Source organism: Malania oleifera, chromosome 7 (genome assembly GCF_029873635.1).
Source record: "Malania oleifera isolate guangnan ecotype guangnan chromosome 7, ASM2987363v1, whole genome shotgun sequence".
Taxonomy (NCBI): domain Eukaryota; kingdom Viridiplantae; phylum Streptophyta; class Magnoliopsida; order Santalales; family Ximeniaceae; genus Malania; species Malania oleifera.
The window spans coordinates 91330589-91402677 of record NC_080423.1 but is presented as its reverse complement, the minus strand read 5'-3'; the positions used below and the strand labels follow the sequence as shown (position 1 = coordinate 91402677).

The 72089-nt window shown below is 36.1% G+C and overlaps 1 protein-coding gene across 1 annotated transcript; it reads left to right on the top strand.

The window, feature by feature from the left end:
* Positions 1-36665: 36665 nt before the first annotated feature.
* On the top strand, positions 36666-66330 carry LOC131160012 (protein MAIN-LIKE 1-like). The gene is made up of 7 exons (XM_058115293.1): positions 36666-36852; positions 63403-64017; positions 64451-64597; positions 64851-64979; positions 65108-65302; positions 65412-65700; positions 65878-66330. The coding sequence occupies exons 1-7, from the start codon at positions 36799-36801 to the stop codon at positions 65925-65927; spliced, it is 1479 nt and encodes a 492-aa protein (XP_057971276.1). The 5' UTR covers positions 36666-36798; the 3' UTR covers positions 65928-66330.
* Positions 66331-72089: the final 5759 nt, after the last annotated feature.

Below are 72089 nucleotides of genomic sequence, written 5' to 3'. Positions count from 1 at the left end.
TTAAATGTTTTTTTTTTTTTATCTTTTTTATTTTTATTGCATGTGTTTGCATAATCATATATTTGTAAATTCGGAAAGGAGTAAAAACGAATATGAAATGGAAAATAAATTACCATTAGAGACAAATCTATGTAGGACTAAATATGGGCTATAATCCCGACTCAATTAACGAAAGAAAAAAACTTATTTGTAAGTAATGCGTGAAATCTAAGGGCATCTGTTATTATTTTCTATTTTTTGTTTCTATTTTTATACACTGAAGAATGAAATTATAAAAACGTATTTGTTTATATTATCACTTAAATGAGTCGAATGTGTATTATAATTTCTTTACCCAATTATTCGCCTTATCCGCTACGGATTATTCCACCCGATTCGCTTTGCCAGGTCTACACCCTGCCCTCAAATTCATCTTTTCCTTTCTTTGATTTTGATCTTTCAAGTTTCAATTCTCCAGTACAGGAATGCTAATTTTGTCATTTTCATTTGATATTTTTATTGTCAAACTCCTTATTTGAATTTAGATTTCTTATAAAATTTTCATAAATATTTATTAAGAGGCTTAATTTAAGGCGAACCCAAAACTGTTATTTTCCAGTATTGATTTGATGCCTTTAAGCTAAATACCGCAGTGAGAGGAAAAAAAGTATGATTCCCTTCGACAAGCAAGCAATGCCCACCAGCGCACACTAGCTAAGTAGGTAAATACTTAGTCGAATCGAACCGAGGTGTTTCCTACCGAACAGCCTTACAAGGCTAAATACTCCTGAGTAATCGATAGCGAAGTAGCACCGTGTGTGAAAAGTCAATAGAGAACTACCAAATCCAATGACTTTGATTTAGATCGCGCCCCTGCCGCTTATGTCGTGATGTTTCTGACAACAATGAAGGATGTGTTGGCTATCACCCACCATCATTTGAAACTAAATTCTTAGATTTCTTTTCACATTTTATGATTTTCTTTGTAATTTTTTTTGAAAAAGAAAATTAACTAGAGGTTTTTTAATATTTTTCATGGGAAGAGAAAATAAAAAAAATTTACTTATTTTAGAATGAAAGTATAATTTATGCGATATAGTATATAAGTTGTCACTACTTTATTGGACTAAGTAGCAAATTAATTAAGTTACTTTGTGAGTACACATTTCAAATTTTAAATTTAAATTTTTATAAATTTAAATAAAATACAATATAAAATTAGATTAAATTTAATTTAAATTTAAATTAACAATATGAAACTCAAGGCCCAACCTTTTCTAAAGGGCATTTAAGTTATATATAAGTCCAATGAACTAATCGTGATGTAATGTGTGCAGGCATGGTGGCATGAATCACGTTGAAGACAGACCGCGACCCAATTTGCATCTCATCATCCCCTCGCCTCTTTACTAATTAATTCCTTAATATTAATTTATTTATAGTTTGTCTTTAAAATATTATTAATTTTATTTATCATTTTAACTTAATTCATTTAGTTATTATTTATTTTTATTGAATTAATAATTTTATTATTAATACAAATTCAAAAAAAATTAAAAATTTAAATTAAAAATTTCTTAATTTAGTTATTGATAGAGATTATAGAAAATACTAAATCAGTTATAATATTAACGGTTAAAGAAGTACATTACAAAATTACAAATGTTTTTAATTTCCAATAATTTGGGGCAACCTCAATGTTTTATATTACATAAATATTAGGCAAACAAGTGGCAACCCTAAGAGCTTTTTATTTTTTATTTTTTTTTCAAATCTTAAGGATTTGTTTAGATAAAAAAAATTTCTTGAAAAAATAAATGAAAGGAAAATAAGGGGAAAACTTATTTTTCATTGTATTTTTCTTCTATATGAAATACTATTAAAAATGAAAGTTTTTTTAATATAATTAAAAATTAAGAAAAATCAAATATTATTGATTTGTAAAATCAAAATTTTATTTATGGATTTGATATATTTTTAATTTTCTTTCTCACTTTTCTTAATAACCAAACATGAAAATGTAACTTCCTTTTCTTTTTTTTTTTGTACTTTTCCTAATATTTTCCTAGTTCCAAACGGAGCCTAATTACATGCCTTCTTTTTTAAAACTTATTTATTTTGCTAAATTTTATTCTTTCTTTTATCTACTTGTAAATTACAAATAACAAAGTCAACTAACATAACAACAACAACCAAGCCTTAAGTCCCATTAGATGGGATCAGCTACATAAATCATTTTTCGCCAATTTATACGATCATGGATCATTTCTTTTGACAGATTTAAGGAATAAAGTCAACTAATATATAATAATTAGTTTTTTTTTAAAAAATAATTTGTATTTTATCTTTGTTTTACTGTCATTAATTATCATTATCACAACATCATGGTTTTTTTTTTTTCAATACTTGTGGATGGTTATCTTGATCGAATGCCCAAAATAGAGGTTAGCAAGTTTTTTTGCTTCTTTATTCCCTTTTACCTCTTGTTTTTTTCCTTTTCTGCTATGATTTTGCCATTGTTGACCATCACGGATGATTCGGGATGGTTCAGTACTCTAAGGTGGGGTCTAACGATGACTTTAACCTTATGCACGCAAATCGAGATAACACCCTATCATTCTTAAATATTTTACCCACTTTCTGCCAAATTTGACTGCACCGGGTGATTCAGAGCAGTATAAAATGATAAAGAGAGTTTTGATAGTGATTTTGACTTTGTTCATGTAAATCAAGACAAAACCCTATCATTCCAAACTTTTGGGTCTCTTTTTGCCAACTCTGATTACACTGGGTGATTCAGAGCAATTCAAAATGGTATGAAGAGGTTTTATAATGATTTTAATTTTGAGAATGCAAATTGAGGCAAAACCTCTGTCATTCCAAATTTTTGGGGTCTCTTTTGATCAAATCTAACTAGACTAGGTGATTTAGAGTAGTCTAAAATGGTAAGAAGATGTCTGATAGTGATTTTAACTTCAAATGCACACATTGAGGTAAAACCCTATCATTTATGAATTTTATGACCTTGTCCTTCCAGTTTTGATTACATCGGGTGATCCAGAGTAGTCTGAAATGATATGGCAATGTTCCTTAGTAATTTCATATGAAGAGCGAGATAAAAGCCTTGTCAATTTTGGCTTTTCCACTCACTTTTTGCCAAATATGTCTACATCAAATTATTTGAAGCAGTTTGAAACGGTAACGAGGGTCACTTTATAATTTTAGGCTTTTATGCGAAAATCGAGGCTAAATTCTGGCTTCTCTATAATTTTCTAGCATTTTTGGACCCTCCTAGAATTTTTTGTCATTTTTTATTTAATTTAACCAAATTTTAAATATTATAATATTTTAGTGTTTAATATTTTGTGTTTTTAAAAATTAAAAAAGAAAATTTAAATAATTTTTCAAAAAAAAATGAAAATGATTTAAATATACATATATAATTCGATTGGCACATGTGCACACCATGTGCAGTTCGCGCACACACATGTGCCTGCTTATTGAAACGGCGCATTGTGGTTTTTAAAAACAATCCAAGAAAAAGAAAATGACTCCATTTGACATCTTCTTCTTCTTGTTTGCATGGTTATGCCTCCAGGCGCTCCCCACCATTAATGTCGGCAAGGGCCCCATTTTCCCTTATTTTCTCTCTCTTCCTACCCATCCCGGGTTGGCTTCGAGTTGGTTGGATCAGGCTAGGGTTTGATCCTTCGGCTAGGTTTAAGTTGGGTTTAGGATCAGTTTTGTTGACTTTTTGAGTCCGATCTCTGATTTTGATTTTGACAAATTACATATTACTAATGTGTGTGTCTGGCACTTGAACAAGTCATTAATTCAGTACACACACATAACAAATGATTGATGGAAGCCTGAAAGTCTTAAAGATCATATTCTTGGCACATTCAATGGGAAAATGAAGGGCAAAAGAAGAAGACCTGCTTATGCTTCATTTGTAAATGCATTTATTATATTTGGGTCAGTAATAATTTATATTGGTCTGTAATAATCTCTGCATGTCATGCATGTAGGTAATTGTAAGCTCAACATGATCGTAGTTTGACCATAGGGAGCCGAATGACCTTAGGGCACCCTTCGGTCAACTGACGCCGAATTTTTGGGTCTAACTCAAAAGGGCCTTTGACTGACCCTAGGTCCCTACACAATCGCACAAAATAGTCTCCATAATCACTTACATTATCAAGGGAATCAACTGAAATAAATTGGACTAAATAGATAAAATCTGTGAGAGGTTGGGCAACCGAACTTGGGTGTTCAAAACACCTTGGTTGACCGAACCGCTGAAAAGGGCGACCGAACCAAAATTGAACGTAATGTCTATGAGCGATCGAATCCCTGACTTAACACTTTTTCACCAACCCGAGCGCCCGAACTTAGCGTTCAAAATGGCCTTGGGCGACCAAACACCTGAGTTTAGTCAACCGAAGTATAGTCTAGGCAACCGAAATGCGGATAGAATGATTTTCACCTTGGTTCAGCCAACCGAACTCAAACTCGGGCAGCCGAACGTTCAAAATCTGCTTTTTTAACTGAGTCTATTCGGGCGACCAAACTAAGGTTCAGTCATTCGAAAACTCTCGGGTTGCTCATTTTTTTACCGATGTTAAATGTTAAATAGGGTTAAAATTTCATAATTGTTTTTAAACAATTCTAAAAATACCCTACATGTCTTAAATGGTCATAATTTGGGCAACTTCTATATATAAGGCCTCATTTGTGTTGATTAGCAAGAGATTAGTGAAAATCATTAGCAAAAATCCTCTCAATCTCAAAAACCTTATTTTGCCTAATCTTCTTCAAATCCTCTCATATACTCATTCCTTTGATAAATCTTAGTATTGTGAGAGTGCTTATTATGCTATTGCTTTGTCATTGATTGTTTAATACTCTCAACATTGTGCTTGATTGTTTGTTGATTTTTTGAGAGTTAAGCAAAGAGTTATCCCCACAGATTTTATTTGATAATTCTAGTGTTGGGAAAACTCATTAGCTTGTGGATCTTTGCATTGTCATTGCAAGATTCCTATAGCTATAGTTTTTGTGTGCAAATATTTTATAAGCTATATTATTTTTCAAAAAACTCTTGAGCCTATTTCATTGAGGAAAATATTTTTTTTTAGTTGATTTGAATATTTGTTTAGCATCTTTGAAACCTTAATCTAGGATTGAGATTTGATATATCTAGTTTCAAAGAAATAGCTTGTTAGAACACTCTTGAACATATTTGTGATTATATCTTATTGAGTGTTGCTTGCACAAAAATCACATCACAGAGCTTACAATTTTCTATACTATTGATGTGTGGTTGATTGATTACATTTGGTACATATTTGCTTGATTGAGAAGCATACTCACTATACTCAGTTTGTATTGTGAAATACTGTTGTATTCCAAGCGTGGCCTAAGGGGGCGGTAATCCAGTTCGATAAGGATTGTATGTAAAGGTTGAGGTCAGTCTTGTGCTAATTGACCTGGTTGTTTAGGTGCTGCTCCACCCATTAAGTGAGCTTATAATGTAATCCTTGTGCGGGTGTGCCAAGGTGGGGATGTAGGCAGGATTGGCCGAACCTGGATATCATATTCGGTATCAAGTTTACATTTCCTGCATTATATTCTGCTTTGTGCTTGATTTAAATTTCCTACTGAATATACTGCATATATTGTAACGACCTGCTCCTTTTTCACATATATATATATATATATATATTTTAATTAATAAATTATCATCACATCATACATTCCAGCTCAGCAGGTCACAACCCACCTGGGCCCGTGGGCACTAGGGATATAACAAAACATACAACAGAAGCCTGCGCAGCAGAAAGTATAAAATCATATACATCTCATCATAATGTGCATAACACATACCAGAGTCACTACAATTACTATCTCACAGTATATACATCTCAAAAATGAAATTTAGGGACAATCCCCACAAAACCTAACTGTCCCTACCAAAAACTTACCCTTCCAAAGAGGGCAAACAACTGATCTAGATCAGCGGGGCTTTTCCCACTCTCCTATCCGGGGCTCCTGAAAAGTTAATAAGATTTAGGGGTGAGACACCTCTCAGTAAGGGAAATAAACTAATACCAGTGTGTGGCAACATGAGTATTATGTGTTCTACATATACCATACATAACATATTCAATACTGTTTATCAAATCTGGGAAAACATATGCATATCAAAACATGGCAGAACATACTGCATTTTCATAAACATTTCTCATCTCATATCATAATAATAATAACATAAAAATAATTCTGGTAGGTTAGCTGGCTGTTGTCATGTATTGCCCCCACATGACTGGGTTGTGTGGCCCGAAGGCGGGACCTGACAATGGTTGGTCGACCACTATCAAGTCAAACAGTAGTCTGTAAGTCCGATGGGTCTACCCAGACTGGTCCGTACACCAGGGGCGATAACAGCACACTTCTTGAAAATAACCACATCGACCATCCAATCTCACACCACTCCGTACAGCGGCATTAACAAAGATATCATGATCACGAGGACCATGGACACATAGCAACAGTACCGTGTAAGTGCTAGCCTAGACCAAGCCAACCAAGTTCTGATATCATATACATTTACTAAAATCGTGATACATGGATATCTCATATTAATAATTATCAAATCAATCATATCATTTTTCACATATACATATTTCATGAAAATCATCGGCCCGTACGCCGGAATTACACATTTTATCATAGCTCGGCCTGTACGCCGGCAAATCACATAGCACAGCCCGTACGCTGCCAAATCACATAGCTCGGCCGGTACGCCGGCAAATCACGTAGCACAACCCGTACGCTGGCAAATCTCATCCACATAGCACGGTCCGTAAACCGGCAAACATATCCACATAGCACGGCCCGTACACCGGCAAATCACATGTAGACACACACACACACACACACACACATATATATATATATAAATATCTTGGCCCGTACGCCGGTTTTCCATCATAGAAATCCATATCGTCCCCATTCCTAGAAAATAGTATTTCACAACATTTTTATATTCATACCACACTAAACAAATTTTCCACGTATTCAACATATCATCATTTAAATAGTATTTTCAAAATATAAATCATATATATAAATATATTTATTTTTCTTGAAACCAGATGCTACATATATGTACATGCATTTTCTCAAAACAAAACTAGCTTAATTTATCCCCTTACCTGATTCCTAAAAAGCCCCTAAGAAAATTTTTCCCGTACCCACAAGGTTCTCAACTCAACACCCTGAAAATGAAAACTAGCAAAATTAAAGTTTAGTATTTTTGTACGTACAATATTTTCTATAACTACCACTAAGTCAAATTCGGCTTAAAAAGTCTTACCTCAACTTAGGGATGATTCCTAATATTCCCAATCAACACCCCTGGAACTGAAAATTTCTAGTATTAAAGTTCAGTATTTTTACGCGTATATCACTTTCTTCAACTGTCAAAAATCCAAATATTGAAAATAAAGCCTTACCTTGGATTTGGGATGAAATCCAACTTCGTTTCCCTGACGATCCGCTCCGGCAGACTTGTAGAGAACTTCGCCAGGAGCGTCGTAGTGGCTTCGGTTTGTCGATTCGGCGTAAAACTAGCCCGGAATCGAAGAGAGAGAGAGAGTCGTAGGAGGGAGAGAGAGAGAGAGTGTGTGTGTGTGTTTGTGTGTGTGAGAGAGAGAGTGCACTGACCGCAACACCAAAAAGAATCCAATTCAAAATGGATTTTTTTTTTACTTTTCAAAGCTTCTTGAAGAAGCTTGTAGTATTATATATATCTATAATACCATAGTTACTTACTTATATATATATATATATATATATATATATATATATAAATTTTTTTTTTTTTCTTATCATACTATTCATTTTACTTGTTTATTTTAATTAATTTATTTTATTATTTATTATTTTTTTTATTATTTTTTTTAAACTTTTTTTTTCCCGGTTACTACATATATGATTGACATAGAATTACTTTTTGGTTGAGAAATACTGAAATTGTGGTGCATGTTCTAAAAATTGTTTAATATATCATATGTGCAATTTCATATACATTTAGACTGCCCCTAGGTTGCGTAATACTGCTGTTAGATTAGTTGAACCTAGGAGAAAATTTTTTAGTCTACAATTCACCCCCTTCTTGGGATTGCACCAAAGCTAACAAGCTTTGGGTCAAATAAGGCTGGAGTTTGGATCTTGGTGTTTTGGGCTTGGACTAGTTTGAGTTAAGTTCGGTTCGGGTGAATTAGAATTGAGCCAGTTCTAGTTGGGCTTAATTAGTTTAAGTTAAGTTAGGATGGGTTTTTGTGAGCTTAAGGCCTTAGGATTAGGTTGAGGTAGTTTAGGTTTAGGTTTGTGGGCTTAGGTTATATTTGGTTTAGGATTTGGGCCTAGTTTGGGGTTTGGATTAGTTAGGTCAGGGCTCTAGGCTGTTATAGGGATTAAATGGGCCTAGGGTTTTGGGCTTAATTGGGTTTAGGTTAATATGGGTCTGGAGAGTTTTGGTTTAAATTTGGGCGAGGGTTTAAATGGGTATGAGCTTGGGCTAAATAGGTAAAGGGTTTTAGGGTAGGTTAGTGGGCTTGGGTTAAGTTAAGTTTACGGTAGGCTAGGCTGGTTGGTAGGTTTGGGTCAGGTTGGGTTCAAAGTAGGGTTGACAGGTAAAGTTGACTTGGGTTTGGGTTGACTCGAGTTTGGGTTAGGTTGACCTAGGTATTCAGGTTGCTTTGACTCGAATATTCGAATCCTTTTAGGGTATTCAGGTTAAGTTGACATGAAAATTTGGATTAATTTGCTGGGTATTTGGGTTTGATTGAGGGATTCGGGTCTACTTAGGGTATTCTGAGAGGTATTGGGACCTAGCTAGGATAGGATTCAAGTTTGCTTTAGGTAATGTAAATGGCATTGGGACCTAGCTAGGAGTGTTTCGGGGCCTGGTTGAGAGAATTGAGTGTTTTGTTTGGAGGCCTTTTTGGGATTTTGTCTAGGGATTCCGAAAACAAATATAAGTATTAAGGCATATTGAGGCGGTATTCAACTTGAAATATGTAAATTCATTTAAAAAAAAAAAGTTAATTCCAATATTTGCAAATCAAACTCTACAACTTGACCTTGCTATGCAATTTCCTAGTCATGCAATAAATCTCAAATTCCACCCTTTCTATAACACTTACTCAATTTCTAGAGCACTTACTCAATCACACAACCATAGCAATTTATATATTCATCAAAATGAGAGAGAATTAAGGAACTGGGTACTTACCTCTTTGGTCTTCTATTTTCTCCTTCGTCATTGCCTCCGTTCTCTATCAACAGAGCCCTCTTTATCATTCATACTCTCTATTTTAGATTCTTCTCTTTAGTTTCTTTCCTTGGTATCTCTTCTGTTTTCTTCTTCGCTCTCTGAATGCACTTTGCCCATCCTCTTTCTTACCCTCTCTCTTTTAATGATATTTGTCAAATTCCCCTCCAAAAGCTTGGGCCTTTACATGACCTTGGCCCAAAATTGGGTTTTAATTTAAAAGAAATGGCCATAATGGGCCTTCACTTAAATTAAATTAGCCCACAATGGGCAGCCATTTCAAAATAAGGCCATTGTCGGCCTCAAATCACCAAATAGCCCATATTGGGTTACAATAAAAGTAGTGGACCCATAATGGGCCCAAATCTACCATCTCACACAAAGGCTCGCAATGAGCTTTCAATCACAAAATTGGTCCAAAATGGGCTTAAAATGGTTTGACATTCGAAACTAACCTTGAAACTCTTTGTGCATGTAGGTGAAACATAGATGAAGGAGGCCCAAGATTAGGAGTCCAAATACGAATACCCAAAATCTATGATGTAATTGGTGTATTCTCAAAAGGGGGTGAATTGGGTATTTAAAAAATTTCTTCCTAGGTCAGATAAAAATCCGCGATCGGTACAGCACAACCTAGGGTTTTTCTAAATAGTCAGAAGTACCACAAAAATAAATTGAGCAGATAATCAAAACAAATAAAGCAGTCTCAGTAGTTCCCAATCATTCATAATAATAAAAACACAAAAATTCAAGTGCAGAAATTAAATTTGTGGAAATTAAAATCAGACACAAGATATGTTATCGGCGTTCCGCCAAACTTGCCTACGTCCCCGCCTCAGGCTCACAAGTAAGAAGATTCCACTAAGTGCTCACTTAACATGTGGAGTGACACCGATTACAACCTCCTCTCCTTACTGGGCAACGACTACCCCAAGTCACATTACAGGGCTGACCCCAACCAATACACCTTATAGAATGGTGCTCCTAGTTCTTCTAACTGGGTCTGAACCAATTCGGGACTTTCTTAACCGAGTCTAAGTCTATCCGGTGCACATTATAGGCTATTGCAATCCTCTTATGACCATTCGTTGAGAATACAACAATATCAAAGTATTTTGTGAACAAAAGAAAATGCTTCTATTCTAAGTAGATGATGTACACCAATAAATACAAATGCACTCACTATGATATGAAATAAGCTTAGGTGAGAATGCGTATTGTTCTCAATATAATCTTTGAATAAGGTATATATGATGAGTACTCGAAGATTTAAACCCAAATAATGTTTTTCTCCAAAAAATGTTTTTCTAGATAAAGTGTAGGAGAATCTTGGGTTTTGCTTTCAAATGATTTTGTACAAACAAAATATAATCGTCTTAAATCAATGTGCAAAAAGGTCTCCGAGCAAGTATGTATTTCTCCAAAAATATTTACCAAGAAAATATGTAGAGAAACCTCTAAGCTTACTCTTAAAAAGATTTTCAAAGAAAAGAGTGAATGAGAGTATTTATGCTTTGAATGTAAAATAAATGCCTAAAAATATAATTTCTTTAACAATCCTTAAGAGCAAAGAACTTGCTAATGAAAAACGTAAAAGAAATACTCTAAGCTCTCTTAAAAATGATTTTGAAAGTGAATGATAATTAGAGAGTATGGAAAAATAAAGCTTTTGAAGAAGAAAATATGACAAAATATTTAGGAGAATTTTATAACTAATCATCTTACTAATTATGTTAACGAGGGAGGTATTTATAAAGTCTGAGAGAAATATGATCGTTGGGGATACGCTCGTCATTTTAGAAAAGATTAAGTGACAAAATAATGACGATTAACGTTTAAAAAATAAGCCAACCCGAAAGGTTTGGTCGATCGGTGCTGGCGTCGGTCGGCTGACCTCACACAAGGAATTTGAATTTCAAAAGGGGTTTGGTCAACTATGGAAGGTTCTGGTCGGCCGAGCCAAGGGCGATTCTGAACCTTCGTTGGTTTGGTCAACTGGGGCTAAAGTCCGGTTTGCCACTTCTTCATGGTCGGTTGGCTGAGGCGTATTTGAATTAATCAGTTCGGTCAGCCGAGGTTAACATAACAACAAAAATTATAGGATAGTCGGTCGAGCATTCAGTTCATTTAGTGATCGGTCGCCCGATCTTACCGAAATTACAATTTTGCCCTCAGGAGGAGTTCAATCAGCTGAGGTGTTTTAAAATGTAAAGGGTCGGTCGACTAAGGATTTTTAATTAGCCCTATTTTTTATCCTAACCAAATTAAACCCTTTTTGTATGATTTTAGTTGTTAAGAAAAGGTTTTCTGTGATGTGTTGGTCCCTAGGGTTTGTCTATGGTCGTTTTGAGCTTTCATTCACATCATGCATGCAATGCATTATTACAAACCAAATTATAAAAACAAAAATGAATTTACAACTTTAAAACAAATGTCTTCTTCTTCTTCTTTGCTCTTCACTTCAAGGAATACACCAAGTGTATGTGTTCTTTGAGTTCCTTCTGGCTTCCATGACCCTCTTCCATGTGTGTTCTAAATTATTAACCTGTTCAAGTACTAGACACACACATTAGATCTTTGTGCTTTGTTAGCATCAAAATAAGGTCCGGATTCAAAAAGTCAACAATCTCCCCCTTTTTTATGATGACAAACGCACCTAAGCAAAATGGGGTTTAGCCTAAAAAGGTTCCCCTTAAGAATATGCATTCTTTAAAAATATAAATAATATAGCTCAAGCATATCAAGAAATAAGACATGTCCAAAATAATTATGCATTTAGCTTCAACATTAAAGCACATAAGCATGATGCTTGCAGCTCAAATATTTAACCCCTAAAAATATCTACCTCCTGAAAATGAATATTTTCAAATATTCCCATGTTGCTTAGAAAAATTCTCCTCCTTTTGTCATAAGCAAAAAGGTTAAGTTATAAAATCATTTAAGCATCAAAATTCTACCCCTTTTTAATATAAAGTTTGGGCATTTAAAAATTCTTAGCTTAAGAAAACTCCCTCTATTTAAAATAATTTGGGCATACACAATAAATATAACTGTTTTTTAAAAATATAACAATTGAGTACACAAAAATAATAGTATAATTGGTCATAAAAAATTAAAAGACATGTTAAACCAGGTTAGACAAAAAATATACACAAATCATGGCAATTGATGCATTTCATAAGACACGTGAAAGATTTGAGTTTAAATCGCACTGCATATGATAGCAAATAGTAGATTTGAGCAAGATTTCAGTCTAACTAGTTCGCATGCATTTTCATATGTAATCACCGAACCAGTTATGCAAAAAAAAAAAATTGATTTTCATGAATATTAAATGATAGCACATGTCATGAAGCATTTGAGTTCACAGGCAAGAAACGGGATATATCTCATGCAAAATCATTTCTTGCCAAAGAACATATATAAATATATATATATATATATATATATATATATATATATATATATATATATCTCCTAATGATTCACAATAACTACCTGGGATTGTGCTTATTGAAAAAGAAACTTTAACAAAGAAGATCAAGCAAGCGATATTTTTCTGGTTGAACTTTTAAGTATAATTCATAAAATAACAAGAAAAATTAACCACAAAGATCCTAAATATATTAGACAATTCAAAACAAGGATCATATGGCAACACAAATTATTATGACTAATCAACATATTTCAAATTATGATTTTCAATAAAATCACTACATTGAAGCACGAGCCACAATACATTCAAAATAGATCTAAGCTAGACATGTTGGGGAGCCTAACAAGATAGAAATTTAATTTCAAAGGATCCCCCTGTAAATTTGAGTACGAGCTTAAATGCTATGGATTAGAGATTCACTATAGGTAGAAGAAAATTCATTATATTAAACGTGCAGGCCATAGTAAGCTATGAGTCTAAGTTAAAGGTAGAGTGAGCATAAGAAATAAAATTTTAGTTTTGGATGCTCCCCCTATCAATGTGAATACATGCTTAGATGGAATGAAGTGCTTGTTGATTTAGGTGTAATCCCAAGAGGGGGGTGAATTGGGTATTTTAAAATTCTTTGAAACTATTTACCACTTAATCCCTATTTGTATATTTAACAAATCAATTGTAGGGATTTAGGACTAAATTAAATTTATTTTATCATTGAGTTCTTTTTACCCAATTAAGTGCGTGTAGAGTTATTCAACATACACATGCAATACAAGTAATAAAATGTAGTGTAGAAAGTAAAAAGATAAGGGAAGAGAGAATGCAAACACGATTTTACGAGGTTCAGCCAACCCGGCCTACGTCCTCGCCTTGAGCAACCTACTCAAGAATTAAACTATAATCCCTGCTCCTTAAATTGGGATGGAACTTCCCTTACATCCGCTACTTACAAGAGGTACAACTTCCTCATAATCTGCTGATTACAAGAGATATAGCTCTCTCCTCAAACCTGGTTCACAACCCGAACCGTGATTACAATCAAATCTGCAAAACACTCAATGTTACTTCTAACAAAGCTAGTGAGTACAATGGAAGTTCCTAATACATAATCATATGATGAAACTTGAAGTTCAGAATGTATGTAACGATACAATTGTTATATGCAAGAGTATGATTCACTACCTGCCCCTTTTATCAAATCCCCAAAAATATTTATATAAATCAATGCTTTGGAGAACTTAGGTTAAATCTTTGCAAAAAAAAAAAAAAACCTTCAAAGATTGCAAAGATTTGAAACACACTTTGTCACAACAATATTTATCTCAAGTGTATATTGATAACCTTTAGACTTTTCAATCAAGTAGATTTTGGAATATTAAAAATATTAAGTCTTTGAATGAAAACTCACTTGATCCAAAAATATCTAATCAATAACAAAAGCTTTTCTCAAGTGGTAATTTTATCAAAATGATTTAATATATGCACACTCAAGATTAACCTCTTAACAAATATTCAAAAGTAGATTTTGCAATGACAAGCTTTTGAAAACTAGATATTAATCAGCAAATCAGTTTACATGAAGAAACTCTATAAGAATAACTCTTAACAAGTAGTGTGATTTAACAAACCTCAATATCAGAAAGAAATCAAGATGTGTATATGAAATCCCTTTATTTTTCTGAGTTGATTTGCCCAAGCTTGATGAGTATGAGCTGGAGTGCAGGCAATCATATAGCTATATGCTCAAGTTTCTCAATTCTCTTTCAAAAAGATGTTTTCTTCTCTTCTCGTTGATCTTAGCTGACGTACTAGAGTTTAGATGTTCAATATATAGGTATCTTTCCCTTAGAATAGATCTCAACCATTGGATCAAAAAATATCTCGCGAGTTCTCTTATTAAAAATTAGATTTTTAAGTTTTCTCGCAAGTTTAGACGATTGAGATTAAAGGTCCAGATGACTGAAGTTCCTTAGAGTTTGAAAAAATTAACCTGGACACAGTGTCAGACGACTGAAGTTTGGGGTTCAGACGACTGAAGTCTGAGTTCAGTCTTCTAAGGTGCTTCTGTCAGGTTTTGTGTTTCACTATAAATTCTTCAAGTGATTGAACTTAATCTTCGATCTTCTGAAGAAATTATTCAAACGACTGAGGTTAACTTCAGTGTTCTGAAGTGGCAACTTCAGGCGACTGACCATTGACTTCATTCTACTGAAGTTCCTATTTCCTGAATTTTTTCTTTATATTTTGAAAAACTGCTTTGCTCTCTTTCTTGGCACTTTTATAAAAATATATTCTGGAGTTTTAAAAATATTTCTAAGTCTATGAATGTCCCCTAATGATGTTCATGAAATGCATGAGTCCTAAGGTCATTCTAGATTATGATTTGAGCCTCAAATTAAATTATATGAAAATGTAAATACATTAGCTCTAAGTACCTATTCCCATGACGTTCTTGAACTTGTTGCTTGCATCTTCATTCTTGTACTCTTTGAGTTCCATGGATCTTGTCAAGATATGTATGTTTTATTCTTTATGGCCTCCATGACTTATTATCCTTTTGTGCATGCTTAATATAGTTCATATTCACAATCTTAATGTACAGATCAAATACCAAGTGATTTGTCATTATCAAAACAGGATTGGACTCATAGAGTCAACAATGCTTATACTTATCAACGATTATCTAATTAAGCATACCAAGCAATATAAGCAATCATTTTGAAACATTTATAACAACTATACTGGACATTAATTAAATCATTTTAAACAAACATCCTATATAGTCTCCCTATAGACTACAAATGCACCAGAAAAGATATATTAAGGCATGATTTAAAGTTCATAACTCATAAAACAATCCATATCTAATCATGTAGCTTTAAGAGATGGATATGATGTTCTGGATTTTTAGAAGAGCCTCAATATTCAAAAAGCGAAAGTGTTGCATGTGAGTTATTTTTGTTCTTTCTATATGGATGGAGTCTAGCTCCCCTAAATATTCGATGATTATGTAACGATGAAGTTTAACTATCCATTTAAGTTTTCACTCTTCCTTTCAATAACATTCTAAGATTTATTTTATTATAATCATCCTTAGCACATGGTTTCAATTTGAGAAATTCTAACGAAATTTCGGCATCATGTCGTTTGTAAATTGAACAATTTCCCATTTTACTATGTACCTGAAACCTGGTTGTTTTCAATAAATATTTCATATAAAGCATGCAACAACTTAGATCCACTACCAGCATGCAATTCACATCACTGTATCAGTCATGTAGGAGACATTCAATACAAGCATGCATTTCAGTAGGCAATCAATAGTTCATATAAAAAAAACCATCCATCATATATGATCAATAAATAGCAGTGGATAGTTATGAGTTCAGTGTAGTGTTGTTCTCAATCATATGGGTATAAAATATAATCGTGAAAGCATTTAATATGTGTAGTTATGGGAAGAGAAATGCTCCCCTTGAGTTATACACTCTACACATTTAATGCCTTTTTCATTTTCTAATTACTTAGCCAAGTGCCTTAGATTTTCAACGATTCAGACTTGGCTTTGAATGCCTAGGCTTAGAGGACCAAAAAGTCACAATAAATATTCTTTCAATGAACAAAGCCTATTTAGCCTATTTTCTTATGAGTCTCAATTCGTAGAGGTTCAAGTTCAAATGGCATTTTATTTTAATTGTACGTGCATAGGTTTCTTTGAAATTTGTTTCTTTGTTTAGATTGAAACCTAGCAATCATCTTAGCCACTGAACACAATTCTAAGAATATAAAGCTCTGAATGATTTGACTCAAAGTTTGAGAGCTGGAGAAGGGAATTTGAATAAATACTCTTAAAGATTAAAATTTTATTAAGTTCTAAAGAGTATCTTGGAGGATTATGAGTGGCCAAAATTCAGGATGTATTCGTGGAAGAGATAATGTCAGCATTTATGGGCATATGATTGTTGTGAACAATGCTCTTTGGAGATTGGAAGGTATCCTTTAGATATAATCACAATTTAGAGTAAGGATACGAACTAATGAAAGGATGAATCTTTAGCAGATGTGATCGTGATTTGGTCAAGAAATCCTATGTAGGAGATGGTGAACCAAGATAAGGAAATTCTTGCATTTTAACCACAACAGGAATGTTTTAATATGTCTTAGTGAAAAGCTCGAATTCCTTAGTGGATGCTCCCTAATTTTGATTGCAAAGAGGATGTCTTTTTCATAAGCATTTAGATTAAGGTTTGTTCATGATGATGTGTGCTTATGATCAGAGTGATGACTAAGTTTTGATCAATGAGATTAGGGTTAAAAGATGTATAGAATAAGACGAATCCCTAAAGCTCAATTCTATAAAATGGACCACAAATGCTTAACCAAAGATATTCATATTTAGGCATGAGTTAAGCAATTAGAATTATATATCAGGGAAAAATACCTTGTCCATTTGGAAGTGGATTTTACTAAAGCGGCCAATAATTTCATATTTTAACCAATCAAAATTATATATATGTGCATTAATTTTAGATTGGATATTTTACTTGAGTTTTTACATTGGCTTGACTTTTAAGATTCTTAGTATAATGATAGTGTACAGTGAATAAATATACTGAGGTTTTGCATTTTAGTTCCAAACCACTTCCTAAGCTTTTCAGTCATCACAACCCCTGAACATAAGAACTAAGGAAGGATCAAGTGATTATGCAATTTCTATTGGATTTCGATCTTCCTTTGGTCCTATGGGGTTTGCCTTCATGATTACCCATATCATTTTCTTGTCTAAGCCTCTAGCACCTTTAAGTGGATAGTTATATCTTGTGTGCCTTTTCATTTTACAATAGAAGCAAGGTTTGTGCATAAGTGAAAGATTATGCTTACTAATTCTGTGTTTTCTAAATAAGGCATGAATATGGAATTTGTGTGATGATTTCGAACCCTTTTTGAAGAATCTATTTCTTTTAACTCTCAAGGGTTTATCATAATCATTCTTTTCAATTTCAGCTTTGAGTGTCATTTTAGAGTGATCTTTCGTATCTCTCTCCAAGCAGATAATTTTTAAAATCTTCTTAATCTTTTTCTTCTCTAGGATGACATGATAATCATTTAGTTTTCCTAACTTCTTTGCCAACCTTTTATTTTCATTTTTCAAGATCATTTTCTGTTTAGACATCCTAACTATAAGTTTATGAATTTTAAATAAAGCTTTTAATAGATTTTTAGTAAAAGGGCATGCTTTCTTCATTGCACTCAATGCATGATTCATCATAAAATTTATCACTATGACATTCATATGAATCGATGCATGCAGTATTATCATTAGAAATAGTAGATGATTCATCATATATTATATCACAGGATTTGGCACAAGAATCATCACACTAAACATCACATGAATCATTTAATAAAGGAGATTAAGATATGCATACCTCCTCTTTGACTAAAGCATTCAACCCATGATTTACCACTTCTGGATCGTTTGAACTTGGAGCCATCTGAGTGGTGGTCTCTTCTTTCCCAGATCCTCCATACCTCCTCTCCAGCTCTTCGTAGATTTCACTCGCACATTAACATGCCATAATTTTCATGAAAAATATGAGAATCTAAAGCACGATATGATAATTCCATGGCATATGAATTTGCATGCTCAAGAGTAGTATCATTTTCATTTAATTGCATATAAATTCCTTTAACAATTATTCGCTAGACTTACGAATCCAATAATTATATAAATACACTCATTCTTTGCTTCTAGGCGAAAAAATTTTCATTGCAAAATAATGGGGGTCTAGTAAATGACTGTCTTTTACTGAATGAGGATACACCAAATTGAGTCATTGCAATCTTTTACAAAACGTTTAAGTCTATGCAACAAGACTCTGATACCAATTGACGTAATTGGTGTATTCCCAAGAGGGGGATGAAGTGGGTATTTAAAAAATGTCTTCCTGTGTTAGATAAAAATCCGCAATCAGTATAGCACAACTTAGGGTCTTTTTAAACTATAAAAAATACCACAAAAATAAACTGAGTAGATAATCAAAACAAATAAAGCAGTCTCAGTAATTCCCAATCATTCACAATAATAAAAACACAAACATTCAAGTGCATAAATTAAATTTGTGGAAATTAAAATCAGACACAAGATATGTTATCGAGATTCGACCAAACTTGCCTACGTCCCCGCTTCAAGCTCACAAACAAGAGGATTCCACTAAATGCTCACTTAATGAGTGGAGCAACACCGATTACAACCTCCTCCCCTTACTGGGCAAGGAATACCCCAGGTCACATTACAGGGTTGACCCCAACCAATACACTTTACAGGACAGTGCTCCTAGTTCTCCTAACCGGGTCTGAACTAGTCCGAGACTTTTTTAACCGGGTCTAAGTCTATCTGGTGCACATTATAGGCCAGTGCAATCCTCTTCTGACCACACGTCAGGAATACAACAATATCAAAGTATTTTTTGTACCAAAGAAAATGCTTCTATTCTAAGCATATGATGTACACCAATAAACACAAATGCACTCATGTAAGATATGAAATAAGCTCAGGTGAGAATGCAAATTTTTCTCAATATAATCTTTGAATAAGGTATATATGATGAGTACTCAAGATTTAAACCCAAATAATATTTTTCTCCAAAATATGTTTTTCCAGATAAGTGTAGGAGAATCTTGGGTTTTTCCTTTCAAATGATTTTGCACAAACAAAATATAAGCGTTTGAAATCAATGTGCCAAAAGGTTTCCAAGCAAGTCTGTATTTTTCCAAAAATATTTACGAAGGAAATATGTGGAGAAACTTCTAAGCTTACTTTCAAAAAGATTTTCAAAGAAAAGAGTGAATGAGAGTATTTATGCTTTGAATGTAAAATAAATGCCCAAAAATATAATTTCTTAACAATCCTCAAGAGTAAAGAACTTGCTAATGAAAAGTGTAAAAGAAATACTCTAAGCTCTCTTAAAAATGATTTTGAAAGTGAATGATAATAAGAGAGAATGGAAAAATAAAGCTTTTGAAGATGAAAATATGAAAAAATATTTGGGAGAATTTTCTAACTAATCATCTTACTAATTATGTTTATGAGGGAGGTATTTATTGAGTCTAGGAGAAATATGACCTTTGGGGATACGCTCGTCATTTTATAAAGGATTAAGTGGAAAAACAATAACGATTAGCGCTTAAAAAATAAGCCAACCTAAGAGGTTCGGTCAACCGGTGTTGGCGTCAGTCGGCTGACCTCAAACAAGGAATTTGAATTTCAAAAGGGGTTCGGTCAGCTGTGGAAGGTGCTTGTCGACCGAACCAAGGGCGATTTCGAACCTTCGTAGGTTTGGTCGACTGGGCTAAAGTCCAGTCTATCGGTTCTCCATGGTCGATTGGTTGAGGCATATTTGAACTAATCAGTTTGGTCGGCCGAGGTTAACTAAAACAGCCAAAATTATAGGTTTAGTCAGCTGAGCATTCAGTTCATTTAGTGAGCGGTCATCCGAGCTTATCGAAATTACAATTTTACCCTCAGGGCAAGTTCAGTTGGCTGAGGTGCTTTAAAATGTAAAGGGTCGGTTGATCGAGGCTTTTTAATTAGCCATGTTTTTAATCCTAACCAATATAAACCTTTTTGTATGATTTTAGTTGTTAAGAAAAGGTTTTTTGTTAAATGTGTTGGTCCCTAGGTTCTGTTTACAGTCGTTTTGAGCTTTCATTCACATCCTGCATGCAATGCATTTATAAAAACCACATTATAAAAACAAAAATGCATTTAAAACTTTTAAACAAATGTCTTCTTCTTCTTCTTCTTTTCTATTCCCTTCATGGAATACAACATGTGTATGTGTTTTTTGAGTTCCTTTTGGCTTCCATGACCCTCTTCCATGTGTGTTTTGAATTATTAACCTGTTCAAGTACTAGACACACACATTAGATCTTTGTGCTTTGTCAGCATCAAAATAGGTATCATACTCAAAAAGTCAATAATCTTTTTATATTATTTTATTTTTTGATATTGTGCTTGTAATGCACGTGGATGTATGTAAACAACAATTTGTACAATCCTAGTGAATGTTTCATTTCAGGGCGGTGAGGCTGAGAGAGTTAAAATGATAAATTTTGATTTGGTGAAAACCTTAGGTCATACTTATAACTAGTCGAAAGAATAACTAAAATTTAATTAAAAATAAAGAACACATTTTAAAAAATCTCAAAGTTTTGTTATATAACGACTGGAAAAAAGGGGTGTTTACACACATTACAAGAATACTCATCACTATTACCAAAAACACTCACTCGCTTATGAATTTCACACATGCTTCTAACTGTGTGCCACACTTTGGCACATACTGTTACACTTCTTTAATTTGTTCCTTTTACTCCTTTTTGCCTTATTTCTCAGCAATTCTTAGCAGCTTCTCTTTCCTTGAGAAGCTTTTACTTCTCCTTCCTTTCTTCTTAGCAAAGTCCTGCCCCTATCTCAATTTCTCTTTTTCATTCTCTGTTTCACTTTCTCGACATAAGAAATCCAACCTCTTTCCCCCCCTTTCTCTGAGAAGCTCCTATTTATAGGCAAAAGACGAATAGCCAATTGGGAGAAATCATTTTAATTAATCAGTCAATTTTTAATTAATTTGGAGTGATTGGTCTTAATAGATTGGTCAATTTTATAGCCAATTGAGAATGATTGGTTTGATTGATTTTTTTTTTCCTTAATTTCATCCATTAACACATTATTCCACCATTAACCAATCCTTCTCTTTTGTGTGTGCTGGTATAAGCTTTGAAACATTGGTCTACTGGATTGAGTAGGGCTATAGTTTTTTCTAATGGTTTTTTTTTTTTTTTAATTTTCTCGATTGTACTAATGAAATCTTATTATAAAATAATCCATTATGTACATGCTTGAATTAGGTGGCGAGAATGATGGAAATGAGAGACCGTGCCTAGTAGAAGACCTTAGAGGGCATCAAAATTAAAATAACAATAACTAAACAAAAATAAATCTACAGTTTTAGTACTATATAAAGCCCCAGACAAAATGAAGGGTCTGCTTAAATTATTAAATATATCTTTAAAAAATAAAATATAGTTTAAAAATTGGCTTAGATGACTAGTCAAATTGTAACTTATTTTTTGAGTTTAGTTGAATCATATGTTCAAAAACATAACAACTTGAATAATATTAGGAAAAACGATAAATTGGCTCAATCAAAGGTCAACAAATTAATATAAATTTGAATTTTTTTTTATGCATTTAGTATTCATATTTTATACACAAAAGAAACAAAATTCGACTTTATAATTTTAACTTAGAATGAATTTTGAAATTTCATTTTATATTTTTTTAACACCATATTTGGTAGGTTACTTGAATTTTAAAATATTGATCTATGTTCTATTTTTATTTTATAACGCATTTAGCCATTAAATATTTTTACAAAAAATTTCATCTAACAAAAAATTTGTAGCAGTATAATTACAAGGTTTATTACGATTTATTAGTATTTTAATTTTTTTCATTTATAATTTAAATATTTGAAATAATAATATAATTGTTTTATTATGCTGATGTCAATTTGCCGTCCCAAAGTGATTGTTAGACCATTTAATTAAACAATCAGTTATGTTTTCAATTTGCATTTTTATTTTTCAAAACATTACATTAGCCAATTTTCTTAATTTAATTTACTAAAATTGATATCATTTAAAATATCATTTTATAAAGAGTAAAATTTATTTTCTCACATGTACTTAATAGTTGACTAATAATCAGGAAGGTTCTTTTTTTTTTTTTTTTTAAAGGTTCATTTTATCAATAAATTTAAAATTTTGGGAATTTTTTAGTAGTTTTCAAAAACTTAAAAAATGAAATGTCTTTTTGAAAAAACTTGGGAGGTGTTAGTGGATTTAACCTATTAAAAAACTTTTAGTAGGAAAACTCGAGGAGTTTTTTCCCGTTTTAACTTTTTTTTTAAAAAATATATTAAATAATACCTCATTCTGGGAAGTATTTCCCAGAATGACTCTGACGTAATCTCGCTAGTCCAAGTAGCGATTTTTAACCAAATCTCGCTACTCCAAGTAGCGAGATTTACACGTGTCACTGGGGTTTATTTTTCGTGAAGAACAAATCTCGCTACTTGGAGTAGCGAGATTTGGTTAAAAATCACTACTTGGACTAGCGAGATTACCACGTGTCAGTGCAGATTATTATTTGTAAAAGACAAATCTAATTATGTGTTGTAAAAAAATATTATTTAATATATATATTTTAAAAAATGAAAAAAAAAAAAAAAAACTCGGTTCCTTGTGCTGTAGTGTTTTTGGCTCGTTGAATGGATTGTCTCGGGTGGACAGCCCCAAAAATGATAAATAAAGATGCAGTCATCGATTCTCCCGAGAGGCCGTGAGTAAATATTGATGACAAATGATGCATTTTTTATACTAATACTTGTACTTGCTCCGCTATTCAGCCCAAGCCTGGCTGAGGAAGAGTTACGAGACGTAAAACAAAAAAAATATGCAGATTGGCCCGTGCATACTATATTGAATATAATGATTCCATCATTCATGATAAGATCAATAATAAGATAAATAAGTGTTGGAATATTGCTTCAAGAATTGAACAGTTGGAACTGAAATCCAAAGCTACGCAAGTTAAATTAGAAGAAGAGAAGATTAGCTAATTAGTTAGCCTGATTAGTTAGTTTTCTTTATTCTTGATTCTTGTATTATATAAATACAAACATATACTCTGTATTTGAAGCAGATTATAGAGAAAAATTTTTCAACTTATGTAAAAACTTCACATGGTATCAGAGCACTTGCTTCCCTTCCGCAATTTTTTTTAATTTTCAAGAAACCACGAAAGCTCTGTTTTTAGCCAGACTGCGCCTCAAAATTCTGAGCAGTACGAATATTCAGAAAAATTCGGACGCTGATCAAGAGAAGCTGATAGATTAGTATTCTGTATCGGCATTATTCTAGTATCAAATTGCAAAGCCTCAAGTGAATTGCTTTTATCTTTGGTCTTTACAAAGAAAAATTCGTTGATCTGCAAATTTTTTATATTTCTTCGATAAATTCCATATATGACTTCTGCTGATAATTCTACCAGTTCTCAAAATTGTCATCGTATGATCAATCTTTCTGATGATTCATCCAGTCCATATTACTTACATCCAAGTGATAATCCTGGTGCATTACTGGTTTCTAAAATTTTTAGTGGTGATAATTACATTGCATGGAGTCAGTCAATCACCATTGCTCTAACAGTTAAAAATAAGGTAGCATTCATTGATGGCTCGATTCTTGCTCCTTCTATAAATCAGTGTTCTCACCATACTACATGGCTGCGTGCAAACAATCTAGTTCTTTCATGAATATGTTTTCCATTTCCAAGAAAATAAGAAATAGTCTTCTCTATGTTACATCTGCTGTTGATCTTTGGAATGAGCTGAAAACAAGATACTTACGAAGTGATGGTCGCAGAGTTTTTCATCTTGAAAAATCTCTTAGTTGTATTACTCGGGGTTGTTTATCAATTACTGAATATTTTAATTCATTCAAATCATTATGGGATGAATATATTAACTACCGACCATTCCCTACATGTAGCTGTGGTAAAATGGCAACTTGTGCCTGCAACCTGTTTGATTTTTTGTTGGTTAGACAGCAATCTGATTATGTGTTGAAATTTTTGATTGGTCTAAATGAATTCTATGCTCCAATTCGAAGTAAAATGCTTATGATTTCGCCATTACCAAGTATGGCGAAAGTATTTTCTTTACTACTTCAAGAGGAAAGTCAAAGACAACTAAATAATGTTGTCAGCAGTGAAACTCATGCTTTGATTGCCAAACAAAAGATTCATCCATCTGGTTTTTTGAACTTCTCAAAGGATAAATAGAAGAGATTTTCTCTATACTGTACACATTTGTTGATACAATGGGCATACAATAGAAAAATGTTTTCATCTTCATGGTTTTCCTCCTAATTAGACTGGACCAAAAGGAAAAAGGAAGCCACCTACTGCACATGCTGCCATGACAACTCCTGAGCTTTCTCTTCAACAGAGTAATGAGGATCCAAAGTTTTCTTTTACTTATGAGGAATTCAATAAATTGCTAGCACTTGCAAATTCTACTTCATCTCCAATATCTCATCAAACATTTTCTCCGGCTGTTAACATTGTTACTTCTCAATTTTCTTGTAACCGTTCAAATTTTTGTTATTTAGTTTCTTCATCTCTGCAGAATGTACATTCATGGATTCTAGATACAGGTGCAACAGATCACATGATATGTTCACCTTCATTATATTCTTCTCCACCTACACCAATCAACACTTCCATAAATTTGCCAAATGGAAACTCTTTTCCAGCTTCACATTGGCAGTATTTGCATTTCAAATATACTGTCTTCACATAATGTGTTGTATGTTCCCAGTTTTTCATTCAATCTGTTGTCTGTTTCTAAACTAACAAAACAATCTAACATTTGTGTTTCTTTCTTTAACTCATATTGCCTTCTACAGTACCAATTAAGAAAGAAGATGATTGGGACCAATTAACTTATATTGCCTTCTATAACTCATATTGAGAAACATGGACTGTACCATTTATCTCAAGTTCCTTCAAAGGCTGCTACTCACAATCAAGCGAAGTTTCATTCTTCATCTTTGGCTTCAACCATTACCCAAAATCAATTAGATACCTGACACTACAGACTTGGTCATGTTTCCAACTCAAGGTTACCTTATCTTAAACAGCTGGAGTCATCTATATCTTTTAATACCACACATGTTTGTGATGTATGTCATTTAGCAAAACAAAGAAAACTCTCATTTCCTGTATCTTAGTCTAGTTCAAAGAACAGATTTGATTTGATCCATTGTGATATATGGGGACCATTCAATGTTGTTTCCTATTCTGGTTTCAAGTGTTTTCTTACTATAGTTGATGATCATACTCGTTGTACTTGGGTATACATACTCAAGATGAAATCTGAACTTTCTTCTATCGTTAAAAATTTTTGCACAATGGTAGTAACCCAATTCAATGTTCCTGTTAAAATAGTGAGATCAGATAATGATCCTGAATTTCTTTTAACTCAATTCTATAATGACCATGGCATTATACATCAAAGATGTTGTGTACAAACTCCACAACAAAATGGTGTCGTGAAAAGAAAACACCAACATTTGTTCAACACTGCCAGGGCCTTATTGTTTCAAGCAAATCTGCCTTTACCTTTCTGGAGTGACTGTGTCTTAACTGCAGCTCACATTATAAACAGAATTCGAACTCGAATTTGATCAACACTTACAACCCATAGACATAAATCGTATTTGGTTGCCTTTGTTTTGCATCAACACTTACAACCCATAGACATAAATTTGATAAAAGATGTACCAAATGTTTATTCTTGGGTTATCCTTCTAACATAAAAGGTTACAAATTAATGGACCTTAATACTAATAAATTTTTCATCTGAAGAAATGTAGTTTTTTCTGAAACTATTTTTCTTTTGAAGGTTTTTTCACCTAATCCTGAATCACATTCTTTGTTATTCCCTCCATCAGCTTCTACATCTGATTTTTTTTATTCTTCTAATAAAACTCCTCCATCCTCTTCACATTCAACCAACAATCACCTAACATCTTTGAACAATGTTCCCATCCCAGATATTATTTCACCACAACTCAGAAAATCTTCAAGAATTACACGACGACCAAGCTATTTGCATGATTTTTACTGTGGTACAGCTTCCAAGGTTTCACTTGCAACTTCTTCATCTTATATCGCTAATTGTTTTTCTAATAAAGGTATTATATATCCCATCTCTGATTATCTTTATGAAAAACAATTATCTCCTTCTCATAAAGCTTTTCTAGTCTCCATTTCAGCTTCTAAAGAACCCAAAACGTACAAATTAGCTACTCAAATACCTGAATGGCAAGCTGCAATGCAAAATGAATTAAATGGCTTGGAATTAAATAAAACTTGGGAACTTGTAACTCTTCCTCAACATAAATAGACTATTGGTTGTAAGTGGGTATTTCCAATTAAGGCAATGAGCTTTTGGAACTATTGAAAGGTACAAAGCTCGATTAGTAGCTAAAGGTTACACTCAACAAGTAGCTTAATTTTTTTAAAACATTCTTCCAATACAGTTCATACCAGTATGTTCACAACATTACATTCACGAGACTCGTATACATTAAACATACCAAAATAGTATACTAATTTCGGCAGAGTCCTGTTTAAAAATTGAGCATATCCATCCACGCACCTGTGCAAATATAACATTATTCCAATACAGTTCATACCAGTATGTTCACAACATTACATTCACGAGACTCGTATACATTAAACATACCAAAATAGTATACTAATTTCGGCAGAGTCCTGTTTAAAAATTGAGCATATCCATCCACGCACCTGTGCAAATATAACATTCTTCCAATACAGTTCATACCAGTATGTTCACAACATTACATTCACGAGACTCGTATACATTAAACATACCAAAATAGTATACTAATTTCGGCAGAGTCCTGTTTAAAAATTGAGCATATCCATCCACGCACCTGTGCAAATATAACATTCTTCCAATACAGTTCATACCAGTATGTTCACAACATTACATTCACGAGAATCGTATACATTAAACCTATCAAATTAGTACACTAAATTATACCTGCTTGTCACTTTACCTATTGCTGCTCTATAGATTCAGAATTAAGTAAATTACATTATGTACAAATGATACTCCAAACAATTACATTATGTACAAATAGATGCTGTACAAATGAAGTCATTAGTAAATGAATAATGAATAAATACGTTATGTACAAATGAAGCCGTAAACATACATCTGATGTACAAATCAAATTATGAACTAATTCACAACTACATATATCGGCTACTCGGTACCGCATGGAGGTCGTCTCCGGTGTCGGGGTGGCTGCCGTCTGTGTCTGCCCTCACCTGGCTGCTCCTCCGCGTCTGGTGTCCGGTCACGTCGAGCGGCTACATGTCTGTCGTGTCCGCCCACACGTACTGGAGAATCCCTCTCTAGGTGAAGCTGACGAGGAGCTATGTCGTATGTAGTCTCTGGACGACTCCGACCTGGCAAGCCAGGTGCGTCCACCTCCTCCGCATCGAGAGGGTCGTCCAGTAAGTACGACATCGACGGCGTCGCGGCAGAGTCAGATTGATAATCGGCCGGTCTACTGGAGGGTCCCGCAATATCAGCAGCGGATGGCCCAAACACATACTCCTCATGTACAATGGGTGGTGAGAAGGTCGGACTCGATGGACGGCTGGAGGTAGCTGCTCTACCCCCTCGTACTGGAGCTGCTCGACCACCTCGTGGAGCCGGCGTCCGGCGCGGGGTAGGGATCCGTCGCCCGTCCTCGTAGACAATCTCCAAACCAACTCTCGCTAAATCGCTCACAACAGGGTCTGATGATAGCGACTCCACCTGGTGTAATACGTCAGCCTGCATCATACGAAAATAGTGTTTAAAACATTGAACTATTAATCAACACGGTAACAAATTAGGTACACGTTTGAGTAAGCGTACGAGGCTCATGTAGACCGCCGCAGTCCTATCTACGAAGCGACGTGTGATCGACCTGTACCACGCATAATATCGATCCTCCGGACGCATCGGGCCATCTGCCTGGACTCCCTCGACAATGTAGTGGCGCCTATGTACCCACATACTCACGTACATGGCGTGCTCCGCTGCCCAATCTGTGTTCCCCCGACCGCGACCATCAATCTCGTGCAAGTCCTCCCCACGTACATCCACCTCTGAGGTACAGAAGCGACCGGGAATGCCCTGTCGAAAGCCAAACTGGCGCATCACTCGGTCTGGGAGATGCCACTCGACAATATGAAAACATATGAGTGGCACTCGGGCAACCCAGAGGTCTGATCCAACTGCATAACCAGGTGGTAGGTCGGCAACAATGTCATCCGTGTAGGGTGCCCATATGAACTGCGCGTAGACATATAGTAAATGTCAGAGCTGGGACGGGAATATATGCAAAGGTTGAAATAGCCGTAAATACACAGAACGGAGACTACCTCGTGCTCTCGGTGCATGTCCAGCTCGAATCTGTACCAGGGCAGCGTGTGTTACGCAACATTAGGCGCCAACAACTGATCCCTCCACCTGTACACAATAGAACGTAAGTTAGCAAGGTGTAACCAATACTACGTACGACAACTGAAGCAAATTATTTTTAGTTGAGTTACTAACCTCCACGCGAGTGGAGCTGGGTCAATCGGTCGTCCGTCCTCATCCCTCTGAATAAGATGTCGGACACCGCGGCGCGTAGGAGCTAACGGCGTGAATCTCTCCCACGCCCAAACCTGCAATAAGCGGAGTGCTCCTCCAATCTGTGAGTGCGACACGTTAGCAGCGCGGCACATCTCCCGGTACAGCCAAGCTAACGTCGCAGCACCCCAACTATAATGGCATATCTCTGCTCGCTCCGCGAGCAGTGGTAGGAACATCAAGTGTGCGTAACTCCCCGATAGGTCGCAGAACAGCGTCCCACATATCAATCGCAGCATGTGGGCACGTGCGTGACACGCTATAGTCTGATCATCAGCATCAGCCAGAAGCTGGCGAAACATCTCCCCCTCTAGAAACCGCATGCGAATGCGGGCACCAACAAGCTCACTGTCTGGGGGCACCACTCCTAACAATCTCTCGCACATGCGGCGAAGTCCTCCCCCCTGGCCGATGCCTCCATCCTGTACTGGTCCAGCTGTACGACCAGTGACAGGCAACCCATCAATCGGTAGCCCGAACAACACTGCGACATCCTGTAATGTGATAGTCGCCTCCCCGTGCGGCAAGTGGAAAGTGTGTGTCTCTGGCTTCCATCGCTTGAGCAACGCGGTCACAAGATGCCAATCCAACTGGATATGGCCAATCTGATATATCCCATAGAAACCCACCTCACGTATCCAATCAATAATGCGAGGGTCTGCACCTATCCTATCCTGTACGCTCTGACTTCCCCCTCGGCAATATAAGACGTCAGCATGCGAATCGATCCACGCACGACTGGACCGGTGCCGATCGCCCATAGACAGTACAGTAGTATTGGACGGCCCTAGATCGATCCTGTAAACAAGCCAGAAGATTGAAAGCATGAACATAGAAAGCATAAGAATTGAGTATCTGTCCCCGGTGCTTTGTATGGTGGAAACGAACAAAAATCGCAACGATTATCCTATGTGTGTACAAATTAAAATGTATGACCAAGTTTTCATCTGAACATACACTATTCTCGATTTATGGTCATAGTGACTTAATTGCTCAGAGACAAATTGAGTATGGAGCATTCGCGTGTTCACCGAGAAATTAAAGTGGTATGAGGATTTCACATTTGGAAACAAACTTTTCATAACGAATTAGCAGGTGAAAACTTGTCGTGACGCGAGGAGTAAGAGTACGCAAATCCCGAATGACCTATAAGTTATAGGTCAGTGCGAAGGTCCAGCTGCATCCCCAGGTTGGGTCCTTCTCGGACATCTTGTGCGGTTATGTCCTTCTTGACGGCATATGCTACATGTGATATGTTTCCGACCTTCCTGAGCATCCATCTCGTTATGTATACGTAAGCTCCTAGGCCGACCTTTATGTCTAGCGTATGCAGGATTTGCCTGCAAGTTTGGCAACGTGCAAGTTGGCCAATATGCCTCATGCATGATTGGATAAAATTCTGCAGCATATGTTGCATAGTGCTCGGCAATACTCCAATATGGGTCAACAAACTGGCTCACATTTAGTCGTGTCTCGGCACAAGCTGCAAGAAGGTGCGAGCAGGGATAGTGTAAAGATTGCCACTTCCCGCAGGAGCATTCGCGCCTCTGGATACTCAAAGTTTGGACATTGTTTCCTTTATGGGGTCCCCACATGCGCGGTCGTGATGCTAAAAGTACCCCTAGATCGGTTGAACATCGTGACTCGTTGTCCGGTCGCCTTCAACTTCCTTCTTTCCATCGCTAGCAATATATGTGGAGTTAACGAATTTCCTTCAGATATTGCATTACGAGCAGACTCCCGTCGGCTATTAAAGTAATGTGCAACCCGATAAAATGTTAGTTGCACCAGAGCCGTAATGGGAAGGCTACGTGCGCCTTTTAGGACGGCGTTAAAACATTCGACCAGGTTGGTCGTCATGTTTCCATACCTCTTTCCACCGTCGTGGCACTGAGTCCACGTATGAGGAGGGATCTGATCGAAGAACGACTTGGCTGGCTCTCCACCCTCGTCGAATATCCTCTCCATCCAGGTGTCAAATTTTCTCACTTGATGCTCCCTTCCGGCTCGCTCAGCCATTCGCTTCATATTGACACTCCGCACTTTCGTATTGAAGTTGCTTACGACATGTCGAAGGCAAAATCGGTGGTGCGCACGTGGTGGTTGCCAATCAGGATTGTGCTGCACCGCAGCGATAATCCCTGGATGTCGATCTGATATGAGGCAAATGTCGTCCCTGTCGGTAATCAAACGCAAAGAACACAGAAACCAATTCCATGTGTCGAGGCTTTCCTCTTGCACAATAGCGAATGCAAGGGAAAATATTTGCCTATTTGCATCGGGGCACGTTGCAATAAGGAGTTTGCCCTTGTACTTACCGTACAAGTGTGTCCCGTCGACACATGACGAAAACCCTGAATAGATGCTGCAAATGACCAAAATACAGATATGAATGTAGCGCTGTTAGTGCTACCTGGAAGCGGAGTTGACCTCCACCTGACTGTAGTCCCAGGATTGTACGCGCGCATCGCTTCCATCCACTTCGGTAACGTTTCATACGATTTATCCCAATCACCGAAGACTTGGGCTATTGCCTTCTGTTTGCCCAACCAAACCTTCTTATAAGATATTGAATACCCGAATCGACGATCAATGAACTCCTTCAATGTAGCGATTGACGTCGACGCATCTCCCCTGATCATACTCACTATCTCCCCAGCAATGAGGGCCGACGTGATTTGGTTATGGTCCTGCGATATAAGCTCATTCAGACACGTATGCGGACCACTATATTGGGTGATTTCAAAAAAACGGTGTATCATCCGATACATGGCATGCAATCTCCACGCGCAAGCGTGGTCCTTACACCTAGCAACCCACAACTCAGGAGTAGATCGCACCACATGGAAGTCATGGTGCGTGCGAGCGTGATATATTCGCACTGCGATGATCAGCTAATCCTTCGAACCGAAGAGCATCCCCTTACTCAACTCAGAGGATTCTTCCCAACGAGTGACGTGTATGGGAAGCTCATCGACCGCAGTTAAATCTGCAGCACCTAGGTCAATTTGACCGTACATCGGAAGCTCGCCGATGAATTGCGCGTCAAACGTTGCGTCGCCCTTGTCATGATGAGGTAAGTTCACATCATTGGGAACATCATTTAACCCTTCACCCATTTCCTGCTCGTGCATGTGTTCGTCTTCAATATGAACATCATTTGTAATGTTCATGCCCTCGTCCAATGCGTCGTTCGCAATGGCAAACAACGATGCTGGTACCGCACTCGGCACGTGTTCGCAACCTGCCGGCGAAAACGTGTGAGGAATAGGTGCTTCGTAATCCGACGGCTGGAATGACGATCCCGGATATTCATTAAAATCGACCGTGGACATAGCACGAACCTCCCCACCAACATCGACCTGATGTGTTTGTTCGGTGTCTTCACCGACTTCACCCAATTGCTCTGCCGGCTCATCTGGTTGCCCAACTGCAATTACACCCACTTGAGGAATAGTCTCGACATACAAGTGCATCATCAAATATGTCTCACCGACACAGTGTGCGTCCAATACAATACGCAACCCATAATCATCTGATATCGGAACAGCCTCGTAGAACGCTGTATTATTTAACTCGCGCGCAGGGTATCTTGCGGTCACCCGCAATGCATATTGATCTGGATCGATATGCAAATATTTATATATCTTCGTATATAATTTACTTAATTTACACCTACGACCAATTCGAATAAGTCGAACTGGCCGACTACTATACCTAACACCATCTAATGCGGTTATGATGTTCCCCCCTATATATAAAAATACCGTGACTGGATTACTGCTTGAGCTTCCTGTCATTTAGATCGGCGATCGAGAAATAAAACAAACCTACGCAACACAAAATTGTATGTATAAGTGATGTGTAAATGAAACGAAATAACTAATAATTATAAACCAAATAGATGTATACAAATTCTAATGAATGAATGAACTTAGAGTTTGGACCTAACTTTCCCCCTCTAGAAAATAAATAGATGAATTCAATGTCTATGAATAAATAACATGAATATGTTTGATTTTCCCCATATGACATATACTTCGGATTTTCGGAAAATTTGTGATTCAACTTAGAATCCAAAGAACTATTAAATGGTGCTCTTAAGAGTAATTTTTTCAAACTGGTACTTCGTACTCTGCAGTGCTTTAAAATGTGAACACTACATTTATATCGATATATTGGTGAAAAATACGCTCGAATCAGAGGAAAAAAAACTCATTACTCTCCTATAATAATGTGACCTTTTAGCTATCATCTCTACAGTGTTCCCAGTCAGCGTCATCGACGGTGACTAGTCGAGGCCGTGGCCTCCTCATACCATTGGATCTTTAATGGTGCTCTGTCGACTGTGGCCTCCTCAGGCACCCCCTACCCTAGGATCTTATACATATGGGGCTTTTTTCATGGAATTTTTTATTTTGGTCATGATCCCTAAGGAACCGCATTTTTTAGAACTGCTGCACCCACCAAATAACTCGGGTAATCCAACTAATTGTCTTATGCTACTTTAGGATTGTAATGATGGTAAGCTATTCAAGCACCTTTCTTGTTTGGCATTTTCTGTGCAGTGTAGCAGTTGCCTCTATTTATATATTGGTTGAAGTCATTGTTCTATTACATATGATGGACTAATGACAGAGGATGAGTGAGATAACCTTTCATAGCTAGAGCTGTGATTATGTGAACATTGCCTCTGTGTATGTGATTTTGGGTGAGTTAGAATTGAGTAGATTGTTGGAAACCAAGTAGTAGGCTTGTGAGTATTGGTGAACAAAATACAAAAGAAATTTAGGCTATGAGCTTGGAGAACTAAGAAAACTCTTCACTCAAATAGAAGTTGTCAAACAATACGAAAACAAGATCATCTGAGTCTAATAGAGGGATAACTCATTGATCCATACAGCAAGTCACATTATAGTTGAATTCTTGAGTAGGCAGACAAAGAGGTAATAAATTTTCTTTCATTTTCATAGCCTACACACACACACCCCAAATACTAGTGTCAAAAACACGTTTTAACATTCTTCTCAAGATGGGTTAAAATTGGGGTCTCATGTATGAGAGAGAGATTATTGGAATTATTGTGAAAGGTACTAAAAATCAATTATTAAGTATTTGGAAAGATTAATCCTATAAGTTAACTTTTGAAATTGAGAAGACGTAGCATCCAACAATATATATATATATATATATATATATATATATGCATCATTGTGCTGTGCTAGCCCTAATTTTTTTTTTTATTAGTTTCTTGAAGAACTAATTCATAAATCTAGAACTAAAATAAATTATTTAGTTAAAGATTAGAAAAGTGAAAAAGAAAACATATTATATAAATATGTTTCTTTATGTAGTCATTTTTCATTTTTAATTTTCAATTTTTAACTATTTATGAAAAAAATTTAAATAGAATTCAAAGTTATATATCTAAAAAATTATAAAAGCAATAATATAATATTTTTCACAATTTTTCAAATGTCATGTTAAAAAAAGATTTTATTATCAAATAAATTTGGATAGTACAACAATTAATTAAACTAATTATAATAAACTGTATTTTTCTTTTTATAATATTTTTAATATATATTCCGCAAATATTTTATTTTTTAATTATATATTTAAAATATCAATTGATTTAAAAATAATACATAAATATTTTGTAATTACAAATTTAGGTTATATTAATTTTCATAAATATTAACCAAACATATTGTCAAATTTTAATTTTTCAAATAGCCTTAAATTAACTGGAAAAAATAAAAAAAATAAAGGGAAGAGAAAAGCCTAACGATGTGTTCAATATTTAGAAAATAATTCTCAATTTTTAGATTCTTTTTTTATACATTATAAAAATATCACCTTTTTTTTTTTTGTTCTTCAGCATTAATATAACAGTCAGAATTTTTTTTTTTTAAAATTTTCAACATAATTATTAATAACCCGAAAAATAAGGTATAAGATCCTAAGATCTTATACATATGACAATACAATTTATAATTATAATGTACACTCACATTCATTGAAAGCATCAATTAAAATCATATAATTTACATGTTATGTTCACAACTTTAGTGCATGTGCCAAATTATATTAAAAACAGTACAAGAAAATTTAAGAATTGAATAACAAAATTTCCCATTTTGAAAGTAAACCATATGATCTAATTATAATTGTACAATTATTCAAACGAGTAGAAGGAAATTTAACTAATTTTGTGAGTAGATGAAACTTCAAAAATTTCTAAGGCATGAAAAATAATGCATTTTGCAATGAAACAACAATCCAAAATAAATATATAAATATTGAACTACAATTTGAATGGAAAAAATAAAATATTATCAGCAACAAATTAAATTCAAATACCCAAACAAAAAAATATTATCAGCAAAAAATTAAATTTAAATACCAAAACAATGAAATACAAACCTTAAGAGCAGTGTTTGTCCACGATTCTTTTAACACAAATCACAAATTCTCTCTCGGATTATCAAAACTTTCGATGAAATAAAAATAACGTAAAACAAATACTGAAGATGAAAAACATAACTTACCCCATCTCCTTATATAACTTGTAATGTGATGAAGTCCCAACGGTCACCTGCTCGGCTGTCTTTCTTCAACGGTCACTGCTCGGCTTTGCAACAGTCTGTTCGCGCAAGAAAGGAGGAAGAAAGAACTGGCCAAGTTATTCCGAAGCAAATCTCGCTACTCCAAGTAGCGAGATTTGCCACGCGTCGACATCCGGCTGGAGGTAATTCAAAAGGGGTTGACAGAGCATTAATTATCAGATCAAAATCTCGCTACTTCGTGTAGCGAGATTTGCCACGCGTCAAATTCTGGTTCGTAGACAGTTACACGCGTCCAAACGTGGCTGCCGGAGTGTTGCTTGTTTCAATTAAATCTCGCTACTTGGAGTACCGAGATTTGGTTAAAAATCGCTACTTGGACTAGCGAGATTACGTCAGAGTCATTCTGGGAAATACTTCCCCGAATGAGGTATTATTTAATATATTTTTTTAAAAAAAAGTTAAAATGGGAAAAAACTCAAAACTCGAGTCCTAGGAGGAATATTTTGTCTTGGAAAGTTGTTAGCCATTAAAATTCAAAATTAACTAACCCTATGCTTGAAAAGAAGCGTAATTTAGATTTGTATTATATTTGGATAAGATTTGATTATATTGAAAGTTGTTGAGATACATATAAATTCAAATCTAGCATTTGAAATCTAACTCCTGAATGCAATATAAAGAAAAATCGAATATTAAATACTTATAGGTATCATGCATTCATTGAATTACTAGTATGGCATTCTTACACAAATTGGAGCACCCAATTCTCCAATTTTGGTAACTGGCATAGTGAATTTTATAATAAAGGACCAAAATGGGATGATACCAACAAAATTAAATGTAAAATTTAAGAAGGTTAAAAGTTAAAAGCAGCACAAACCAAAATACAAAAACAAACAACAATTCTTTTTTTTTTTTTTTTTTGAATTTTTAACTTTTACATTTTATTGATGCACATAAATTGATAGTGGTGGGGACGGTGTTGCCGCCTTTTTCCCCTCATTTTCATTTTGAAGAAGCTTCTCTCACAAGCTTCATTGGACCCTCTCTCTCTCTCTCTCTCTCTCTCGGGTTTTGGATTGCCATTACTGTTTCTCGTGAAGCTCTGACTTAAACTGCGAGCTCGACATGAAGAAGGCAACAAGAAAGTCTTGCGCAGGGGGAGCAAGTAGACGAAATTCGGTACCTTTTTTAGCTCTTTTTCTGTCTTTCAGCACCTTTTTTTTTTTTTTTTTTCCATATTTTGTAAATCAAGTTTGAAGATGTTTTTGAGTGTTTTTTTCTGGGTTGGTGTAAGATTGGCAAATAAATACTTAATTTTTTTTTACTGTTGGTTTTACCACTATTCTGGATTAGATTATGAACTTTGGTAATCTTCTTTTTTTTTTAAAATTAAATTTCCATGTGAAGTATTTGCTTTCATTTGTTTTTCCAAGGCATTTACTTGCAATAATTTCTCTGCAAATTTTTTTGTTATATTGGTGGTGAAGTTATGGTGAATTTTACGTAGCATGACAATTTGCATGTCCTCTAACCAAGAAGGTGAACTTTTTTTTTTTGGGTTCAAAATTAGATTCTCATAGTTCACTAGTAATTTTTTAGGTAGCATTTTAGTTGTGGAATTCTTTCCCTTTATGCAAGTAAAACTAGTAACTTACCTAGAAAAACAAAAAGGAAGTAAAAACAGGGACTTTATAGATGCATACATGTCAATTTTGTTTTTCCTTTATTCATGCACTTTATGAATCTTCCTTTCTTGGTATGAAGATATCTTTTTTTGAGACACCTAAATTGAGTTTACTATGACAACACACCCTAGGGTTATGCACACATGAGTGACAAATTGTAAAAAAAATAGAAAAGAATAATGCATCTATAATAGTACTTGCTCTAGGCTCTAGGCAACTTGCTCAGCCTAGCTAGAGGCCAGAGCCTCCCTTAAATAGATGAGGAGCGAGGGAATATGCCATGATATCTTGGAATATGTTTCCGATATAATTTTTTTCTTTATCTCCTTTACATACCTTTTAATAAAGATAAAGTTAACTGACAAGAACAATACACATAAATCTAAAGCTAAACTGACTGACAAAAACAACACACATAAAGATAAATTTGACTGACAATGACAATACATATAAAGATAAAGATAAGGCTGGACTTGCTTTAGTGGTTCTTCGGTGGTCCATTCAGTGGTCCATTCTCTCCTTGTAATCCTCTTCTTCTTCAGTTGGGTAGACTACCATTATCTTCAAAAGTCGACTTGTAACAACTGTATTGGCAAGGTCTTTGTCTCCGGTCTATTAAGAAGGCATAGGTCTAGGGTGTGTGAAGGATCATATTGAGTCGGTAGGTCCTTGCAAGGTACTAAAGAAGGAGGAAAGCTTCTTTAGGAAAGGTCAGATGAGAAAGTGTGGAGATACAAAGACCATTGATGAATGGGAAAAGAGGGTGCCGGTTTAGGTTTTTTATCGATGCATCAACTGAACCATATTTTGAGAGGAGAAGAGACTGGAGACCCTGGATCATTTTGTGGTTTCCCTTATCAACTAAACCAGTTGTGAAAGTTTCGAGGAAGATGAGGATGCCATGAGAGAGAGAACCGGAGGATGAGTTTGAGGATTTGTTGGTCTTGAGAGGAAATTGCTGAGGGTGTTGTCATTTCCTTTGATGTGCTTAACTTCAAATTTATACTATGAAAACCAGTTCGCCCATCTAAGGAGTTGTCTTTGCTGGAGGATCTTCTGCTTGAATTGGATCATTTTTGGGAAGGATGACATATCCATTTCAATTAGAAAGATAAGCCTAATCAGATGGAATTCAAACTTTTCAATTACCCTATTTACCGCCAATATCTCTTTGAAGGTGGAGCGATAATGCGATTCTGATTCTTTGAATGCTCTACTTTTGTATCCATAGATATTTCTAGTCCCATCACTTGCATCAGTCTGCGAGAATCTTTTTCCTTTGTTAGGAATATGGAGTGGTGGCAACGTTGTGACCACCACTTTGAGTGATTTTACCGCTTCTGTGTGTTTGGATTCCCAAGGGGGCACGTCATTCTTTTTCAAAAGCTGATGGAGTAGTGCCGTGTAAGTTTCCAGCTTTGGGACAAAGTCTGCCAAATAATTGACAAGACCAAGGAACTACTACAATTGCTTTGTCATCATTCGACTATCTGGAAAGGTGTTGAGTTGTGTAGCAACATGTGGTTGTAGCTCATATTTCACTTGACTAATCTTCATTCCGAGAAAATCAATTGTCTCGACACCAATAATTATTTTCTTTTCTGACAACATGATTCCGTAGAGCTCCACTATATCTGTGAACTGTTTCAGAAGCTCAGCATGTGAATTGATATCTTTTGAGAACAAAAGAATATCATTAATATAGATCAGGACATGATGGAGTATGGGCTGGAAGATCTTGATCATTGCCTTTTGGAAAATAGATGGGACCACTTTAAGTCCAAATGACATAACAGTCCGTTGGTAGTGGAAATTGGGTATGTAGAAGGTCGTCTTGGGTCTGTCATCTGGATGTATGCTCAATTGCCAAAAGCCTGCTTTCAAGTCAAATTTTGAAAATACTTGGGCCTTCGATAGTTGTGAAAATAGGTTGGTCCTATTTGGCCATGGGAACTTATCATCAGCGAGGAAATGGTTAAGGGGTCGGTAGTTGATGACAAGCCTCTATTTTTCTTGAAATTGCTTAGCCCTTTTGTTGACGTAGAAGGCTTCACAAGCCCACTGTGACTTTGTTGGTTTAATAAGCCTTCTTCTTGGAGTTGGGTCAACTCATTCTGGGCCAAAGAATAGTGATCTGGATTAATCCCTTTGTGATTGGCTTTAGTCAGGTTGATATCTTCGTTCTTTTTGAAGGGGAGATTGACAAAGAACTCTGGATTCTTCCATAAAGGCTTTGAGCATTTCTCCAAAAACTCACTATGATTGTTAGCAAAGTTTTTCTGAATTAATCGTGTCTTAATCTCCTCCAAGGACTGAGCGATCTGGAAGAAATTAGGAGTCTTGGTCCATTGTAACAAATATGATATGAATTTTAAACCTTGTGCTGTCCATTGGACCTTGTTTAAAAGCGGAATGATATCGAATCCAATGAGAAGATCTTTGTTTGGAAGGTTTGATTCAAAGAATATTGCCTTGATTAAGCATTCTGGATGAAGCTTAATATAAACAGACACTTTTTAACTTGACTTGGAAGTGTTCTCCATTTGCTGCTTTGAATCCTTGGTTACAAGGCTTTCATTTGTCTTTCCGAAGAATACCTGGCTTAACAAGTCGACTTCTGAAGGCATAGGAAGACCTTGCGAGTACAACTGGTGTCATTTGGAGATAATGGCAGATTGTAGAATACCTGGCTTAACAAAAGGGCTGAGCAATCTTGAGGAAAACTGAGGCTCGTCATCAACTACCAGCCCCTTAACCATTTCCTCGTTGATGATAAGTTTCCATTGTCAAATAGGACTAGCCTATTTTCACAACTATCAGAGGCACAGGTATTTTCAAAATTTGACTTGATTGCGGGCTTTTGGAAATTGGGCATCCATCCAGATGACACGCCCAAAACGGCCTTCTGCATACCCAATTTCCACTACCAATGGACTGTTATGCCAGTTGGACTTAGTGGCCTTGTCTATTTTCCAAAAGGCAATGATCAAGATCTTCTAGCCCATATTCCATTATGCCCTGATCTATATTGATGATATCTTTTTGTTCTCAAAAGATTCCAGTTCACAAGTTGAGCTTCTGAAATAGTTCACAGATATAGTGGAGCTCTACGAAATCATGTTGTTAGAAAAGAAAATGATTATTGGTGTCGAGACAGTTTATTTTCTCGGGATGAAGATTAGCTAAGGGAAATATGAGCTACAATCACATGTTGTTACACAGCTTAGCATCTTTCCAGATAGTCGAATGACGACAAAGCAATTGCAGCAGTTCTTTGGTATTGTCAATTATATGGTAGACTTTGTCCTAAAGCTGACAACTTACACAACACCACTCCATCAACTCTATAATTGGAAGTGGTTGCCACACTTCCATGGAGCCTAGAGCAATTTTCATTACATCGTCAATGAGAACCCCAAAATACTCTTTGCACAACAACATAATAATAGTACTTTGCCTTGGCTTAAAAATAAAATATGATGTTTTTGTGCAATGTGTCCTAGAGCCTTGTATGTGTGAAATCTTTTACTTATAACAAGCTTCAAATGAATAACCCTTCTAAATGAGCTACAACTCAAAAGGTTTATGGTGCCCCTTTTATGGTTTAGTACAATTGGCATAAGATCTTGTAGAAAATAGTTACTTAAAACATGATATAGATGGCAACCCTCGATCCTTTTGTGTTATAGGTTAGCTATAGCATCTAATGTATCATGAACCAAGCTTGTTTGGTAAAAGACCATGCCAACCAATATCGAGAGAATTGAGGCACTAGAGTCGTAGGCTGAGTCAGCCAAACATGTGGCTGTGGAGGTGGCCAAACTTGCTGAATGTGTTAATGCATTGGAGGAATCACAAAAATATCAATAGGATTCTATTGTGGAAATGTTAGAGGACTTTCGTGCTACAAAAGAAGCTTTACAGATGTAGATGGGGGATCTTAATGCCAAGATAGACCTGATGTTTTTTGTTGTTGGGAATTCTAACTATATGATGGTAGAGTATTGAAGAACAAGTGCACCAAAACCTTGAGCGTAGGGGGGTGCCTATGATGCTAAAGAGTTGAGGAACTGCTTTTTTGACATGGAATAATACTTTCATGTGGTGAGGACCAACTCAGAGGAGGCGAAAATATCCATGACAATAGTTTACTTGAGTGGAGACGCAAAGTGGTGATGGCGTACCAAGTATGATGAAATTTAGAACGAATGACGTGTTATTAACATAGTAATCAAAGGCGCATAGAGGCGCATCCATTTTAGTGGCTCATGAATATTGAGGTGAAGCGACTTGTAAAAGGTGCAGTATGGTGCAGTGAGGTAAGAGGCGTAGTGAGGCGCGATTTGTCTACCCTTTGTAATGACCCCACTTTTCACCCTTCTGCTTGGAGCCCTATCAAAACAATATTAAGGCCATCTTTGCGAAAGCCCTATGTGCAAGTTGGAGGCTTTATCTTCTTAAAAGCCCTAGCAAGTTTGAAGCTTCATGTTCTTTAGTTTAATTCTTCAATTCTACTACAAATGAAAACTCATCTTCTTCGAATCGGTATTTCAATCCTTTTCTCAAATTGAAGGTCATCTTCTAGGTCATCTTCATTGAAGTTTAGTTGTTCTTCAACCATCTTGTTTCAAGTTCAATTGTTCTTTAGTTCTTTGAAGCTCTAGTATGGTTCGAGCGTTGAAGCTTCTTCTTTAGAGGCTTTTTCTAGTTGCTCTTTGACAAATCCAGGTGAGTCTTCTTTGAACCTTTGTTTGGAATTTGGAATGCTATATTTTTTTGCTTCTCTGGTGAATGTCTGAGTTCGAGGCACTCTTTTCTCAATTTGCTTGCTCTGGGCTAGACTTCAGAATTTAGAATCAAATGTTTTTTTTTTCCTTTTCTATTTGCCTTTTGCTCTTGTAAATATAGTACACGCCTTTTGAATTCTACAATTACAACTATTGCTTCCTTTTATTTATTTATTTATTTATTTATACTTCTAAGATTTACAATTTAATAATTACAACTATTGCCTATTGCATCCTAGTGTGCTGCCCTCTATCCATTGCCTATTTTGAGATTTACAATTTAGTAATTACATGGTACTTGGTAATCATAATATCTATGCATTTATGTTTTTCTATTGAATATTTTAATATTTTAAATTCAAACATTACTCTTACTGTGTGCATAAATCAATTACCCATCAAATAAGGTATCTTACCCATAGTTGTAATAAATGTGCACCATGCCTTTGTTAGGCACGTGCCTTCGCCTCATGTGTTGTACTTAGGCCCCAAGTACCCTTTTCACGTCAATGTGCCTTATGCCTTCAACTGCTATATTTATTAATAGTTGGGTAGACTTGAAGAGGGAGCTTAACTGCTAAAGGTTCAATTCTTTCCTGAAAATATTGAGTACAATACTTGGCACAAATTGCGAGATCTTAAGCACACTGATATAGTTAGGGACTACATGAAACAATTCTCTACTTTGATGTTGGATATTTGGGACATGTTGGGAAACTAAGTTGTTTTTATTTCCTAGAAGGGTTGAAACTTGGGAAAAAAAGGTAGAACTTCATCGAAAAAGAGTTTTATACTTGGCTACTGCACTATTTGCTACAAAACGCTTGGCTGACTATGTTGAAGAGAGTTCTACAATGTTGAAAGAGAGTGGCATGTTGGGTGAAAATGATGGGAAGTCTTTCAAAAGGAACAAACCCAAAAGTTTAAGAGTTGACACCAAGGCATCAAACTTAAAGGAAGCTTTATCCTCTTAGTCTTTTAGCACATCCAGTGGAAAGGATAAGCTGTCATGCTTCTTATTAGAAGGTCCTCACTGAGTTGTTGATTGCTCTTACAAGTCATTGTTGAATGCGTTACAAGCTTCCGTTGTAGAGGGGGCACAAGGATAGGATGAGGATGAGGAGATCCCAAGGATGGGTGAGATGTAGTTACTTAGTGCATTAGAGAAACAGACAAAAGAACCAAAAGTTACCCAAGCTATAGGGTTAATGTTTGTGAATCAATGGAAAGAGCATTTGCGTTGTGGTGGATATTGGGGCCACCCAAACTTTGTCCCATAGGCAAAAATGTAGAGACTCAACTTAAACTTGGAGAAGTATTCATGACATATGAAAGCGATTAATTTTGCAACTCAGCCTACTCTAGGAAGAGTCAAGCAAGTGATGGTGAAGTTTGGACAAGGATAGGACATGTGAATTTCATACTGTGCTAATGGATGATTCCAAGTGATATTTGGAATGGAATTCTTGAGGGGGATTAAGGCGGTATTGATGTTGTTTGCTAGTTCCCTTGACTAATGGGAGATCACCCTTGTATGGTGAAAGTTGTTGCAAAAAAAAAAAAAAAAAAAAGACAACAAGAAGTTTCTTTTAGCCATGCAAATCAAGAAGGGGTTGAGTAGACATATCTTACCACATTAGTGGTGGAAGAAGATGTAGGCCAAGTGTGGGTGGCTACTACCATCTACGATGTGTTGGATGAATACAAAGTTGTGATGTTGAACAAGCTATCACACAACTTGCCTCCACGACTAGGTGTGGAGCATAATATTGAGTTATTAGTAGGGGTAGAGCCTAGTGCTAAAGGATCAATACTGGATGGCGCTTCCAAAACTAGCAGAGTTGAGGGAGCAACTTAATAAGTTGTTGGAAGCAAACTAAATACATTCTTCCAAAAGTCCATTTTGAGCACCGATTTGTTTCAGTGGAACATGATGGGAGCATGTGTGTGGACCACCATATGCTCAACAAGGTGATTGTACACAACAAGTATCCTATTTTACTGATTGTTGATTTGTTTGATTAGTTAAGTCACGCCAAGTACTTAAGCAAACTTGAATTGAGGTTGGGCTATTATCAAATGAGAATAGTAGATGGTGATGAGTTGAAGACTACTTGCATGACACAGTATGGGATGCATAAATTTTGGTGATGCCCTTCAAGTTGACAAATACACTTACAACTTTATGCACATTGATGAATCAAGTGTTTTATTACTACTTTGACAAGTTTGTCATGGTATACCTTGGCGCCATAGTTGTTTATAGCTCCACTTTGGTGGAACATGAAGAACATTTGCGGAAGTTTGGCAAGTTGAAGGAGAATGACCTTATGTGGAGAAAGAGAAGTGCTCTTTCGCTTAGAGGAGAATCAAATTCCTTGGTCATGCAGTTGAACAAGCATGTATCTGGATAATATGGAGAAAGTGAGAGCTATTCAAGATTGAAAGATCCTAATGACAATGAAGGAGCTGTGTTGCTTTCTTGGACACCAACACCAATTATTGTTGAAAGTTTGTAGAGTACTTAAGGAGAATTATCCCATTGAAAAAATTGATGGATAAGGGTTATATGTAGAATTGGACGGAGGAGTGCTAGGGAACAATTGACAACTTGAAGGATGTCATGATGCGAGACCTCGTACTTTATTTTTTCAGACATCATGAAATCCTACGAGGTACAGATAGATGCCTCAGACAATGCTTGTGGTGGGGTCTTAATACAAAATGGACATACTATTGCAAATGAGAGTCATAAGCTTAGTGAAGTTGAGTGGAAGTACACAGTTCAAGAGAAGGAGATGCTAGCAGTAATACATTGTCTTCGTGTTTGGCGGCATTACCTACTTGGGTCGAAGTTCATGGTGAAAACAAATAACTTAACTATCAATTATTTCTTTACACACTTTAAATTTTCCCCTAGTTATTTCTCTTTCGAGCACAAGGTAGGGTGGACGAACCAAGTTGCGGATGCATTGAGTAGGAAGGTTATGTTTGCAACCTTACTATTGGTAACCCATTTGATAGTAAGTAAGGTTACCACTTCAATCGGGAGTGCTCAAAGAAAACCTTGTCAAAGATCTAGTTGCCTAAAACCTCATGAAGTTGGTGAATGAGGGTAAAGCCTACCAGTTATAGATAAGAGGATGGAATGTTATTGTCACATGATAATCAACTTATTATGCCTTGAGTTGGAGATTGGTGGAAGATGTTGTAAAGAGTGTCATGACATGTGGGCAGGACACTTAGGATGATATCGGACTTTGACATTGTTGAAGCAGAGGTAGTACCCAGTAACGCCCCGACTCGCCACGTGGCTCGGGGTGCTACTTTAGTGACGTCTGAGTATTTGATACCATATTCATAATATAAATACAATGGAAATAAATGATACATCCTCCAAATATATTATCAGAGTTCTAAACTACCTTATACACAAAAGTCTCCAAATATTCATATTACAATCCATAATATCATACAAAACCAACTAAGTCCATACAACCATCATTCACATCTAAGGACTTCAAATATAGCTTAATGCATTAGAGTTCTTACAGACACTCATAAAAGCTGAAACTAGCTATTACCCCGCCCCGGAGCTTGCTAAGCTCGATCTTGAGATGGTCATGAAAATGATTTGTAAATTGGGGTGAGACACTTCTCAGTAAGGCAGATTAAGTTAACATTAGTGTGTGACCAACGTTTGTTTTAGTGTATACCAAATATCATCATTTGTTAAATGATCACAATTATAAAAACATTCACAAACCTTACCCACATACACACCCAAACCCACATACACACCCAATTATTATAAGTGAAAGTTCCTGAGGATAGGGGAGATTACACGTCCATACATGTAGCTCCCCTATGCTCTAATACGTTATGCAACTTGGTATGGTTACAACTGATACTTATTAGGGTACTCGCCTTTCTTAGCAAGCCCTCTGGCAGAGAGTTTACTTCGCCATAAACATTCATGCATTTTAATTAGTAAACAAATACTCACTTCTTTACAGTTGAAAAATATGCATTTACTTTCTCCGTATAAACCAGTTCAATAAATAATAACACCATTTACATAAATTAACAAATATGTATAAAAGACACTTCTTGGGACTAAACATTATTTACTTCCCCCATGGTACGGGTTGTGTGATCCGAAGGCTGGACGTATGCCCTGGGGGATCAGCCTAGACACAGTCAAAGTAATCATTTGCAAGTACGTCTGCAGGCATCCACAACCAAGTTGCAGGTCTGCAAGCCTTACCACTTCCTGATTCGGCCTCCAGGAAAGGTACTTCATCCTTACGTAGGTTAAACGGCGGAGACCACCCTACACCTCTCAGTTTAGTGTGGGCATACATGGTCTCAATAATTCCCTAGCAACGGTACCGTGCTCACAATACAACTGGTCCTCAGGATTCTCAAACCATATTATGCAATTTAAGTAATAAAAACTATAGTACAAATCCTATTTCATTTACAATCTGCCATTTAATAAAACCTAGCTCCCTGCCGTCAAACAAAAGTCGGCTCCTAGCAGTTAAATAAAACCCGGCCTTCGGCCATTAAATATAATTCGGCCCTTGGCCGTCAAGTAAAACCCGGTCTGCAACCGTTAAATAAAACCCAGTATTTTGCAAAGGAAGTTCCAGTATATTTCACAAACAATTCAGTATTTTTCACAATCATACCCAAATTCAGTTATACCATAACCCATACCGATTATTCACCTGCCACACTATTTCAATATTTGAATATAGCCATTTAAACAATCAAGAAAACACAGTTTGAAGTTCGTAAGATAAAACCCAGTTTTCCACCGTTCGTTTTATCCAAAATACCATATCATATATCCTAAGGTATTTGACTCGTCGCCAAAGGAAGAGCTACGTGCCAATGTTTATGTTTGAATTAGTATCTACGAGGCATAACAAATAAACCAAAGGGATGGGACAAGCTAAAACGTTTTGAAGCACTGTTCTGGTGAAACCCTAGCCGCCGTCGCGACGAGGACGATGACGGCTTGGAGCGCTGTTTTGTGACGACGGCTTTGGCTGTTGGGTGTCCTCCGGCGTCACTGTCGCTGCGAGGTGCTGTTCTCTAGCCGCCGTCGCGAATGACGACGGAGTTGGAGAGTTTTGCGATGAGGAAGATAATGAGCCACGAGGTGTTGTTTCTTGCCGCCGTTGCAAACGATGACGGAGAGTTTCGTCTTCTCTGGCTGCACGTGTTGGATCCGTCACCCGGACGGCGTTTGGGGGTCCCTCTTTGACTCCCTTTTTGCCCGCGAGGTTGCTGTGAAACTCTTGTTGCCGTCGCGACCCATGACGATGGCGTTTGGAGCTCCTCTGGACTTCAGTGAGGCTCCGTCGCCCCTGACGGCGTGGGGAGTCATCGTCGGTGTTGTTGGCGGCCAGTGGTGGAGTTGGGACTGACTCTTGTGCAGTTCCAGGAAAGGAGGAGTTGTTCGCCAGCGCCGCCATCTCCGCCACTTCGAAGAACTCGTCCGCCTCAGCAGTCGCCATCTCCGCCGTAGGTTGCAGTGGCAGTGGTACTAGTCGGAGAGCAGCAGAGGCTTCTAGGCTGAGGGAATCTGAGATGGCGACAACGACGAAGTGGCGACGGCGAACCTGCGTCGGCGACATACGGTGACGGAAGACGTAAGTCTATTGCAGGTCTGATTTTTTATTATTGTTTATTTGTTATTTTGTTTTTTTGGGGTTCAATATGGAATAGGTGTTAGACATGACTGTGCCGTCTACAGTAGCTGTTACCGGAGGGTTGAGGGGAGGTGTCGACGCTAGTTTACGAGTTGAGGGGAGTGGTTCGGGGGATGATAAGGTCGAAAAGGGAGAAGGTTTGCTGGGGGAAAATCGTTTGCAGAAGCTTTGAAGAGGCCAATTCCATCTTCGAAGTTCAAAATCCTGTTGAGGAAATCGGAACTAATTAATGGAGAATTAGGTTTTGTTTTCTCGGATGTGGAGATGGAAAAGGCTGCTGAGGATCTGAAGTTTGCGTTGGTTCTTAAATTACTTTCTGCAAGGCCGTCTATTGATGTCCTTCAGAGGCATATTATCCAATCCTGGAGTCTCTCTGAAGTTCCAATGATAAGTTTTATGGACAACTATCATGTTCTGTTGCATTTGGTGAAATAAAAGGATTACATTCATGCATGGGCACGAGAAGGAAGATGGGTGGCAAGGTGCCAATTTCGGCTTTTTAACTAGTCTGTGAATTTTGATGTAAACAAGGAGCCATCGATCGCACCTCAGTGGATTTTCCTACCAGGTTTGCCTTTACATTTATATAGAATGGACTGTTTGCAAAGTTTGACCACTAGGTTTGGTAGATTCCTAGAGACGGATAATGCCACATTATATAGAACACGAGCCACTGATGCAAGATTATGTGTTGAAGTGGACTTGTAGAAAGATCCTGTGGAGGGTTTTTCGTTGGTGGTAGGATAAAAGCAGAATTGGCAAAGGGTAATATATGAGAAGAGAGGTTTCTATTGTAATAAATGTTGTAGACAAGGTCACATTGAAGTAGTATGCCGATTTGGAGTTAAGCTTAAGGATAAAAGGAAGGTAGGTATGAGGAAGGAGGGAGATGAGATGGTTTGGAAAAAAGTAGGTAGAAAAGAGAATATGATAGTTGAAGAGGAAGGTCCTGTTTTGAAGATTCAGGATCAGAGGGTGGAGGAGAAGGATAGAAACGTGAGTGGTCTGTCGAATGAGATTGAGAAAAATAAAGAAATTGTGAATGAGGTTAATAATGTGGGCACTCAAAAAGTGGATGAAGTTATTTTGGTAGAGAAAAATAGTGGAGAGAAAGTCAATCGTTGTCAAGACCAGATGTCAAGACCAGAAGTCAGGGGTGGTAGGGTGCAGGTAGAACTGGGAGGTTGTTCTAGGTCTGCTCAGGAAATCAGAGTTGTCTATGAATGAGAGAGGGGAAAAGTTGAAAAGGACAAGGATGGGGAGGTGATTTTGGTGGAGGAGGTGGATGAGAGAGAGGGGGATGTGGAGGGTGTAGGGATAATTATGATGTGTTGTCTGAGAGAGATATGGAGGTTTGCATTGATACTCAAAAAGAATATCATTCTGATTCTAGTAATGTGACAATGGGTGAGTCGGAAAGAAGAAATAAAGATGATGGTCAAGTGAGAAAGTGTAAGAGGGCTAAGGCAGTGCCTCAAAAGTTGAACTTATGATGGACAAAATTATGTTTTGGAATTTAAGAGGGTTGGACACGTCGAAGAGAAGATTGAAACAAATTGTGAAAGATCAGAAAGTTTCGATTTTGGCAGTTTCAGAACCTTTTCAAGATATAGAAAAGATAAGAAGGTGGACGGTGTATTTGCAATTTACTAACTTTTGCTCTAATGTAGAGGAAGGTGGGAAGATTTGGCTGTTCTGGAAAGAGGATGTTCAAGTGGATTGGGTGGGTGCCTCTAATCAATGTGTGATAGTTTTGTTAACAGAGGATAGAGGCTCTTTGCTTCTTACTTTTGTATATGCTAAATGTTATCATATTGAGAGAAGAGATTTATGCTAAATGTTATCATATTGAGAGAAGAGATTTATGGGAACAGTTTTAGGGGCTGTCGAGTTTTGATGTGGCTTGGGTTATTATGGGGGATTTTAATGTAATTCAGTCAGATGAGGAAAGGGTAGGAGGTAGACCTCGCTTGGGTTCGTCTATGGCTAAATTCAATGGTTGCATTAATAGATGTGGTTTATTGGACCTCAAATTCGAAGGAAGTCAATTTTCATGGTGTAACGGCCAAGAAGGTCTGATGAGAAGTTGGGCGAAACTGGACAGGGTGCTGATTAATAATGTTTTTTCTATAAAATATGGTGAAGCTAAGACATCTTTGTTGAAAAGAAATACTTCAGATTATTCTCCTATCATTTTACAGCTGTGTGCGAGTATGGAGAGGTATGGGCCAGCGCCTTTTAGGTTTCAAAACATGTGGACGTCGCATGGGGATTTTTTGGAAATGGTTAAATCATCTTGGAGAGAACACATTGTGGCGGATTCAGGATTGTGTAAATTAGCGGGTAAATTGAAAAGGTTAAAACAAAGACATAGGGTGTGGAATAAACAGACTTTTGGGCGTGTTGGTAGTTTTATTCAAGAGTTGGAGGAAAGGGTGGAAAAATATGAGAATTTACTACAGATAGAGTACTCAGAATCAGTTGAAGAAGAGTTCCTTGTTTCTAAGGTCGAATTGGAGGTTTGGTATAAAAGGAAAGAGGCTAGGTTGGCATAGCAAGCAAAGTTGAAATGGTTGATTGATGGTGATCAGAATTCAAAGTTTTTTCATGCTGTGATTACGCAAAAAAGGCGTAACTCTTGTGTAAATTCAATGGTGCTTCTTGATGGTTTGGTGTTGGAAAATATGCAGATGGTCCATGATGAGGCTGTGAATTATTTTGAGCAATTCTTGAGGCAAAATAGTTCAGTGCAAAGGTCAAATCTGGACTTTTATGGTCTTATCCATTCGGTGGTTTCTGAGGAGTCTATGGGTCGATTGAAGGAAGGACCGATTGAGGAGGAGGTTTATGAAGCTATTTCTTTTACTTCCGTGAATAGTAGCCCGAGACCGGATGGATTTGGGTCTTCTTTCTATATTACCTGTTGGAGGATTATTAAAAATGATGTGATGGATGCGGTAAGAGAATTCTTCAGAGGTGATATGTTGCCTCGGTATTTTTGTTCCTCTTACATAGTACTTATTCCTAAAGTTAATGATCCTCAATCTTTTGATAAATTTCGTCCGATAAGCCTTTGTAACATAATCTATAAAATTTTCTCCAAAATCCTTGTTGGTAAGCTTTCATTGATGATGGGTGATTTAATATCTTTAGAACAAGGTGTTTTTGTGAAAGGGAGGAGTATTTTTGAAAATATAACGCTTGCTTAAGAGATGACAAAATTATTACGTAGGTGGGTGAGAGGAGGTAATATAATGCTAAAGCTTGATATGAGCAAAGTGTATGATCGAGTGGAGTGGTAGGTGGTAGATCAGATTTTCCATGCTCTTAGTTTTCCAAACTGGTTTTGCAGTTGATTCAGAATTGTATTTCTACTCCTTGGTTTTCTGTCATGATACATGACACGTATAGAGGTTTCTTCAAGTCAAAAAGGGACTTGAGGCAAGGGGATCCGTTGTCGCCGTATATTTTCATCATCATGGAAGAAGTTTTTTCTAAGTTAGTTAAAAAAAAGCTGTCTGAGAAGCGGATTTTACCATTTGCACATCCATGTGGTGCACCTATTATATCACATTTAATGTACGCGAATGATGTTGTTATATTTGCTAATGCTGGAAAAAAATATGTTAGTCAGATAATGGAGGTGATTAAGGAGTATGAAAACTGGACTGGCCAAAGGGTAAATAAAGATAAATCAGCTATTTTTTTTCTCAAAGAAGTTGTGTGTTTGGAGGAAGGGAGAAATTTTTCAAGAAATTGGTTTTAGTGAGGGTAAATTTCCCTTTTCGCTATTTGGTGTGCTGTAGTGGGAGGGTGGTAATTGAAGACTGTCATTTTGACCCTTAATTTCAAAAATAAGTAAGAGAGTTGAGGGCTGAAAATCATTGTTGTCTCAAGGGGTCGTTTCGTTTTTGTTGACATGTGTTGTCAGTAATGTCATGCATTTGTTAGCTTCAAAATTGTCCACATTGGGTAAAAAGAGTATAGGTATGTTTGCTTCTTTTTTTCTGGGGTTTTAAGGATGGAAAAGAAAAAATGAAATGGAGGGCTTGGAAGAAATTGTGTGTTCCTATAGAGGAGGGGGGCATAGGAGTAAGGGACATTTCGGAAATGCAACGGTCTTTGTTCATGAAGTTTGATTGACATTTATTAACTCAAAATTCTTATGGGCTAGATTTTTTAGAGCTAAATATGTGAAAGGAGGACATATTGCTCTTTGCAGACCTCATGGATCGGATTCTTCCTTTTGGAGAAAAGTTTTGCAGGGTATGCCTGAATAGTTAAGTAAATCTAAGTAGAAGGTTAGAGAAGGAGATGTAAATTTGTGGTATGATAAGTTTCTAAATTCGGGACCTTTGTTTGCAGAGTGTCCAGATGGTGCACATTCACATATCAGATTAAAAGATTTGGTTATCAATAATGCGTGGGATGTGGAAAATTTGCAGAGGATTCTGGGGTATAATAAAGCGGAAGAAGTGATGGAAAGGGTGGAAAATCTTAGAAACTTTTCGGACATACTGCTATGGCTCCCGGAAAAGGATGGTTGGTTTAATACAAAGTCCGCATGGGATGTTATCAAAGTTAGAGCTCCAAAGTTTGAGTGTGCAAAGTGGGTTTGGAATAAATGGTTACTAAAGAAAATTACTATCTGCATGTGGAAGGCCGCTTTTGAGTGCTTAAGTGTTGATGAAAAGGTGAGAAGGGCGGGGGTTTCGCTTGCTTCGGCGTGTAATTGTTGTGAGATGAGACAACCAGAAGATATGGAGCATGTGTTAAATAAGGGAGACCTTACTATTGAGGTTTGGAGGAAGGTTTCGGTGGAGGTTGGTGTTCCTTTCCTTAGACAACAAGTTGGAAAGAAAGAGTCCAAATATAGTTTAATAGGGCTTCCGAATTTTCTCAATTGGGATCATTGATGGGTTTGATTCCTTGTTTAGTAGTTTGGAGGCTGTGGAGAAGGAGATGTGTGGCTAGAATGGAGGGGAAATTGGAGAGTAGTACTGATGTGTGGCTGTCCATTAAGTATTGAGCAGGAACATGACAGGATTGACTCAGTTAAAGGATGCTGATTTTTGGGTATTGCAGAATCTGGAAGTGCAAATTGTGAATAAAAGAATTAAAACTATGCAATGTGTGAGATGACTAAAATCGGGGCAAGGGAGGTTGAAACTAAATTTGGACGGAAGTAGTTTGGGGAACCCAGGGCCGGCGGGTGGTGGTGGCATCCTTAAAGACCATACAGGTTCTTTTGTGTTTGGTTTTTCAAAATATTTTGGTTCTTGTTCAAATAATGAAGCTGAATTAAGAGCTGTGTTGGAGGGAATAAAGATTTGCGAACATTTGAGCCATACTAGTATTGATATTAAATGTGATTTGAAGATTGTTGTAAATTGGATAAGATCAAGTAGGTGCTCCTTGTGGTATTTATGAGATTTTTGGGAACAATTGATTGGTTTATTGGAGGGAGTAGACTTTTCGATAAAACATTGGTATAGAGAAGGAAATAAAGTGGCAGATGCCTTGGCTCGTCAAGGTGCTTGGGGGAGGAATAGGTTGTTTACAAATAGTAGTCAACTCCCTAGAATTATCAATGGGTTATATAAGAGAAGATGGGTACGGCTTATATGAGGTATGTTTAGCTGATTTCCTGTTGGTTTTGGTCTATGCTTTATGTTGTTTATCTTTCGTTTGTTTTGTTGCGTGATATTTGTTTTGTAGGTCCTTGTTTTGTTTTGTTTCGTTTTGTTTGGACTTGTAATCTTATTTTGGTTGGATGTTGGTGTTGTTATTTGGGAGGTCTTTAAAGTTTTGTCTTTTGTTTCTCCCTTTGATTATCGTGTAATCACGGTATTTTTCCGCCAAAAGTGAGGGTTTATCAATAAATAAATGGAGGTGCCGCCCTTCTTTAAAAAAAAAAAAAAAAATCCTAAATTTATAAAGTCTACTTTGAACGGTTGGTTTTTGAAATAACCCTTGAGATCAAATATATATATATAGCAGTTTAATCGGTTTAACTTTAATAAAAATCTGACTTAACTTAATCCACTCACCTGTTTTCCTAAAGCAATGTCGCAAGGATCCCAAAACTGCTCCTGCGGCACTCACACGTACCCTGAATTCATAAATCCTAATTTAATCAATTCAACCCCAGGTAAAATATTATTTTAACATTTCCTAGGCTCACAAACTCCAAATAAATGATTAAACTCCCAAAAACATCAAATTTGCTTAATTCCCTAAATCTTACCCTAGCCTTAGAGTGGTGCTTGGAAAGCTCAGTTCAAAAATCTACTCCACTAGACTTGTAGAGAAACGTTCCTAGATCATCGTGATTGTTTCTATTCATTAGTTTGGCTAAAGATTGGGGAGAAATTGAAGAGAGAGTGAGTTTATCTTATTTCAGGAGTGGTGCCTACGATGCTCCTACGGCAAATCCACTCCGGTTAAAATGTCGATAGTGGAGAATGGAGCCTAGGGGTATTTCCCGTTTTTCGATCGGCGTCCGTTTGGCAAGGAAAATCGAGGAGAGAGGGAGAGAAAACGAAGGAGAGATGAAGAATGGCTCATGGCTTGGGGGAAATCTCTCTCTAAAATTGGTTTCAATTGGGATGCTTCACAGTGAAGCATCCTAACACTTTAACAAATATATATATATATTTAAACACATTACTTTATCCTTATATATTTGTACATATATATATATATATATATATATATATATAACCATCATATTATTTAATTTAATTAATTTAATTTAATAATGTTTAATTAATTAATTAATTAATATTAATTTTTTTTTTTAAAAAACTTTTCGGGTCTTCCCAAGTTACACGTGTGATGAGGTGGTTGAGCATGCTCGAACTTGTCTTACTTGCTAGCAAGAAAAGGTCAAGTGGGAGAAGATTGCAGCATTGTTGGAGCCTCTTCAAGTACTAATAAGACTTGTGGTTATAGATGGTTTTTGAAATACAGTACTTTCATTCCCACATCGAAGTACTGTTTAGCAAAGGAGACACAGCCCACTTGCTTTTTAAACATGTGGTGAATTATTGGATGTTCCCTAAGAGATCATTATTGTTGTATTAATCTTGAATTTGCACAGCGGAAGTCTAACACAGCAATCAGTAAAGAACGAATACAGAACACAACCACAACAATCAAATGAAAGCAAGAACAACACAAGCAATTATGTGGTTCGACAATGCCTACATCTATGAGAGCAATCAGTAAAGAATTATTACTATCTTGTGTCAAAGACACTTCATATGTTCTTGTTACAATGCAAATACACCCAGAATGATGCATATATAAACACTACAGAGGCTTTCCCTCCAAACACCCAACCAACTTAATGTTCACATTCAAAATTCAAAAATCTGCGCTGGGTTCTCGAACCAAATCGTCAACGGTTTGAGATACCGAGAGCAAACTGTCTCAGCAACATTCAATCAGTCGTCGACGGTTCCTTCGACGGAAAGATACCGAGAACAAACATTCTGAGATTTCAGTCAAACTGTTGACGGTAAGAGCAAAGCGTCTACGGTTTTCCCTAGCATGCTGATTTTACTATATTTTTCTCCTTGTGTATGTCATCCACTCAAAGATAAGAGCCACAAAGCACAACAATCTCCACCTTAGCGACTATGTGCCCCTTAGGAGAAACCGAAACATAGCCCGATGCTCCACCTTGATCTTGGAACATTAGGTTGGATCCATCTCCCTTCAAGCACTTGGAGACATGAAGCAAGTTTAAGTAATGCTTGAACTTTTCAGTAGTAACCGATTTTGTCAAGATATCCGCGTTTTCAGAATGTGTGAACTCTCTTAAGTGCAAGTTCACTCGAAGAGATCAATTCCCGAACCCTGTGGAACCTTACATCAATATGCTTGGTTCTAGCATGGTACACTTGATTCTTCGCCAAGTAGATGGCACTCTAATTGTCACAACGCAACACAACTCCACCTTGCTGTATGCCTAGCTCCTTGACTAGACAGGTAAGCCATAAGGCTTCCTTTATAGCTTCGGCAACTGCCATATATTTAGACTCAGTTGTAGACAATGCCACGAGGGATTTTACCATGGATCTCCAAAAAATGGGTCCTCCTACAAGGGTGAATACATGACTTGTTGTAGACCTTCTGTCATCCATATCCCTTGCATAATCTGCATCAACAAACCCCATAACTGATGGACTATCTTGTTGCTTGCCGAACATGATGCCATAACTAGAAGTACCCCGTAAGTATTTGAAAATCCATTTGATGGCTTCTCAATGCTATCTACCCGAATTAGAAAGAAACTCACCACACTCACTACATGTGCCAAGTTTGGTCTTGTACATACTATGACATACATTAAACTTCCCACAATACTAGCATAGGAGACCTTTGACATGTCCCGGATTTCATCATTTATCCTTGGGCATTTAGTGGTAGACAAAAAAAAGTGATTTTCTAGAAGTGTACATACTGGTTTAGCATCAGCCATGCTAAGCCTTTCCAATACCTTATCCACATAACTATCTTGAGATAACCACAACCTCCCTGCAGTTCTGCCCCGGCGAATCTCCATTCCCAAGTATCTTCTTGGTTAGGCCAAGATCCTTCATGTCAAATTCTTTATGCAACATATCCTTTAACTGATTTACCTCAGTTATGTCCTTCGCAGCAATTAGCATGTTATCGACATACAACAATAAGAAAATGAGAGAACCATCATCAAGATCTTTCACATACACGCAACAATCATATACACACCTCCTGAAGCCTATCTGAATAATATAGGAATCAAACCGTTTGAACCATTGCCTCGGAGATTGTTTTAGCCTATAAAGAGACTTTTTTCAACTTGCAAACTAAGTGCTCTTGCTCGGGTTGACTAAATCCCTTTGGCTGTACCATATAGATCTGCTCCTCCAAGTCATCATGGAGAAATGCCGTCTTCACATCCATTTGTTCCAAATGTAGGTCATAATGAGCTACTAATCCCAACACCACCCTGATGGAAGTGTGTCTGATCATAGGTGAGAAGATTTCATCTTACTGTACTCTCTTCTTCTATGAGTACCTCTTTGCCACTAGCCATGCTTTGAATTTCTTTCATTTCTTTTTTGAAATTGCTTCCTTCTTCCTATATACCCATTTGCAGCCTATCGCCCTCTTTCCATATGGAAGTTTCACCAAATCCCAAGTCTGATTCTTATGTAGAGACTTATTTCCTCAATCATTGCACCCATCCTCGTACTTTTCTTCTGGCCGTGCATTGCCTCTTGAAAAGTAGCCGGATCCTTGCAATTGGTAATGAAAGCATTAGATACTAGATCATCAAATCCATACCTGGGCAGTGGTATGATAGTGCGTTTGGATTTCCGTATAGGAATATTGTCAACTTGCGGTTTCCTAAGCTAGAACTCCCTGCAACTGGGCTATCAAGATCATTGCCCTGAGCTTCTAACTCCACCCGCACAACATGCTCATCTCTGTTCCAGTCTTTTGGCTCCTTTTTCTCATCATCAAATTCTTGAGTACGCTTCATCATAGCTTTCTCATCGAAAACTACATTCCTACTGATCACCACCTTGTTTGCTATTGGATCCCATAGCTTGAGCCCCTTCATACCCTTTTGATGCTCCAAAAAGATACAGTGTCTAGACTTACGTCAAACTTTGATCTCTCCTCACTAGACACGTGAACATAGGTTGGACAATTGAATACCTTCAATTTAGAGTAGTTTACCGCATTTTCCGTCCATACCTCTTCTGCCACTTTCCTCTCTAGTGATGTCCTTTGCGATCGATTTACCAAGAAACAAACCATACTAACTGTCTTTGCCCAGAAGTTCTTCGTTAGCCCTGCATTAAGCTTGAGACACTGAGCTCTCTCAGCTAGAGTTCGGTTCATTCTTTCAACCACACCATTTTGCTGAGGTGTTCGACGAACAATGAAATGTCTTCTAATGCCCTGTTGCGCACAAAACTCCATGAACCTAGAATCAGCGTACTCGGTCCTATTGTCTGACTTGAGTCATTTAATTTTCGTCTTGGCCTGGTTTTCCACTTTAGCTTTTCATAACTTAAAAACCTGGCAAACGTATTTGACTTGTGCCACACAAAGTATACCCAAACCTTACATTAGTAATCATCAACAAAACTCACAAAATAAACATGTCCTCCTCGTGATGCTACTCTCACCGGCCCCCAAACATCAAAATGTATGTAATAAAAAATATCTTCCGTCTTATGTATAGCTGATTTGAACCGCACCCTGCTTTGTTTCTCGAGAATGTAAACTTGCAAGAAATTCAGCTTGCATGTTTTCATACCCTTCAAGGGCTTCTTTTGTGAAGTTCTTTCATACCATGCTCACCTATATGCCGTACCCGCATATGCCACAAGACGGTTTCATCAAATTCAGAATACGGCTGCAACTCCACCTACAATTGTAGTCCCTAGTAGTGAATAAATGTTTCCATCTAACTTTTGCCCTTTCATCACCGTTAGATTGCCTTTGCACACCTTCAGAACTCCACTTTCAGACTTGTAAGTGAGTCCATTATAGTCCAAAGTGCCTAATGAAATTTGACTCTTCCGTAGGTCCAAAATATGTCTTACATCACATAGAGTTCTTATAGTGCCATCAAACATTTTGATTTTAACATTTCGTATGCTTATGATTTTACATAATACATCATTGCCCATAAGTACTGAACCTAAATAAACCAACCTGTAAGTGTTGAACCACTCCTTGTTTGGAGTCATGTTGTAAGTACATGCCGAGTCTAGTATCCAAGAGTCCGTTAGGCGATCTGACCCCGACGAAACTGAAAGAATGTCACCATCACTGCAATCTGAATTTCCTTCTTGAACTACATTTACTGATTTTGAAGTACCTTCTTGCTTTTCAGCATTCCTTTTCTTTCAATCCGGACACTCCGGTTTGCTGTGCCCCTTTTTACTGCACTTATAACACCGTATACCCTTTTTTTTCTTGGACTAAGATCGAAATTTTTAACTCGATCCATTTCTGAATTTTCTTCTCCTAAGATCATGGTTACCCTTCACCACAAGCCCTTCCCCGTGTGAGATTTCATCGCAGACTTTCATTCTTTGATGAAACCCCAACAATGCGCTTGTCAGCTCTTCCAAATTCGGGGTCACTTTACCCCAAGTAAAAGTCATGACCAGGTTCTCATACGTGTGAGAAGTTGGTAGGGAATTTAGTAGCATCAACACCTTATCATCTTTTTCGAATTTCACATCAACCTACATTAAATCACTTAATTTGATTAAAGGCGTTGATGTGTTGGTTTAAATCCGAACCCTTCACCATCTTAAGCCAATAAAGCCTTTACTTAAGAAAGAGTTTATTCGTAAGAGATTTAGACATGTACCGGATTTCAAGCTTTTGCCAAATGGTTGTAGGAGAATCCTCTTCAATGACGTTATACAGTACGTCATCTGCTAGACACAATTTGATGGTAGCCACCGTCTTTGCCTCTAATTCCTTCCAATTTGTCTCATCCATGCCTTCTAGTTGAATACCATACATGACCTTCACCATCCCTTGCTGTACAAGCAAATCGTTCACCCTTTTCTGCCATAAACCGAAGTTACCAGTTCCATAAAATTTGACATTGTCAAATTTTGCATATGAAGTACCCAAAGCAATAACAACAATTGCTTTGATACCAATTTTTTGTATAAATCTCGAATTTACACAGTGGAAGTCTAACACAACAATCAGTAAAGAACAAATATAGAACACAACCACAACAATCAAATGAAAGCGAGAACAACAAAAGGAATTACATGGTTCGGCAATGCTTAAATCCACGAGAGCAATTGGTAAAGAATTATTACTATTTTGTGTCAAAGACACTTCCAATGTTCTTGTTACAATGCAAATACACCCAGAATGATGTATATATAAACACCATGGAGGCTTTCCCTCCAAACACCCAACCAACTTAACATTCACATTTCAAATTCAAAAATTTGCACTAGGTTCCCGAGCCAAATTGTTGACGGTTTTAGAAAACCGTCAATGGTTTGAGATACCTAGAGTAAATCGTATCAGTAGCATTCAATCAACCGTCGACGGTTCCTTCGACAAAAAGATACCGAGAGCAAACATTCTGAGATTTCAGCCGAATTGTTGAAGGTAAGAGCAAACTGCCGATGGTTTCCCCTAGCATGTTGATTTACTATGTTTTTTTCCTTGTGTATGTCATCCATTCAAATATATGAGCCACAAAATACAACAATTATCAAGGCACAAGAGTCGTAGGGAATTTCTGGATAGAACTTTTCAAAATCCTTGTTCAAAGCTTGACATCTCTTCGAGCTACCACTCATAGACAAATGGACAAACGGAGAGATTTCATGGGCTACAAGAGGAGTACTCGTGCAATTTTTGTGACTACCAACTAGTAGAATTGGGTGCAGCTACTCGACGTGACTTAATTTTGTTTCAACACCCAAAAGATCTCAACAACCAACAAGAGTCCTTTTGAGCTTGTAATAGGCTAGCAGTCGCTGTTACCCCACATAGTGGATGAGCCTTATAGGGGAAAGAGTCCAAAAGCATACATCTTCACTGAAAAATGGAGATTGAATGTGAAGATTGCCTGAGTGAGCTTGGAGAAAGCTTCTAGGTGGATGAAGGAGTGGGTAGATCAAGGGAGAAGGTCATTGCCGTTCAATGTGGGTGACTTAGTGCTTGTTAAGCTCCATTTAGAATAGATTAGGTCACTGTGAGGCTATGATAGGAGATTACTTTGCAAATATGAAGGATCAAACCCCATTTGGGCAAAAGTTGGGAGGGCCTCTTACAAGGTTGATCCTTTGGTTTGATGAAGGTGAATCCTGTGTTTTATGTCAATCGCCTCAAGCCTTTCATCGCTGATATTAGGATCTAAGAAATTAGTCAACCAAAGTACCATTGAAGATATTGTAAATTGATAGAAGAGAAGTTGAAGTCATTCTTGTAGATAGAGAGTTCACATCATCAAGGAAGAAGTAGCAAGAGATCTTAGTGAAGCAGAACGGCCCTGGAGATGAAGAAATTAGCTGGATTTCCTTGTAGGCATGCAACTATTCATGGACAAAGTTGAAGAGTACTTAGCGTCAAAGTCTATTAGGATGTCAAACACATAAGTAGGGGAGAATGTCATCAACCAAGGTTGCTCAGGGCATTATGCTTACTTGTGAACGCTTGTCTTGTGTATATGAGATGGGTAATCATCATGTAATTAGTAGTGTAGGTTTTATTCTTTTAGTAAGAAAATCCTATAGTGTAAATTGAGAGTATGATTCCTCGGTCAATTTTATGTTAGCTTTTGTAAACGTGTTTAACCTACTAGCCTTCCTTGCTGAACATGTGTAGCGTATGGAGGTGTTGGTAATGGATTGAGTTGCTTTACACTTTATTGTGCATTTTTTTTTTATTGCTTCATCTTATTTTGCATTCGGTGTTTGTGAATGTGCCTTGTAGTGAAACCGCGGTATACTTCTTAGTTAAGCAATAATGCTATAATTAGTGTGACCCTTCACAAGATGTGAAATGTTCAGCTTGTGACACAATGCCATGCTTTCATTTTTAAGGCCTCATTTGAGAGGTAGAAATCAATTCACAGGAATGAGAATGCATCTGGAAAGGAAAATAAATTGAGTGTGGAAGACTTCTATGTTGGGAGTGTTGCTGTCCTTTTTTGCATAGCATGCATTGACCAATCTGCAAAATAGGGAATGAACTTGAGAGGACTTGAGTTACCTCAAGGGATATCTTTGATGCTGAAATTAAAATTAGGATGATAATGACAAATAAGAGTTATAAGGGAGAACAAGTATAACTTTCCTCTCTTTGGTCCATGCCTCACTTCACAGGGTTATTCCAAATGGTTAATGCCCTGTGTTGATGGGAGAGTTACCCTTGGCATTGTGAGTGTTTGTCTTATTTGCACCTCCTTAAAGGTCCCTGAACTTCCTATGGGGACCGTGGAAACTGAGAGACCTTTGTTAATTTGTGAAGCATACACGATTTTATCCACAGCAGGAATTGTTCTTTAGTGAGTTGAATGACTGAACTCAGATTGCTACTCTGGAAATCTTGGATTGGACAACTGGGGCATGTGTGGGGGTGGAAGGAAAGCCGGTCTTGGTGGAAGGATGGGTTTCTAAATGACAATATAATTCTCTTTTCTTTTCTTTTTTCAGTTACATCAACAAAAAATAAAAACACCTTAGGTGTCCTAATAATTTCAATTTTTAAATTATGAGTTGGACTGAACCATCTGTTCCTTTGGGAATGGAAATGACTAGATTAGGAATTCCAATACTACTTATTAAAATTCTAATCCCAAATGAGACCTATATGCATTATGAACTTGGCGCCATCAAACATGTTAGGGAACTCAATTATTTGCAACTTGGCATTATGTGCTGTCCATAGTAATTGAATGAAATGATCATAATGTTTTTTGGAACAGCCTAAGCACGTATTCTTCAAAACAGGATGTAAGGCTTGACCCTGTCATCAATTTTGCTCCTCTTCATTGTTGTAGAATTCCTTCCTGCACTGTAATTATAAATGTTGAATGCATCAAGTATTCTATTTAGTCATTTGCGACCAAATAAGGATTTAACTCTCAATTTGAGAAGGGAAAACTTTTCTGTGTGCTTAATGTTCCAGGGCAAGAAACTAGATTTTCAACATACTTAAAGAAGCCTACTACTTATATTTGAATTATGTGTAATGTTTTCCAACAAAAATTACTTCGGTCCACATAATGGGACAGGATCATATCTTGTTCCGAACTCAATGTACCAGATGATCATATTGAGAAATTGATGAACTTTCATGTAGAAATTTCAATGTTCTCTAAGTCTGTGCCAGCAAATACATATATATGCACAGTTAATGGAGGTTAAATTCTTAAACAGGCTCTCTTCAAAGATGCAAAAGTAAATTGTCTTGTGGATTAGGCCAACATGCAGCACACTATGAAATTATGTGGTCTATCTTGGTTTCTTCATTCTATATCCCAATCCACAACATTGGAGAGCAGGTGTGGTCTATGGAGACATTGATGAGGTGTTTATCACAGGATTCATATTAGACAGATCTTGATAGTCATTAGACTGTTTTGTTGCCTCTGTTCTGATTACAACAACAAAACAAATTCTAAAGTTCCACTGGGTGGGGTTGGCTGAATCTTTTTTTGCTAATTTACACAGTGGGCAATTTCTTCTGATAATTTGAGGGCTATTAAATCCTTATGCAGTATCTCATTCGAAGTTATTTTACGCCTGCTGCTACCCCTTCTGCTGCTACTAATAGCTCACTCCTCACTAGTGCACTATTTGGCATACATTGCAGATGCCTAAATCATGTGAGCTGCCCCTCCCTTATCTTATTTTCTACAGGTGCAATGTCCAACTTATGCATGCTGCTGTTTCTTGACTATTATTGTTGATGAGAAATGTTACAGAAACACATTATCTTACAATTTTTTTTTTATAAACAAACTATGTGCAGGTTGGGAATTTCAGTACTCGATTCTCCTTGCCATCTTTTTTTAAGCGAGTGGAAAAGCTCACAGATGATCAGAGAATTGCAATACAGAGGATCGGATTCGGAAATCTGCTTCTCATACCTAATCTAACAGTTAGCAAGAAGCTTTTAGTTGAATTAATGGAAAGATGGAATTGCAAAAAGCATGCATTTATACTTTCCCCAGGAGAGATTACAATCACACTTCTAGATGTTGCATTGATTTTGGGAATACGTGTAATAGGTGAACCAGTAGTCCTGAAGGATGATGAACCCTTTTCGGAATTAGAAAGAGAATATGGAGCTGTTATTTGGAAGAGGAAGGTCACAGTTGCATCGATTGAGAGTAGGCTTGAGTCCTTCAGTGGGGTTGCGAGTGATGATTTTGTTAGAACTTTCTTATTGTTTATGTTTGGTACATTTCTTTTTCCAAATGCCAGTGGCAAGATAGAGTCCCGGTACCTTTCATTTCTCAAAGATTTGGGTACCGTTCATCAATATGCTTGGGGGGCAGCTGTTGTTGAAGATTTGTTTAAGTGGTTGTGCAAAAGGAAAGAGATGAATGTACAATATGTTGGTGGCTGTCTTATCCTTCTCCAAGTAAGTTTCTGCATCATAAATTCTCTATTGATGCCTTCAAAAATTCTTGGAAGTTATTTGTAAGTTTCGAAAATGCTGAATTTGTGGCTGTCATTTAGACAGTTACTGCAGGTAGGTTTCTGCACCATAAAATCTTTATTGACACCTTCAAATTCTTGGAAGTTGATTGTTTGTTTCACAATTCCTGAACCTGTCTGATATCACGTGTAAAGTCTGCTGTGTAATTCATATGGATACTAAATGGTATTCCTTATGTTTTATTTATTTATTTATTATACTAAAATTACGGCAAACTTTAGGAAGCATGGCGTCAAGTTGCGAAGTTTATAGTTTATTTATATTTGTTGGGGGAAAGGGAGGTGTATACAAGTGGCATCTCAAGGAAATGTGTGCATGTGTACATATTGATCTTTGTTCATGTTATTGTGTACAGATATGGTGTTATGAGCATATTGACATTGGTCGGCCCAGCCTAGCAGATTGCTGCTTGACATTTCCCCGTGCCTGTCGTTGGGTAAATGATCGATCTCTTTTTAGACAATGGCTCAGTACCAAGTTTAAGGAGCTGCAGGAAAATCAGGTGTTGAGATATTTCCTCTAGTATTCAATCTCATGGTAGTTCGATAACGTTGTTTGTTGCTTTTGTGCCACCATTGATACCATTGGTCCTTTAGCATGTTCTAGTGCATGAAAAATGTTGATTAAAACAATTAGGTATTTCTTATTTGTATTTATGTCTCAATCTTCTAATGGGGATATTTTTGGTGTTTGAACCCATGATTCAATTTAATGTGCTAGCTTATGATGTAACTTTATTTATTTATTTTTCCCAGATTATTTGGAAGCTTCAACCAACTCCTGAGGAGTTAGGAACAAATATAATCAAAGAGTTGCTAGAGGCACAAAGTAATGAGGAGCTTCCCTTGGTGTTGCTTTCTTCAACTGATGCTTCCAGTTCTAATGTGAGTTCTTTGAATGGAAAGGAGCTAATTTCATGCAATATGTGCCTAAACTGACTATTTAGATGTACCTTCCAAAAAAGAAAATTGTAAATATCTACATTTTTGTTAAGATAATTTCTTTTTTCAAGGGGGGTGACTCAAGATTCACATCACAAGCATTGGACCAACAGGCTGTTGAACTGGAATCTGATTCAGAAATGGATATGACTGAAGAATGTGGGGTGCAAGAAGACAATTTGGAGCAGCTGCGATCCCCACAATATGTACCAGAGGTGCTAGTGGACAATATTGAGTATCCGTTAGCACCTAATTATGTTTCAGAGGTAAAAAAACACGCCCTACGGAGCATGGTCTTACATCAAAAAACTTAACATGTGTTTGTTGGTGATATCTAATTATCATTTTGCTTTACAATAACTGAACTTCATTTAGGATGATGGCTTGAGAATAAAAAACCAAATATTAGAGGAACAAAATGTGGATTTAAAGAAGGAGATTGATCGATTACGAAGAGAAAACAAACTATTAAGAAACCAAGTCTTGTCAAGTTCAATGTCGGCACAACAGAATGTAGTACTCAAAGAGGAAATAGAGGACTTGAGAAGAGAAAATCAACTTCTAATCTCGTCTTCAGATGGCCTTGTGGCTCGACTGGAGAAACTCTTACTCGATGAGGATTCAATTGCAAGGGAAGAACACAGCTCACCCTTCAGGGAACTAGGTACAATAATTAATCTAAATTATCTATTAGGTCCATTCTCCATTCAAAGGCAAATGGAAAGCAGATTTACTGATGCTGGTGCAGCCTTTATCTGTGTTTTGGTGGAGAATTCTGTGCACAGGCATGAACTCCTTCATGGCATGGAAATTTATTGTTTTATTTTAAAACTTTTTGCAGCTCTGTCATCACAAACTGAAGTTGAATTAAAGCTCATTTACAGAGAATGATTTTTTGCACATGCAAAATCATGTATATATTGTAAATCATAAGCAGCCAAGGGTAACAAAGTTGTGTAGAGCAACTACGAAGATTACTGCAAATGGTCAGCTGGCAGGCAAGGAAAAAGCTCCATTGGTAAGAGGGAGTTGGGTAAGAGCACCCCATTGTTTTTGTTTTTTCTGTTTTTGTTTTTGAAAGCTGGTAGGATTTAGTGGTAATTGACAAATGCCACTGTCCACAGATGAGCACTGCTATTTGGATCATTTAAGTCTACATATTTACGTTGATATTTTATAGAAAATTTGTACAATTTAGAGTAAAATTTCTGTGTAACTAAATGTTCATTTAGGTGTTCATTTGAAATATTCAATTGCCATTTTTATTTACAAATAATTGTTTTTAATGATAAAATATGTGCAAAGGATGATTTCTTTTTCTAAGATATGAAATTCACTGAAATGTTATATTAATATTTGAGCTTAGAAGCAACACAAGGCCCGCCTGAATTATAGGGATTCACACTGAAGCATACTTTCATTTGTATGTGTTATTTGAGTGGTGATATGACATTTTGGGCCTGTTTTGTGGAAAGCATTTTCAATTTTTAGTTTTTTAGAAAATTATAAATGTTTTAGCTTTTTTTTTTTAAAATTTTTTTTCAAGATCTATATTAGAAAAGTAGAATATGAACAGTTTGTTTAAAAGTGTTAAATGATATTTTATTTTTTATTTCTAGATTTCAAATAATTATAAAAACGATAACTTGAGGGAGGAATAAAACTTTTTTTGGAATGTAATTATTGCATTTAGTTAACAAGAGTTCAATTTTGATTTCTATTCTATAGTGGGATGAAGAATAAGTTCTTAAATTTTTAATAGAAACTTCTAGTACATAATTATTTAATTTTATATTATTATTTTTTTTTTTCTAGGTGAAGGTCTAACCACACAATATAGAGTATTAGTGTTAGATATATGTATTAAAAAATGGAAGAAAAATGATAAAATAAACTAGTGTAAGAGAACTAGATGATGGAACCTAAAAAAAGAAAATATAATAAAATTTAAAGATAAAATGATCAAAGATGGGAATTGGACTATAGAGGATGGGATAGATACAACTACTCTTTGGAAGATTAGCTAGCTCTATTAAAAAGATAGCAAAAAAGATTTTAAGTGAATCAAGAGGAAGATTCTCGAATAGCAAAGAGAGTTGATGGTGGGATAAAGATGTACAAAAAATCATAAAGACAAATAATTTGGTATAAAATAGGCAAACATGTAAAAATAGAGATAACTTTGAAAAATATAAGGAGATGAGAAATGCAAAAAGGGCCGTTAGTGAAACTAAATATAGATTTTTTAATAGTTTGTATGATAGATTAGGTACAAAAGAAGGGGAAATATATATATTTAAACTTGCTAAAGTTAGAGAAAGGAAGAGTAAGGACTTAGGAAATGTAAAATGTATAAAAAGTGAGGATGATATTGTCTTGGTTAATGACGAAGATATTAAAGGAAGATGGTGAAGTTACTTTAGTAAGTTGTTTAACGAAATCAAATAAAAGTCTTAAACTTGGAATTGTTAAATGAGAAAAAGATTAAAAATATAAGATAAACGAAATCAAATAAAAGTCTTAAACTTGGAATTGTTAAATGAGAAAAAGATTAAAAATATAAGATTTATTTGCAAAATTAGAGTTAACGAAGTTAAGTTTGCATTAAAAAATATGAAAAATGGGAAATCTATGGGACCAGATAACATCCCAATTGAAGTTTGGAAATGCTTGGGTGATAACAGAATTATATGGTCAGCTAATTTATTTAATACAATTGTAAAAATTAAGAAAATGTTAGATGAATGGAGGAAAAGTACTTTAATACCTATATATAAAAATAAAGGAGATATTCAAAATTGTAATAACTATCGTGGAATTAAACTTATGAGTCATACGATGAAACTATGAGAAAGAGTAGTTGGACAAAGATTAAGGTTAGAAACAAAGATCTTAAAAAATCAATTTGGTTTTATACCTGAGAGATTTACTATAGAAGTTATTTATCTTTTTAGAAGATTATTGGAAAAGTTTAGGAAAAAGAAAAGAGACTTGCATATGATATTTATTGACGTTGAGAAAGCATATGATAGGATACCTAGGGAAGTTCTATGATGGGTTTTAGAAAAAAAAGGTGTATGTTGTAGGTATACCGATGTCATTAAGAATATGTACGATGAAGTAATGACTAGTGCAAAGACTATAGATGGAAAAACTAGAGAATTTCCAATTACCATAGGTGTACGTCAAGGATCTGCTTTGAGTCCTTATCTTTTTGCTTTAGTGATGGACCAATTGACTGGGAGTATTCAAAAGGATGTTCCATGGTGTATGTTGTTTGCAGATGATATTATATTAATTGACAAAATTAGGGACGAAGTAGAGACTGAGTTAGAATTATGGAGTGAAGCTTTGGAATCTAGAGGCTTTAGGATAAGTAGAAATAAAACAAAATATATGAAATGTAATTTTAGTAATGATAGGAGGAATATTGGAAACAAAGTCAAACTTGATGATGAAGAAATAAATAACACCTGTAGATTTCGATACCTTGGATCTATTATGCAAGCTGAAGGAGAAATTGAAGATGATGTAATGCATAGAGTTAAAACAGGATGAGTTAAAACAAGTGTGATTGTAAAATACCCTTAAAATTGGAAGGCAAGTTTTATACGACAACTATAAGACCAGCTATGCTATATGGATTGGAATGTTGGGCGACAAAGAAACATAATATCCAAAAAGTAAAAATTGCCGAGATGAAAATGTTTAGATAGATGAGTGGTATAATATTGAAAGATAAATTAAGGAATGAACATATTCGTGGTAAGTTAGGTGTTGCTTTTATAGAAGATAAGATAAGGGAGGGACGACTCAGATGGTATGGACACTTGCAACGTAGGCCACATAGTGCACCAGTGAGAAAGAGTGACTTAGTTACTGTGAGGGGCAGTAGAAGGGGTAGGGATAGACTTAAAATAACTTGGGAGGAGATAGTGAGTAATAATTTAATATTCTTGAAGCTATCAAAATAAATGGTCTATGATCGCATAAATTGGCAGAAAAGAATTCATGTTGTAACGTCCCTCAATTTCTTAACATAAAATATCACATAATAAATAAAATGGTCAACCCGAACCTGTGGGTAGCGGGGATACCTGTCAAACACAGCGGAAAACCTAACAGCAGTAAACATAAAATCTCAAACATCCAATCATAAAACATAATACAAGAGCTTTCTATAAGATTATAAAACTGTACTTCTATACATCCTCATATACATTAAAATATCTCTAGGGTCGAACACAAAATAACTCTGACCCTATTACAAAATCTTACCCTTCTCACAGGGTAATTTCACTAGCTCAACGGCGGCCCTGACCCGCCGGTCTCTCATGGGCTCCTGAAAAATTAATTAAGTTTGGGGGTGAGACATTTCTCAGTAAGGGAAAATAAACTAAATACAGTTGTGTGGTAACATGAATATTTAAGGTACATATATGTATACATATGCAATACATTTTATAATTCTGTAAACATCCATCATATCGTACTGGATAAACATATATTTTCATATCTGTTAATAAATCATAACATACATAAAATCATCTGTTATAACTGTAGTACTGAAAACAAACTCAGGATGAATGGTTAGCTGGTGTCATGTATTATCCCCCATGACAGGTTGTGCAGCCCGAAGGCAGGACCCGATAATGGCTGGCCGACCACTGCCAAATCAAATATGTCTGTAAGTACGATGAGCCTGCCATACCCTGGTCCGGACTGCCAGGTGGACGTCCACACTCTACTGAAAGCCACATCGACTATCCATCTCCCATCCCCTCATGGGATGGTTAGCACTAATCTGACGTAGATATCTGATCTACACATATAACTACGATACCGAACTCCTGAACTGAACTAAACTAACATCTTGGTGGTGATAACATATAATACATAATCATATATATAACATCATTACGGCCTCGTGCCGAAAACATAAATACATGGCCTCGCGCCAATAATATAAATACGGTCTCGTGCCGATAACATAAATACGGTATCGTGCCGATAACATAAATATATGGTCTCGCGCCAATAACATAAATATGGTATCGTGCCGATAATATAAATATATGACCTCGCACCAAAATTGTTTTAGCTATATATATTCTGAAAATACATCATTTATCACATAATCGTCAAAACCATCACAACATAACTCATTTTTTCATAATACCTGAAAACATGTTTCGTTCGTAAAATTTTTCAAATCATAATACATTCCACGTAAAACAATATTCATGCCACACATGTGCTGTAAAAAAAAACCATACTTCATATTCTAAAATCATGAATTCCTTACATCTCATACATACATATACATTTTAATCATCATAACAGTATTTTTCCAATCGTACATTTCATTCGTAATACACAATATAACATATGCTTTTTTGAAAATAAATTTATTCATAATCAAATATAATTTGTATGGAAAATTACTGCTTTAGTTTATTCCCTTACCTGACTATTGAGAAATTCGTTAGGACCCAAAATTTTACGCCATTGGCGCCCGAAATTTAACTTCTGCAATTTACATTTTCCTCAAATTAATTAATCTATTTTTTCAAAATAATATAGGCTCCATATACCTCAAATTAATATTTAAACTATTATTTAACATCCCCACTTAATTTTTCAAAATTTTCCTGCGGGTCCCAAAATTACACCTGCGGCGCTCACCCGGACCCTAAATTTCAGAAATCCTACTTCAGTCCTAGATGCTTAATATTTTAGTATTTATAAATTAATACTAATTAATTAAAAATAAGCCCCTTAATAATCACCGCACCCTAAATTTGGGATTTTGGCTCAACACTCCCCACGAGAATTTTGTCCCACTAGATTTGTAGAGAATCATCCCTAAATTCTCGTGGTGATGTCCGTTCGTCAATTAGACTTATATTTTGTAAGAAATTAAAGCAAAAAGGAAAAGTGTCTTACCCTAGGGAATACACTTATGCCGCTCCTACCACCGGTCTGCTCTGGTAGAAATGACAGCAGCGGCGAATGGAGTTTAGTGGTATTTTCAGATTTTTGATTGGACGAAAATTTGTCATGAAATCGAGGAGAGAGGGAGAGAGAACGTGAGGAGAGAGAGAGATTGCAAGTTGCAGGAAATAAAATAAAGAAAAGAAAAAGTAAAGAAGAAGAAGAAGAAGAAGAAGAAGAAGAAGTAATCCTGAAGCTGGAAGCTACAGGATGTAATAATAATAATAATAAAAAATATATATTTAATTAATATTAATAATAATATATTATATTAAAAAAAAATAAAAATAAATTTTAATTAAATTTTTTCTTTTTCTTTTAAATTCGATTAATTAATTAGTTAATTAATTAAAATTTTAATTAATTAATTAATTAATTAATAAATTTTTTGAAATCAATCAACTAATTTTTTTATATCTCTTTTTGGGGTTTTTTACACATGTAATCGATCCCACTTAGCGAGACTAAAGCTTGGTTTTGTTGTTGTTGTATTATTATTATTATTATTTATTTTATAATAGAGATTTTATTAGTGTTATTATTATTTTTTATTGTTATTATATTTTAAAAATTTTATGATAATTATTATCCATAAATTAATAATTACTTTCTTCTTCTTCATTATTATTTGTTGTTGTTGTTTTTGTTTGATTATTGTTTTTTATTATTTATATAATAGCATTTATCATAGTGTATTTATTATTTTTTAATGTTATTATTTTTATAAAAAAATATTATCCTTAAAATAATAATCATTTTTATTTTTTCCTTTTCTTTTGTTATTGTTCTTGTTGTTATTACTATTTTATAATAATAAATATTATATTCATTGTATTTATTAGCTGATATTATTTGTTATTATTTTTAAATAATTATTGTCTTTAAATAATAATTATTATTCAAAAGGAAGTTCCATGGTGTATGTTGTTTGCAGATGATATTGTATTAATTGATGAAACTAGGGATAAAGTAGTGGTTGAGTTAGAATTATAGAGAGAAGTTTTGAAATCTAGAGGTTTTAGGATAAGTAGAAATAAGATAGGATATATGAAATGTAAT

What these genes read in the sequence shown, in the direction of transcription:
- LOC131160012 (XM_058115293.1), top strand. Translation starts at nt 36,799, where the DNA reads ATGAAGAAGGCAACAAGAAAGTCTTGCGCAGGGGGAGCAAGTAGACGA. An exon ending in CTGATGCTTCCAGTTCTAAT is followed by an intron (nt 64,980 to 65,107) that starts GTGAGTTCTTTG and finishes TCTTTTTTCAAG; the next exon opens with GGGGGTGACTCAAGATTCAC. An exon ending in CTCACCCTTCAGGGAACTAG is followed by an intron (nt 65,701 to 65,877) that starts GTACAATAATTA and finishes AACTTTTTGCAG; the next exon opens with CTCTGTCATCACAAACTGAA.